Source organism: Malania oleifera, chromosome 1 (assembly GCF_029873635.1).
Source record: "Malania oleifera isolate guangnan ecotype guangnan chromosome 1, ASM2987363v1, whole genome shotgun sequence".
Classification (NCBI taxonomy): Eukaryota; Viridiplantae; Streptophyta; class Magnoliopsida; order Santalales; family Ximeniaceae; genus Malania; species Malania oleifera.
In genome coordinates, this window is record NC_080417.1 from 148,747,069 (window position 1) to 148,815,805 (window position 68,737).

Consider the following 68,737-nt stretch of genomic DNA (forward strand, 5'->3'; position numbering starts at 1 on the left):
CCCTGTCATGTGGGGGATAAAACATGACATCAACTAGCTATCCATCCTAGGTATTATTTCAAGTATTGTACAGTTATATAAGATGATTTACACGTACAGAAATTTAGTATGTTATATTATGTTATGTCAAATCATGTTTTATTCAGAAACTATACAGGCAGTTTTACATGTTATATAATTAAGTACAGTTTATGTTTATGTCACATTAATACTCATGTTGCCAGACACTGATGTTAGTTTATCTCCTTTATTGAGAGGGGTCTCAACCCAACATTACAAACATTTTAGGAAATTCAGGTAGGGGGGGCGGATAGAGCCCCGCAGTAGTAGAAGTTGACTGAGCTACCCTGTCAGAAGGGTAAGTAGTTGAGGTATGATCAGATGGGTTTTTGGATTGAGACCCTGGGATACTTTTTGGTCTTCTTATGGATGTATGTATATTTATGACAGATTCAATAGAATTTTGGTATTGTGTTTGGTGTTATATGACATGTATGTAATTTATGTTTTCTGCTACTTAGGTATCAAAGATGTATGACAAGTATATCCTTGGTGCCCACGGGTCCGAATTGATCATGATTAGTTCAGTTTTATCAGGTTATCAGGATTATTATAAATGCAGTTATGTGGGAAGAAAAATATAGCAAAAATAGGCAAGTCATTACAACTTGACTTATTTTCATTAGCATTATCATGTGAAAAAATAGTATTATTTTTTAAATCTCGCAGCACCAAGCTACAAGATTACGTAAACATTAAACTAGGAAAATTTTTCCCAAATAGAGTATTATTTTATATTTTATTATAAAATAATAATAAAATGGGAAAAAAAACTCTTTGCTAAATGGAGTATATATATATGCATGTAATAGACTATTATAATATACATGACATGTGCAATGTATTTTTTTTTAAAAGACAAATATAGTAAGGTATAAAAGGATGTTCAGTTATATTAATTATTTTTTTATGAAAAAAAATTAAACTCTTGCATTAGTGATGCTTACTTTTAAATTATGGAATGCTAAAAGGATATTTAACTTGCTTATTAAAATGGTATTAGGGAACCCATTAACGAACTTGATGCAAAATTTTTTACTAACCTAACTAAAATATCATTTCAGTTCAAGAAACAAACTAACCTAACTAATTTACAAATCAATACACAAGTGGAAATTTATAAGAATTTCAATTCTGTATTTTAACAACAAATAATTAACAGGAAATAATTAATGGAATCCTTCACAAACAACAAGGGTAGGCAATCCCTGACATTTCAAGTATGATATTATCAGCAATACACAATCGTAAGCTGCTCAAGAATAATTTTCGGTTTCATAATAGTATTTTTTGTTATTGTTATTCTTATTTTTTTGTTAGTTTGTTACAGAGAATATTTTGGCTTCCTGCCTTGTGTATATATAGAGCATTGTGTAGTGTGAGAAACAAAATGAGAAAAAACCCAGATAGAAAATCAAGAGCACAATCTATTCCACAACAAGCTCAGTACCAAATTGTACAATTCAAAAACTAAATTTTTTTCTCAGCGTACCCACACACACACAAAAGAAAAAAAAAAAAAAAGCAATCAAGCAAACAATCCAAAACCTCTATCCTTCAAACCTCGTTATAACCCAAAAGCCACAAAACAGGAAAAAGAAGAAAATGCAAAAACATGAATGAAATGAAACCTAACCTTGGGGGTTTCTAGATGTAGCTTCCAACCAAAAAATCGAAACCACATTATACTAATTTATGAATCTAAAATAACAAATCTTCAAACGTTTGGTTAATCCTGAATCATAACTCAATGAAACCAATTTTATTTTACAATAAGAAAAATGTGTACCCCATTTTTTTCCTTTTTATGGCTTTCCTCGCCTAATCGTTCAAAGGGTCACCTGCTCAAGTCCACTCCCAAATGGTCACCTGCACTCGTACACCAGCTGCTATCGTCCTCCTCTTTTCTCTCTGCAAATGCCTCCCTCCCTATGCAAACGACTCCCTCTCTACTCTTTCTATTCGCAAGTGAAATGAAAAGGAAAGGACTAGTTCAAGCAAATCTCACAACTTGGTCCTTTGAGATTTAAATGACCAGGGAAATCAGGTTTTGACACGTGGTAAATCTTGCATCTTGGTACTGTAAGATTTGTTTAAATCTCGCAGGACCAAGCTATTAGATTATGTAAGCACCAGACTGGAAATATTTTTTCCAAACGAAGTATTATTTTATATTTTATTATAAAAAAAATAATATAATCAAAAAAAAAACTCCACATCTACACCTACTTGTCATGGACCATATAACATGGTTGCTGCTTCCTTTGGTGTCCTACCACGGAGATCTATGTTATCATGAGCCCACATCATCAAATATTTTTCATACTCATTACATATATTTTTGCGCAAGAGCAAATAGCCCTTTTTAAGTTGAGACATGTATTGCAACTTTGTGAAATAATTTATTAGGTTTTAAGGTTAAAAATATAGATTTTTATGCATTCAAGAATGTGAAAAATAGATTGGACTAGTGTTTTTCATAGTTAAATTTTTAATAATGTGTAACGCCCCGACCTGCCACGTGGACCCAAAGTGCTACTTTAGTGACATATGCGTACCTGATACCATATTTATCATAAATATATGCAGCTCCTTGCGATCTTAAACATAATTCTGGCCCTTGCGGCCTCAACATAATATTTCCCTATACTTTGATAAACAGTTCCAATATTTTACAAACATTCATCATTTCGGTTATAAAATAGTACATACATATCATTCACTTGCCACACAAATTTCCAATATTTTACACATAGCTCATAGGCAAGCAAGAAAACCTAGTATGTTCGATTTAAAAGATAAAACCAAGCTTCCTACCGTTCGTTTTTACTTAAAATACCATAGCATATATCCTAGGTTTGAAAATGGGTCTTTTGAACGGTCAGTTTTTAAAACATCAACTGAAAACATAAATATACTTACCCCAAAAATGTTTCATACTATTCAAAATCGTTAAAAAGCTGACTTAACTTAATCTCCTTACCTGTTTTTGAAAAACAAATCGAAACGGACAGAAAAATTGAAACCCTAGCTTTTTGAACAGGTAGAAACTCTAGATCCTACGAGCCAGTAAGAGAGAGAGTGATATGGGAGTAAGAGAGAACCCGTAGGAGCCTTTTAGTGAAAAAAACCCCGAAACCCTAGTAGAGCTCAAAATAGAAGATTTTGGAATCCCTAAAAGAATGAACTCAGTTCTATTTATAGGTGAGCAGGAGAAAACCGTAGACGATTTTCCCTGTATCCACAAAATCGTCGACGGTTTTGTGGTTGACTTGCCTTGTTGACCCAAAACCGATGACAGTTTTTCCCATGTTCTATAAAACCATCGATGGTTTTTGGCCCTGCCACTTATATTCTTTCCTTCTCTTTTATTTTCCTTCATTTCTCCCTTTTATATTTATGTTCTTTTATTTTTCAGGTTTGGGTTTCTACATTATATCTGAAAATTCTCATTTAAAAATGTAAATTTTTAGAAGAGGAGTTTATGGCTTTTCTTGTATTTTCAAGTATGGGTGGCATAACTCTCTTTTAATAATAAAATACTCAAGGTTATTTTTACCATAATTATTCTTATCGTTTTATCAACAAAATTGTTACTTTAATTAACTTCAACTAAACGCGGTTGCACTATTTTCATTTTTCAAAAACAATTTTGAGATTAGCTGATTTTTTTAGTATAAAGAAATACATGACACAATTTTTTGCTTTTATTTATAAAAATAATAATATAAAATTTTGAATTTGAATTTGAAATCAAGCAAGTCCTTAATTTTTAAACTTTATACCTTGACCCTATTCAAATGAAAAAAAAAAATACTTCTCAAATTCGTGCAACAAGTTCATCAATAATATCTTAGAACAAATATTCATGTTACATGTAAGTCCAAAATCTAAATGACTTTTTTTTCTTGACATGATTAGAATTGTGTCCACTAAGTATAAAATTTGTGTAGAAAGTTTTCCAATACAAATTCAATTTTCAATTATACTTAGGTCAAAAAAATTTTAATTTTATAAAACACAGGCACATACAAGTTTTAATTGCAAATAGGATTGGTAAATTTAGAGTTCTACTAGTTAGATGTTAGGTTCATGTCTTGGAGGTTATAGCTTCCCAATTAAGATTAAATTTTGATATTGAAGTGAAAAAAGATCTAGAGGTAGGCATATCAGTTTAATAGATTAGTTGAGTGTCTAAAAAAATTTTAAATAATATTATATCAAATGAAAAAAATAAAAAAAAGAGATGGTTTTCAATTATAATGTTAGAAAAGCAATTTGTTCTTCAAGGCAAGTGTTTCATTGTATTTTATGCTCAAATTAATAAAGTAATTTGATTTCCTTAAAAAAAATGCTATAAAATTGATAAATGCTTGTGATTGTTTTTATTAGCTATTATGCAGGCATGTGCTAGTTCATTTGATTTTCTCATTTTTACTTTTACGGTCCATTTCTAATTTGAAAAGTATTGGGGAAAGAAAAGAAAAATAAAAAAGATTTCACTTTTTCATGTTTGGTTTTCTAGGAAAGTGACAAAGAAAACCATAATGAGATAATGAACAATAATTCCGAATTCATCACACGTATAGTAGTGTTACGCCATGGGTTTTAACAATGCGCTGCTATTTGATTGAAGAGATTGACAAAAAATATGAAAAAGATGTATGTAACTCCATTTTTCACCACTCCATCTTCCACCACTTCAGTGTTTTCATCTTAATAAATGTCTTATTATTTATATTACCTTATAAAAGGACACCTCATCCCTCACATTTGTAAGACACATTTTTACATATTTGTATGCACATTGTATGCTTATGTACTCACTTGCATGCTTGAAACAAGTATGATATATAGAAAGAATGGGAGAGATAAAAAAAAAAAAAAAAAAAATCTTGTGGTATATTTTGTATAAGGTCGGTTTCAAATTATCTTGTAATTTCATTCGTGATAGTGAAGTTTGATTTCATTCGCCCATGGAGTAGGTAGAGCTAAACAACGTAAATTTCAAAAAAAAAGTGAAAAGAAATACATTATAGGAGATATTACTTTTAAAAATATCGAATAAACGTATTTAATTTGTCATTAGAGTACCATTTTATGTAAATGTTAAACTAATTTCTTAACATTTTTTGTATGAAAAATAACAAGATAAACATTTTAGGAATTTTTTTCTACAAAAAAAAGTTGATTAATTTTTATTATTTTATTGTAAATACTAAATATGCCACATATGTTTCACGTGACTGGATGTAAAATACTTGTATTATTTTTAGAATTTGTATAGATTTGAATAAAATATAATATAAAATTGTCTTGAGTTTCTTTTAAATCCCCAAAATAAAAATTCAAATTTCGAAATCTATGCCTCCAAACAGTGTGCTATTAAAATTATGTAAAATATTTTTAAATTTTAATATTTATACAACATTATCAATAAGAATTCAATAAATACATTTATTTTTTATTTTTTTATTATAAAAAAATCCCAATTTATGACTTCTTTCAATAAAAATGTTAATAAACTTATCAATACAATTTGAAAATTGTGATTTATTACATGAAGTCTTTACATATATTTTTTTTTGTTTTCTAATTGTCAATAATAAATTCAAAACCACTATTTGGAGCGTCTTCTATAACTTTTTTTCTATTTCTTCAAACTATATTATTGTTTACTATTATATTATGTATTATTATTGCAGACCAATTGTTTCAAACTTTCGTGATTTTGTTAATATTGTATAATGTAGAAATAGGAAGAGCTCAACAAGTTACCCAGGAACATTAAATTTGTTATAAAGTATAAACAGAATAGACAATCAAATTTAAACCTAACCTGAAAAGATATTATTTATTCACTTCGAGTAAAATCACATAGACTTTGATATGAAAAAAAAATTAGTGTCCGATTTGTGAGGTAAAACTACGTAAACTTGTGTAGGGTGATAATAAAAAAAATATGAAAATGTTTTTATCCTTATATAATATTAAATAAAATAATTTATCTTAATCTAATATAATTGTATTGTCTATAAAGCTCAACCTTACTAGTAGAATAATATAAAATAAAATAATAATAATGCAGAAGAAAAAAAAATACTTGAATGGAAATGCTATATATGAAATATATATTTATAAAAACACATGCATATAATGTTTCTTTTATTATTTACTTATTCATATTTGGGGCATATTTTCTTTTGTACAAATTTACTTATGCCTTTATAAATATATAGGTAAAAACACTTACACTATTTATTAGTATTTTTTAAAAAAAATAATAAAATAAATTTGGGTTGGATTTGAAAAAGATGTAATGTAAAATTGTATCGAAATTTGTTCAAATCTATCCAAACCTAAATTTAAATCCAAAGTTCGAAATACATGCTTAAAAATCATTTGGATCAAATAAAATGAAATAAAATAATTAATTCCATTTTTATAAATTCCTTTAAGGAGTATCATATTGGCTAAACTGCAAAATGCAGCACACAGGGAACACTATCAAAACACCTCTTCTCGCTATTCTAAAAACGAAAAATTGAAATCTCAAAGTTGAAAATATGTTAAATGAAATGAAATCTAATGTGAGAATGAATGTAAAAGCGAGGAAATGAAATAGGGGAGAGGAAGAGGAATAGATACAAACTAGAACAACGCGCCAGCGAAGAAAGAGGCGAGAAGATGGAATTAAGGCCGCGCAACCCCGAAATGGATGGGCTTCCCTCTCCTCCCTCCTCCCCTCTCCTGCCCTGCCTCTCACAAAATCGCTCTGTCGCAAACACACCTTGTGGGGTTTCCTCTCTGACCCTCCACCAATCCTGACCCCCTCTCCCTCTCTCTCTCTCTAAACCTCGTCTCCTGTGGCAACCCATGAGAAGAACATCATACGCCCAATAGCTTCATTTTCCTGTTTGATTCCTTTAGTTTCGTAGCTGTGAAAGGGAACCAAGAACAAAGCCCAGAGTGAAAAAGCACCCCTCCACCCCAAAAAGCACATTAATTGATATATTAAACCAAAACAAAACGCACCCACGTTTCGCTTTTCTCTGTGTTGCTCAAACGAGAAATTTCTCGTTCTTTGTACATATTTTACAGGAAGAAGGAAGAAGGAAGAAGAAAGCACAAAGAGCTGAAGACTCAAAAAAGGAAGGAAGATAAGGAACGTCGTAAACTAGAGAAGAGAGGGAGGGAGGGAGGGAGGGAGGAACAATTAATTGAGGAGTTCAATATATACATATATTGGCTCGATCGTCGTGTTGGGTCCCCGATGGTGCCCAACGACGACGGATCAGTGAATGATGATGGGCTTTTATGTTTGAGTGGCGGAGCTGGAGGAGGAGGAGGAGGAGGAGATGGGGGTTTTGGTGGTGGTGGTGGTGGCGCAACGTCAATGACGACATCGGGGAAGACGCTGAAGAAGGGCCCATGGACGACGGCGGAGGACGCGATCTTGGTAGAGTACGTGAGGAAGCACGGGGAAGGCAACTGGAATGCCGTGCAGAGGAACTCCGGGTTGGCCCGCTGCGGCAAGAGCTGCCGCTTGCGCTGGGCCAACCACCTCCGCCCTAATCTCAAGAAGGGTGCCTTCACTCCCGATGAGGAACGCATTATTTTCGAGCTCCACGCCAGATACGGCAACAAATGGGCTCGCATGGCCACTCACGTACGTTCTTCCTCCCTCAATTCATCCTCCTCCGATCTGTTTTCATTTCTCTTAATTCTAATTTCTGGGCGTCTCATTCATCGTCAATCCTCATCTCTCCTCTGCTTAAGCTTTTAATTCACTCATTAATTTTGCATATCAAGCTGTGGAAATTAATGAAAATTGGCATATGTTAATATTGCAGTTGCCTGGTCGAACAGACAATGAAATCAAGAATTTCTGGAACACGAGAGTGAAGCGGCGACTCCGGCAAGGCCTACCCTTGTACCCACTAGACATACATCCCGTCCATTCTACCAACGCCGTCTCCGCTGCCGCCTATAGCCTTCAGAACGCCCTCATTAGCCCCCGCGCCCTCCACCACCAATCGCCCCTCTCCCCCTCCCTCTCTCTCCCCACCCACCTCTCCTCCCCTCATCACCAACTCTCCTCTGCCACCCCTATCTCCTCCCCCCACTCTCTTTCCTCCCCTCACCACCACCACCACCACCTCTTCCTGCCATCACCCACTCTCTCTCATTCCCCCCTCTCTCCTCCTCCTCACCCTCACACCCCCATTCCCCACTCCCCTCCCATCCTCTCTCCGCCTCTCTACCGATTCGGCCGCCTCCGCAACACCGGCGCTCCCCTCACCCCTTCCATCCCCCACAGCCAACCCCCGGTCGCGCCATCTCCCATCCTCAGTTCTCCTCTCTCCACCCCGCTCTCATCCCAAATGTCCACGCCCCAATTAAGCCCAATCCATTTCGAACCCAAGTCCCCTCCAGCTCAGCAAACTCAATTTCGGATGGACGAAATTGGGGCTACGCCCGGATTGGGTTTAGTCCTCAAACCGGAGTTCCCTTCAAACCAAATATTTCAAACAATGCCCATTAGCGAGCCGATGAAGACACAGCGGCATCAATCGAGTCAGGGCGACGGCGGATTGCTAGATGATTTGCTGAAAGAGGCACAGACCATGGTGGGCATTAGAGCAGGAGATGGCTTGGAAGATCAGAAACGCAGTCCCACCAATGGGTTTGGGTCGTGGTTCAGCGATAGCACTGGCAACCTCGAGTCAGAACCCATCGGCCATTGGAATGATTCCAGCTCTGTTCATTCCTCTGCAGGTGAGTCCTGCTTCCAATTAATTGACGGCTACTGCTTTAAATTTGCTTGTGTGTTTTGTATGTTGCGATTTTTTTTTCCTAATGTGATCTATCAGTGGGCATTGGTTGATGGAAATGAATTTAAAAAAAAATGCAGGAGCGATGAAGATGAATGAAGAAGCAGGGGAATGCTTGCAGGGGGAGGAAGACGAGGACTTGACAGACCTGCTAATAAATGCATATCCATTCGGCATGAAGGTCCCAGACTGGTGCAGCAGCAGCGGCGATGAGCTAAACGGGCAATCCTCAGGCTTGACAGATGACAGTGGTGTGGTGAAGACGACGCAGCATCCTCAACGCCAGCCTTCTTCATCCTTATCGACTGACAATGCTTCCTGCTCTTCTTGGAGCTACATGCCCCGCATCTGCTAGCTACCTCAATCTGAATATTCATTGCATTAATTTTCCAAATTACACTGCATTTTTTTTGTTGGTGGATTTGTAAAAACAAAAAAGGTGGTCTTATTATCATCATCTGTTCTTCTACCTTATATACTGCTATAACGTTTAAAATTTTGAGAAGTGAATAGACTATGGAAATGGAGTACATTTTGTGCCAAAACTTTTAAATTGTGCTTGAAGCATAAATTTTAAATTTAAATTCATGTGTATTTAAGTAGAGTCGTAAATAGATCATTTTACGTTGCTTTACATTAAATTTATTAAATTTAAAATATATTCTGACAATGTCATATTACCTAAATATATATTTTAATTAAATATAACATAGAGAGTTCTCTGCTTTTTAAAACTCCTCAAAAGAATAATTCAATTTGTTTGCTACTGTACTTGTGAGGTAAAAGAAAATATAGACGATTGTTGTTCCAGAGTTAGAACAAAAATTTGACAATGGTGGTCACTTTTTTTTTTTTTTTATTGTTTAAAATATACTGATGTTGCATTTGGATGCATGAATTTAGGATTTTAGATTTAAATTTGAATAAATTTTAATATAATTTTATATTACATTTTATTCAAATCTAATATAACTTCAAATCCAAAAGTTTATAGTTCAATTTGAACACTTGTGACACAAGTACACGATCAATCCTGAAATAAGTAACAACCACTTATGCAAACACTCAATGACGAAATATACTCAAGAATCAATCAAACAATAAGAAGAACAAGCAAAAACACAACTAGAACGCACAAGAATTACGTGATTCGATAATAGCCTACGTCTACGAGAGCAGCACTTCGATTTTTACTATGAACAATGTCAAAACTATAATCTTTGGGTTGCAATGTTGTTTAAGCACGAATCCAATGCCTATAGAAGATTTATCAACAAATAAATGGAGGTGCAACCCTCCTTTAATAAAAATAAAAATAAAATGCCTATAAAAGAGTTCTAGTAAACCTAAAGTACATCTATGGTAATCCTCCGAAGAAAAATCCTCTAATTAAGCGCAATCTACAAGCCCCCGAATTCAAATTACGTAATCTGTGCCGACAGCAACTGTAACGATCTACCTAATTTACCATATATTTTTATTTTTTTAACTATTTTTTTAATAATAAATACTCATAGTAACTCTAGCACCTACTAAATTAATGTAATCACGATTAACCTAGACCTATGGGTACCAGGGATAAACCTGTCATATAACTTTGTTACCTAAGTAGCAGGAAACGTAATTTACAAGCATGTCATCTAACCACTCACAATATCAGAGTCCTACTAGATCTATTATATATATACAATCATCCACCAAAAGATCAAAAAGTAACCTAGGGTTACTTCCCAAAAATAAATCTAACCCTAACTCAACAACTCACCCTTCTGACAGGGTAGCTCGGTCGGACTCTACCGTCACGGAGCTTTATCTGCTCCTCTACTTGGATTTCCTGAAATGTTTGAAATGTTGGGATGAGACACCTCTCAGTAAGGGAAATAAACTAACATCAGTGTGTGGCATCATGAGCATTTTCGTGTTATACATGTAAACAATATAATGGGCATATTTGGTAAAAATTTGTTTGTAGCAAAACAGAGCAAAACATAGTTTGTCATATCATAATAAGGCATACTAGATTTCTATACATGAAAATAATCTTATATAATTGTACAATACTGATATAACACTCAGGATAGATAGCTAGTTGATGTCATGTCTTACCCCCACATGACTAGATTGTGCAGCCCGAAGGCGGGACCTAGTAATGGCTGACCGACCATGTAACGACCTGCTATTATACACCATTTTTTTTCCTGAATATAATAAATGTCATCTATCTGAAATACTGAAAATAACATCCCAGACTCAAAAGTACTGAGGAAACTCTGTCTGTCACACATATCTAAACAGCAGTACACAAAACTGAGAACTGCTATTGTAATAACCCAAAAAAAAAAATTATTAATTAATTAAAATTATTAATCAATCAATTAATTAAACATTATTCAATTAATGTATTAAATAAACAAGGAAAAAGAAATAGTATAAAAAAAAGTAATTATTAATTAATTAATGAATTAATTAAATATTATTAAATTAAATTAAATAAATAAATAATAAATAAAATAGTAAAGGAAAAAAAATTGAAATAAAGATATATATATATATATATGTAAGTTTAATATATATAAAGTATAATATATATATATATATATTTATATGTAATATGTTCGTTTAATGTATATATAAATATATGTATATAAAAGGTAAGTTAAAGAAAGAAAGGAAAAAAAAAAAGGAGAAGAAGATAAAGAAGCTGAGAAAGCTTCTTGAACCTGAATTCAATGCGCGTCTCTCCAGAAAGCTCTCTCTCAATCTCCTTCACTCTTCGTCGCCACTCCTCCGTCTCCGCCTCTCTTTCTTCCTTTATTTATCGACGAATACTCAACCGATCGAGAAACGGAAGGTGCCGTTGGGTTCCTAACTTCGCCACCGATATTTTTACTAGAGCAAATTTGTCGTGGGAGTGACTTAGGCCCTATTCCTAGGAAAAGGTATATTTTCCCTAAGTTCTCAATTTCTGGTTAAATCTGCTGTTGAATCGACGATCAGGCACCACCACCAGGTCCTAATCGTTCATTGTCATCATTTTGACATAGATAAATTTTCAATTGGGGTTTTTTAGGCCCTACTCCAAAGCGAGAGTGGGATTTGAGAAATTTGGTAATTTGGCTAAATTTAAGGGTATATTTATTTATTTAGGAATTATGATTCTAGGAAATTTTAAATAATATTTTATTCATGAATAATTTATTGGAACTAGAAATTTAATTTCCGGGTCCGGGTGAGCGCCACAAGTATTTTTCAGAGTCCCTGTTGGCGTAATTCAAGAAACCAGGTAAGGGGAAAAATATATATTAAATTAGAATTTTTATGAATTTAATGAAATAATAAATTGTGTTATATGTACGTTTATATGTTTCGGTATGGGTAAAATGCCAACTATTTAAATTATATTTCCTTCAAGTTTAGGGTTATTTATTAGATATGTATATGCGAAAATGAACTAATGAAAGTGGAAAATATTTTAAGGATAATTAAGTAAGAGATGAAAGGTATTTTCAGTATATAAATGTTAAATGTTAGTTGGCTTATTATATAGGCAATGTATGAATTTTATTGCTAAATTGTGTGGCATGAGATTCTGTGCAAATATATATTAAATGTATAAGATGCAGGTTAAGTAAGTAAAACAATGAAAATAAAATATGATATGGACAATGTTGCCTGTGTATGTTAAATGCAACCATGTAAATGTAAGACAGCTGAAAGAGAGTCATGTTCGCAGATCTAACACACTTCTGTGTAGACTAACTGATGACAGCTAAAAGGAGCTGTGTTAGCAGATTTAGTACGTTTCTACGTAGACTAACTGATGATGGCTAAAGACCAGCTGTAGTACGAAGTAATGAAATGAAATGTTATGCAATGAAATGACGATGAAATGGTAATGAAATGAAATGACAAAGGTAAATGATGTAAATGGGAAAGAGCCACTTAAAGTGAAACAAAATGCAAAGTTAAGTTATGAACATGAATGAATGTGCATGAATGTATAATGACAGAAAGAATGGTGTATTATGATATTAGAAGTATTTATGTATGTAGAACATGTTACGTTTTGGTAGGGCACACTCTTCGCGTGAGGGCTTGCTGAGTAAGGCGAGTGTACTAGTAGCTACAGATGTGGCAGTAGCCACATAACATACTAGGGCAGAGGGAACCTACGTGTATGGGCGGGTAGAATTCCCTATCCTTAGGGCCTTTGCCGGTAAACTTTGAATGCGTGAGTACGAGATCAATTTAACACTTGAGGGCTTACTGAGTAAGGTGAGTGCTCTGGTATGCTTAAATTGTGACCTTCGAGTTGCTAAATGTATCAGAGCAGAAGGGTACTACTTGTATGGGCGGGTAATCACCCCTATCCTCGGGTAATCTCATGGGTTAAACATTTGCATGTGTTTGTTTAGGACCAGAAAATGACTTTCAATATTATGTTAATGATTTGCAAATATTATAAAATGATATGTATAATCTTATGATGGCCACACGCTAAGTTTAATATATTGTTTCTTCCCTTACTGAGATGTGTCTCACCCGAATATGAATTCATTTTTTTTTTCAGGATTTCTCAGGATCGAACTTTAAGAGCTTGAGATTTTATAACATTTTTTGGAAGATATAAGAAAAAGGGTATATTTTTATGTTAATTTTGATATGTATATTTTATGTTTTATAATTTATGTTTTAAGTTTTATAAGATATGGATGGTTGTGAAACATACTGGTATTAGTGGATAATGTTTTGGAGATATGTATATATCTGAATACTGGTGGATGATTAATTTATTATGGTTGGTAGTTAATTAGTAAACTATCCCAAAACACTGATATCTTAAAAATACCTACCCTTCCCACAAGGGCAGCTCAAGTCAACCTCTACTCATGAGCCTGATCTGTTCGCCTAACTGGATCTTCTGAAAAATGATAAGTCACTAGGATGAGACAACGCTCAGTAAGTGGAAATATACTATTACTAGTGTGTGGCGGCTGAGTTACATATTTAAAATACTGAAATCTGAAAAAACTGATAAACTGTACAGAATATACCTATCTACCATGTAATCTTAAAACATAACTGTGTATCTGAGTTTGCTATATGAAGGTACTGCTAGTATAATAATATAAATTGTTGTTGTGTGATATATTTGTACATATGAACTTCTGCTATACCCTGAGATCTGTATATCATGAAAGAACCCCTCATGATAGGGTTGTGCGGGTAGGCTGGATTTACTCTGGTTGGCCTACCAGGCAAGTCAATCTATATCTGTACATCCGCCAATCTAGCCCACTGCAATCTCTACGCGCAATCTCCAAACTCTAACATCGTCTAACCAGTCACCTCAACCCAGCTCGCTGGGGAGACTACAATCTCTCCTGGCTCGGCTATACGGAATCCACATACTATTTGAGTTATGTGGTTGCACTATATTTTGTACTAGCAACGGTACCGTGCTCTGCTGTAAATATATTTGCCTACAATTTCCACAGGGGTCTGTAATTGTGTAATTCCGTATACATATGTAAATATATAACAATCTTGCTGCTTTTAACATGATTTCAAAAATAATCACAACACTATATTTCTGAGCTATATTATGAGATATCTGACTGAAATATATATATATATTATTTATCTGTATCATCTGTGCTTTCTATCTGTACTATCTGTTATGCTTGTATAATATATATATATATATATATATAGATATATATAATATATGTATGCTCTATATATAATATATGTATGCTTTATATATAATATTTGTGTGCTCTGTATATCTATTGTAGCATCTTGATGCTATCACTGTATAATCTGTCTATCTGTCTGAAGAAACTGTCTGAGTGTTATAGTCTCTATCATGTTTTTCTCTGAAAATACTGTAAGTCTCATTCATTTCTAATATTCTAAAATATCTGAATATATGTATATCTGTAACACTGTAAAATCTATATATAGGGTACTGTAATAAACTCATGCCACACATTTGAATAAACGTAGTCTCATACTTAATTTCTGTAATTCTGCTATAAAAATAATATTCATAATTCTCTGGAAAATAATCTGATATACATGTTTGTAAATACTCATTCATAATATTTTGTATACATATTAAAAATTGCTAGCATAGCATATTTCCCTTACCTTAACTTTTAAAAACCCTTACTAAATTCTAACCTTATACCCGCAGGGTTCCTAACTCAACATTCTGAAAATAATATCCCCCAGAACAAAACATCAGTATTTTCTTACCTACAACATTTCTTATAACTACAAGGAAGGTATAATCTGAATAAAATGTCTTACCCTGAATTTGGGATGAATTTCAAATCAACTTTCCCCGCGATCTACTCCTGTAGCCTTGCAGAGAACTTCGCCAGGAGCATCGTGGTAGCCTCGGATCTTCAATCCAGTGAGAAATGGGGCCAAAATCGAAGAGAGAATGGGAGGGAGTTGTAGGAGAGAGAGAGAGAGAGAGAGAGAGAAGGGTTCCGCGCTGAAGATTTTGGTTAAAAATCTAAGTTTCACCTATTTATAGGACTGGATTCGTCGACGAGACACGTCACCTCGTCGATGAGTTCTTAAGTAATTTTGTCGATGAACCCTACCTCATTGTCAACAAAATTCAGACTGCCTAAAAACCCTCTCTCGGTATCTTCTCGTCGACGAGACGTGACTTCGTCGATGAGGCCTACTTATGCACTCGTCAACGAGGCCCTATGTAAAAAATTTTGAGTTATTATATTCAAAATGTAATGTCATCGACGAACGCGAAGCCTGCTGCCTCCTTTTGTTTCTGTTTCCATTTCCCTCTCCCTTTATTATTTAAATACCATTATTATTTGGGTTGTTACATTTTCCCCTCCTTATAAAATTTCGTCCTCGAAATTTACTATTTGTATTACCTTCTATCATCTCATAAAAGTAAATGGTCTACTTATTTTATTACCTACCCTCACTTATGGCGGAGCAATACCGTGGTTACATACTATGTTCTAGGAGATTACATAGATAAAACTAATAACTACTTTTATCTATTCAATACATGTACCTGCAAAAGAAACACTATCTAGATATTATACTTTACCTGATTACCTCTATACCTCTTGGAATAATGCTGGTATCTCTGTTTGATCTGATCCTCGAGTTCCCAAGAAGCTTCCTCTATAGCGTGATTCTTCCACAAAACTTTTACTAGCTGAATTTCTTTTGTGCGTAATTCTTGTGTCTTTCTGTCTAATATCTGTACTGGTACTTCTTCATAAGTTAATGAATCCTTGAGTTCTATCTCTACATAATTGATGGTGTGGGACGGGTCTGGGACGTATTTCCTTAACATAGCAATATGAAACACGTCGTGTATTCTGAATAAAACTGGCGGCAAAGCTAGCCTATAGGCAAGTGACCCTATTCTCTCTAGTATCTCAAAAGGGTCAATCCACCTAGGGCTCAACTTGCCCTTCTTTCCAAACCTCATAACTTCTTTCAAAGGAGCTATCTTCAAAAATACCCGATCCCCCACTTTAAATTCTAACTCTCGACAGGTAGTGTCTGCATAACTTTTCTGCAGACTCTGTGCGATACTGATTTTTTCCTTAATTAGTCGGACCTTATCACAAGCCTGTTGAACGATCTCTGGACCCAAAACTTGCCTCTCGCCTACCTCATCCCAAAAGAGAGGAGAACGACATCTTCTGTCATACAGTGCCTCATATGGAGCCATGCCGACACTAGACTGGTAGCAGTTATTATAGGAAAATTCAATTAGTGGTAGAAACTGAGTCCAGCTACCCCCAAAATTTAGCACACACGCACGAAGCATATCTTTTAAGATTTGAATTGTCCTCTTAGTCTGACCATCTATCTAGGGATGGAAAGCAGTGTTAAATGCTAACTATGTACTCATAGCCTCCTGAAAACTTTTCCAGAATTGTGAAGTAAACCAAGGATCCCGGTTTGAAACTATGGATACTGGTACACCATGGATGCGAACTATCTCCTGAACATATATCTCTGCCATTCTGTCCATGGAATAGCCGACTTTAATAGGGATAAAATGGGTAGTCTTTGTCAAATGATCAACAACTACCCAAATTGCATTCAATCCCTGCCGCACTGGTGGTAATCCCGTAACGAAATCCATAGAAACGTGGTCCCACTTCTACTTTGGAATAAACAACGGCTGTAACTGTCCTTCTGGTCTCTGGAGCTCGGCCTTAACCTGCTGGCACATCAAGCACTACTGAACAAACTCAGAAATTTCTCTTTTCATCCCACTCCACCAAAAGTACTCTCGCAGATCCCTGTACATTTTAGTACTACCAGGATGGACTGTGTATATTGATTTGTGAGCCTCCTCTACTATAATTCTTCTGATCTGGGTATCTACAAGAACACAAAGCTTGGTACGAAACCGCAAGGCTCCGTCATCTGATATGCTAAACTTTTCTCCTTGACCATCCCGCACTCTAGCCATCACCTCTGCCAACTCTACATCATCATCCTGAGTTGCTTTAATCCTCTTGTATAGCGTAGGCTGAACCACTAGACTGGAAATAACTATCTGAGGACTCTTCTCTACCAATTATATGCTAAGTCTCTCCAAATCCATCAGAATTGAGTGCTAAATCTCCATAACTGCCAGTATGGGTCCCCCTGATTTCCTGCACATAGCATCTACCACTACATTCGCTTTTCCTTGGTGGTAATTAATAGTACAGTCATAATCTTTAATAAGCTCTAGCCACCTTCTTTGTCTCATATTCAATTCTTTCTGGGTGAAGAAATATTTTAGACTCTTGTGATCCGTGAAGATTTCGCATTTCCCACCATACAGATAGTGCCTCCAAATTTTAAAAGCGTACACCACTGCAACTAGCTCCAAATCATGCACATGGTAATTCTTCTCATATTCTTTATGCTATTTGGAAGCATACGCAATGAACTTGCCATGCTGTATCAATATGCACCTAAGCCCTTTTAGGGACGCATCACTGTATATCACAAACCCATCCTCTCCTGATGGAATAGCCAATACTGGGGTTGTAACCAACCTCTGCTTCAACTCCTGGAAGCTCCACTCATAGTCATTAGTTCATTCAAATCTTACATTTTTTCTCGTAACTCGCGTCAACGGACCTGAAAACCTAGAGAAACCATCAACAAAGTGCCGATAATAACCTGCTAAACCCAGAAAACTCTGAACCTCTTGAACATTTACAGGCATCATCCAATTTACCACTGCCTCTATCTTACTCGGATCGACAGATACACTTGCCTCAAAGATCACATGGCTGAGAAAAGAGACCTATTTCAGCCAAAATTCACATTTCTTAAACTTCGCGTATAACTTTCTCTCTCTCAATGTCTACAACACTAGCCTTAAATGATGCTCGTGCTCCTCAAAACTCCTCGAGTAGACCAGTATATCATCAATAAATACAACTACAAACTGGTCTAAGTACTGATGGAACACTCGATTCATTAAATCCATAAATACCACTGGTGCATTAGTCAACCCAAATGACATCACCAAGAATTCGTAATACCCATATCTCGTACGAAATGCCGTTTTCGAGACGTCCTCTGCCCTCACTTTCACCTGATGGTAACCCGAGCGCAGGTCGATTTTAGAATAAACTTGGGTCCCTTGGAGCTGATCAAACAAATCGTCGATCCTAGGAAGAGGATATTTATTCTTAACTGTTAGTTTATTTATTTCTCCGTAATCTATACACATCCTCATGGTCCCATCTTTCTTTTTCACAAATAAGACTGGTGCTCCCTAGGGCGACACACTGGGCCTGATGAATCATTTATCCAGTAATTCTTGCAATTGATCATTTAGTTCTTTTAACTCAGCTGGGGTCATCCGATAAGGAGCTTTAGATACTGGCTCTGACCCCGGTAGAAGATCCACAGTAAACTCAACTTCACGGTCCGGTGGCAAACCAAGTAATTATTCTAGAAATACATCTAAAAGTTCTCTAACTACAGGGACTTCAGCTTGTTTCAATTCTTCTTTCGGCGATTCCTTAATGTAAGCAACAAATCCCTGGTAGCCTTCTTGGATCAGTTTTCTCACCTGAATAGCTTACGCAAGCTGTGGCGAAGAACGTACCTTCGAACCAAGAAATCTGTATTCTGGCTCACCTGGAGGTCTAAAAATCACTTCTTTCGAATGACAATTAATACTAGCATAATTATCTGCTAACCAGTCCATACCTAGAATTATATCAAATGCTTGCATATCTAATATCACCAAATCAGCTAGCAATATTTTCCCCTGAATAGTTACTAGAAAACCCCTGAGTACCTTTCTACACCTCACCACTAACCCAGTCGGCGTAGCTACTGCTAACCCAATATCCAATATCTGTGCCTCATACCCCATTAATTTAGCATATATCGCAGAAACAAAAGAGTGGGTGGCACCTATATCAAATAAAACAATAGCTATAAATGAGAAAGCAGTAAGGGTACCTGTGACTACATCTCTAGCTGCATCAACATCAACGCGTACACTCTCGCTGGTGCCGTATTCCTTTGCTGTCCTCCATGGGGCGCCTGATAACCACCCCGATATGTTCTAAGAGCTGGTGCCTGAGCTGTCAATTCCTAACACAACTAAGATTTGTGCCCGAGTCTCCCACAATGGTAGCAAACGTCCTCACCCATCCTACATTAATCTGGATGTCTGCGGCCACACCTAGGATAGGTAGGAGCAGCCCATCCACCCTGAAAACCACCATGGCCCGTCATCCGTCCCTGACCACCTCGATAGCAATCTCCTCTCCATGGCCCTCAGCTAGAGCTCTCTAGCAAGTCCTGAGGTACAGACCTCTTCCTCTAACCCTGAGCTGCAGCACCTTTCTGCATACCATTCTCAATGATAGCAACTCTATCCACCACCTCAGCAAACGTTTGAGCTCAGAAGCCAATAACTTGCTCAAACAAATTTTTTCTCAAGCCTTCTTCAAACTTTCTGGCTTTATTTTCTTCATCTGGTGCTAAATGTGGGGTGAAACATGATAACTCTGTGCGGTACTAATTCTTTCTCTAATTAGTCTAATTTTGTCACAAGCCTGTTGTACTATATCTGGACCCAAAACTCTCCTTTCACCTACTTCATCCCAGAAAAGAGGAGAACGACATCTCCTATCATATAATGCCTCGTATGGAGCCATGCCGATACGAGCCCGGTAGCTGTTATTATAAGCAAATTCAACTAACAGCATAAACTGAATCCAACTACCTCCAAAATCAAGCACACAAGCACGAAGCATATCCTCTAGTGTTTGAATCGTCCTCTCAATCTGACCATCTGTCTGGGGATGAAAAGCAGTACTAAAAGCTAACTGCGTACCCATAGCCTCTTGAAAACTTTTCCAGAATCATGAAGTAAACCGAGGATCTCGATCTGAGATTATGAGGTGTCAGGGATCGTACTTAGCAGGCTAAGGGGGCTGGGTTTAGAATATCTAGTAGTAGTAATTTGGAGACCTCTATGTATGATGGTGTCTCAACTCACTTTTAGTATTGCATTTCACCCACAGACGGATGGACAATCTGAGATGACCATTTAGATTCTAAAGGATATGTTACGGGCGTGTATGCTAGATTTTGGGGGTGGTTGGATTCGATATATGCCGTTAGTTGAGTTTGCTTATAATAATAATTATCAGGCTAGTATCAAGATGGCACCATATAAGGCATTGTATGGTCGAAAGTTTCGATCTTCATTGTAGTGGGATGAGGTAGGTGAGTAGCATATTTTGGGGCCTGAACTTATTCAGCAGACCTATAAGAAGGTCAAGCTCATCAGGTAAAGGATTAAAATAGCACAGAGTTGGCAAAAGAGCTATGATGATACTCACCGACGAGAGCTAGAGTTTGAGGTGGGGGATAGGATATTACTCCGATGAAGGGAGTTATGAGGTTTGGGAAAAATGGTAAGTTGAGCCCTAGGTATATTGGGTCATTCGAGATTCTGGAGAGAATGGGTCCAGTTGCCTACCGAGTGGCGTTACCTCCAACTTTGTCTAGGGTTCATGATATTTTTCATGTGTCAGTGTAGGGAAATACATCCCAGATCCTTCACACGTGATGAGCTATGAATTCTTGGAAGTCAGAGATACTCTATCCTATAAGAAGGTACCAATTCAGATTTTTGATTGAAAAATACAGGAACTGCATACTGAGAAAATACCGTTAGTGAAGATACTCTGATGTAATCATGCAGTGGAGGAAGCTTCATAGGAGTTAGAGACGAAAATACGTCAGAAGTACCCACAACTTTTCAGAGAGGCTCAGCACTAGACAGGTCAATACAAAAAAACACAGGTGAGTGTTTGGTTTTGTATACAGGTTGTGTAAAGTAGGTTTGTTTAGTTTTTTCAGTTTAGTTACGGTTTTAGTATATGGATGGTCTTTGGGAGAGTTTTGTATGGGTATTTTAATCTTCTGAGACATTGTGTGTAACCACGGTACTCCTCCACCATAAGTGACAAATATTTAATAAACTTGGGACAGGACCACTATGTGGGTGGTTACCGACTCTTCTGTAGAGTTAGATCGTTAGTTAAGAAAAACTTCAGAGGGTGTGACTGGTAATAGTTAGCAAATTTTTAGGACAAAATTTTTGTAAGGGGGTGGGGGGGAGATTGTAAGGACACGAACCCAAAAAGAAAAAGAAAATAAAATTTTAAAAAAAAAAGAAATAAAGGAAAATAGGAAATTAGTTTGGCAGGACCCCAAACCGTCGACGGTTTCACTGAGCTCAGAAAAAACCGTCGACGACTACAAACAACCAAGAGCATTGAACTACCAAACCGTCGACGGTTTCAGAAATCCCAAGAAAATCATCTACGGTTTTCCTCTGGGCAAGCTTACTTAAGTAGTAAGCAATGTATTTTATTTCATAACTTAACATTTCCCTCCCTCACTAAATTAGGTTTTTGAGACTCTCTCTCTTCTCTCACTCTCTCACGTGGCTCTCTCTCTCTCTCTAAGATCACTCGGAGTTCGTCATCGATCCCCGATCGTCTCTCTCTCTCCTCTCTCGGCTTGCCGACTCACTTTCGGCGGCGGGTTCAAAAGCTAGGGTTTCCCGTTTTCTGAATGTAATCGACTTATTTTCAGGAACAGGTAATGGGATTAAGTTATGTCAGGTTTTTATTAAAATTGAACCGATTAAACTACGTTATAGGTATGCATATTCATAATTTTAGTTGGTGTTTCGAAATCCAACCGTATAAAACTGAGTTTGTAAATAGGGGATTTTCATACGATAACTTGTGAAGGATTTTGAACGGTTGAATTTGTGGGTTTTGTTGTCATACACGTAAATTGAAAAATAAAACAGGTGTGGGGTGATCATCTGCATTTATATATATACATTAAATGGTTATGATCATACCCTCGTTTTCATCATACGAACTAAATATACTATGAGGTATTTTCCTGATTGTTTATTTGATTATGCTTTCATACTAAAATCGTGTGGCATAAGAATAATCTATATGGTTTAATTCATAACTAAACCTGAGTATGGTGGTGAGAATATATCTTGAAATTGTGATTCATACTGGTATATGGAAAATATGGGATTTTGATATGACGGTTGTATGTCGGGGTGTTGATATAATGGCTGAGAGCCGAGTTTTATATGACGGCTGAATGCTAGGTTGTGATATGACATATTTTGTACTGAGTGATGAAAATAAGATTTATATTACAATTTTTATTACTTAAATTGCACGATATGGTTTAAGAACCCTGAGAACTAGTTGTATTGAGAGCAAGATACTGTTTCTAGTAAATTGTTTGGCCAAGTGCAACCACACTGTAGTGGAAGTGTAGTAGGTCTCAGTCAGTTGGCCTATGAAGTGTTATTGTACCTTCCCTAGGGTCCGGACTAGGAAGTGGTAAGGCAATCTAACATGCAGCTGAGCTTGCAGATACTTACTTTAACTTTGTTTGGGTTGATCACCCACCTTCGGGCCGCACAACCCATCATGGGGGTTAATCGTGTCATTTTTCATAAGGGGTGTCTTCTACCCATATATGTGAATTTATGTAAATAGTATTAGCTATTCATCAAACTGGTTTATACTGTGAGAAAAATGTGTATTTTCAACTGTATAGGTGTGCGTACAATTTACAAATGTTATCTTTGGTTAAATGGAGGAATGGATGTTTTCTGCTTCTAGTAAAATTCATGTTGGTCACACCCTGATATTAACTTAATCAGTCTTACTGAGAGGTGTCTCACCCCCAATGATTATTTGACTTTTCAGGAGGTGTCAGGGATCGTGTTTAACAAGCTAAGGGGGCTGAGTTTAGAATATCTAGTAGTAGTAAGTGGTTTGTAAAATAGAAAACAATAACGCTACCAAAAATAATCCTTAGTTAATAAATATTTTGAAACAAATTCTATTGGTTAATCTAATCGAACGGTCAAAAATATCAAAATTTTATTTTTCATGCTAAAAAAATGAAAATGCATGCATGTATTTCAGAAAAAAAAAAAATCATAATTTATCCTTATGTAGAAAACCAATATTACTTTATAGATGTACAATCACCAATTATCTGGTCTATGGATTGAGTCTAAAATTTTAAAGTTGTCATAAAACTTTTTTTTTTTATTCCCTTGACTTCATAGCACATGTAAATTCACTAGCTTTTGAGATTAAAATTTAAATATGGATGAAAGCACACAAACTACAATTAGGTTTAAGCTAGTCATTATCTCACTACTTCCTTGTACAAACTAATTTTCATCTTCAATAAAAAAAATTTAATAAAGAATTTTATTTGGGAAAAAATAAAATAAAATAAAATAAATAAATAAATAAAAACTCTTTCTATTATATTTTTCTATATTAAATACTATTTAAAACAAAATTTGTTATAATATGATTAAATTTGGGAAATTAATTTTTTATTCATTTATTTAGTATATTTTTAATCTTCACATTTCTTGATAACTAAACATAAAAAATAAATAAACAAATATTTTTTTTCCAATTTTTTCCTTCTCTAAATAAAAAAATAAGGGGAAAAAATTGCATGGGAAGAGCCCAATTTATCCCATAAATGGGCCCTACACTCAAGCGGTCAAAATGGAAGCCCGTCTAGGCCCATGGTTGGGAGGAGGCCTAGTGGCTCATTGAGGCCCATGACCGGCCCGGCCCCACTTCAAGTCCATCATTTCAAAATCTCAAAATATCTATAGTAGAGAGAGACAATTTTTAACCCGCAATTGTAATTATTTTAAAATATTCATCATCCAAATTTTTGTAAAATAATAAAATAATTAGTAAAATATATTTAACTTCTCTATTACCTCCAATATATTCTCACAACTCTCCCTCATCTCTCAAAATAATAAATATAAAATTATAAGACATAAATGTAACATGTGTTCATAGTATAAAATTTTGATTAGTAATTTCATATTATTTTTGTTTCGACATATGGACATCTAATATTTTTTTATTAAAATATAAAAAAATTGGAGAGAGAAAGAGCTATGGTCCTATTTACTCATGATTTTTTTTATGATTATTTTTTCAAATAATTACATAAAGAAAAATACTTAACAATGGGACATGATATATAAAATTGAGTATCACGTAATTGTTTAGTTTTTTAAATTTATATAGAAGTGTTAAAAAATATTTTATTTATTTTTATTTTTTTATATACATATTGAAAAAAGTTTAAGGTAATAAAAAAATTTTTTCTTGTAATTAAAAAATCATACATGTATATGTGGCCATCATTCATCTTAACCAATAATTCATTCACCAAATTTGACTAAACTCACTTACAACCAAGAATTCGTGTCGGCTTAAATGATTTGGGGGGCCACTCAAGCAAACTCCTTTGGCCCATTCCTCACCTTTGTAGAAATGTCATGTATCATTTTACTCAAATATGAAAATATTTTCTAATATTTAGAATTTAAATGACTCAAATTTTATTGTAGATTCATACGAAAAAAGATGAATTATCAAAGCACAAGGGATTGAATGCTCTAACTTATGTGAAGTACAACACCAAATTAAGAGAGAGAGCTCTAAGAAGAAGACAAAATTATGATCCGATATTTGTGGAAGTAGCTTCAGATGATGAATGGATCACCGAGAAGGAAGAACCCGTCCTCTCGAAAAATATTTCTTGGTTTGATGATGAAAATCTCTTCGAAATTGATGCTATTAGAGCTTTTCTAGTGGTAGCTTTTGAAGGAGATAATGCTCGAGAAACACAAGCTTATGGTAGCTCACATTCCATAATTCCTAACAAAAGGAAGACTAGTGATTATTGTGAGAACTTGAATACGTACATATTAATTGTCATTTTTGAATCTACTAATTTATAGTTCTCCATTTCTCCAAAGTCTTAACCTATAGTTTTATTGAATATCTAGGCACTCAAGACAAAGGCAAGAGGCTAAAATTGGTCACTATTGAGGAAGACGATGACATTGAAGTGGGAGGGGGGAATTTGTAAGTGGAAGAACTTCTACTATAGATGAGTTTGATGCAGACAAGAACTTTGATGAATATCTCAATAGTTCCTTTGAACTTTGTTGATTTGATTCAGATTCTAAGAATCTTAAATGATGGGACGTTGTGATCCTTTAATTTTACTTGTTCTCTTCTTTTTGTTATATTTATTTAAGAGTTTAAACTTTAAAGCATGAAAATGGTGTCCATTTTGTGATGTTAAAACTCATGCTTATCTTTTGACATGCATTTTTTGAGTTTGTTAGCTAAAATTGACCTACATAATACTTAAGAATTATGATTTTTATTTCTTTCTCCATTATTCTAATTTTTTTCTCATTTTTATACTATATATAAATATATTTTATTTATTGATTATTTTTAAAAAAAAATACAATCCCTAAAGGCATACACTCTTATGCCTTTGCCTTTTAAAACATTGGGTTTATCATAACTTCATTTTGAGTTGTCTCCTTCAAGATACAATTTGAATCTTACAACTCTTTTCAATTTTGTACAAATGGAAGAGTTCAAAACTCTACAAAGAACACATTTCTTAAGTTGTTAAAATAGTATTACAAGAGTTACGTGAAAAGAATTGTGTGTAGATATTACGTTTCAGAAAAGGTTCGCATTTAAGATAATATCTTAATATTTAACTCGAGAAGGGTAGAGGCACGGGTTCATTATTCCGGTGAATTAGTTGAGTGTTCAAATGGTCTCGAATATCATTGTTTCAATATATATATATAGTTATATCCCTAAGAATAATATATAAAATGTATTTTTGACTCCATACAGATTTTGCCAGAACAAAATGAAATGAGTTATCTATAGAGAGGGGCCATGAAGGAGTTTCGTTTTTCTTGAAGAAGAAACTCTCAGAATTGAGTGCATAAATGCATTACGTATTAAACATGGAAACCCAAAGAAAGACTTGGAAAGATAGAATCATGAGTCATGACAGAAGGGAAAGATCAGAAGGCTGATCCAATCCAAGTCAGTTGCCATACACGACTTGCTGCCCCAATATTATTTTCTCTTCTAACAAACACAAAATTACATGGCATATGAACTTAAATTTTGTTCTAGAAAAAGAATATAAATGAATTAAGATGTGGTGTCCTTTCTGTTTGTTTTCTATTTTCTAGATAAATGATTTTCCTTTTCTTTTCTTTTTCTGCAAAAAGCATTCTACATTTTTTCAGATTCACATGGAACTAGTGCTCATCACCAAAAAGGAATGTAAAATTTGTGAATCACATTATGGAAAAAAGTAAAAATATAGGTATGTGCTACCAACTTAACTACCAAAAGTGAAATTGCACTATATTTAATATTTATTTATTGTCTAGCTTCATTTGACAGACACGTCAATGTCCGATTAAATCATTAAAGTCTAATTTTAGAAGATAACAAAATTCGTACATGATTTATCACGTCTACTATTACGTGATGTTGGCCGAATATTATAATTAAGTAAAAATGGTGTTTTTATAGTCAAATATATATTGGGCCTTTTACTCTAATTTTTGTGCTTACGCATGAATTAAGTTTAGTAATCAAACAGACCGAAAGTATGATAATAATTTCAAAACAACTTTCAAATGTTTTACTTTGACATTCAATAACTTGTACAAACACGAACGCATTCTTAGCTTGCCAGTAATTACTATTTATGTATGCAAGGAAATTAAATTTTAGTGTAAAAGAAATTCTACATTATAAAAGTAATTCTAAGTAATGATTTAATTAAAAATAATTATTAAAGTATTACCTTTAGAAAGCCTTGAACAATCGTATTTCATTTTTAAAGTGATTTTAATTGAATTCAAGTTAAAGTAAATTTAGTTTTCTAGTGTAAAATGTGTTAAATTATGCCAACCACAGGGTTGACGACTAACTAAAAACAGTTTTGCCTAATCATATTGTTAACTGAAAGTTTTCTCAAATAGACTCTTAATAATGCATATAATTTTATAGTCATTATGTGAATTGTACCCTAAGGGACAACATAATTAAAGGTTTGAGATTGTAACATTTACATTAGAATTCCAAAATTCAATCGATTTAAATTTTAAAATAAAAATCTAGATTTTAGTAAGCCTTTCAATTTTTCTAATATTTGATAAAAGAACAAGTCAAGAAATCCTAACCTCTTTTTACCCATTGAAAATATTATAAAATTACAGTCTAAGATAATGGAAAGTGTTCAACATCATAGACCTATATCGTCTACACTGTTATACTCAATGAGCTCGTGTCACATGGATCCATGTCATTATAATCCATATTACATAGCGTGACTCTAAGATACTACGTCTATACTAACAAAATCAAAAGAGAAAAAAAAAACAATCAATTTACATAATTTAACAGTATATGTAAATGTGTGGATCCCCTTCACAATTTTTGCTATCTCATCATCAAATCTAAATTACTTTATGATTTCAACTTTCAATTACAAATATATATATACATGTATACATACATAGCTCCAACTTAAAATTTTCAAAACACTCTATATGATAACACAAATATTATACCATCCTATCTAAAATATATCCCAGTACACCCCTCCCGCGACCCAAACTCTCTATCCATTTTAGTTTTTTTTTTTTTTTTTTTTTTTAGATTTGAGTCCAACCATAACCTTTGCCCTAAAAAGTCACAAATGCAAACAGGACTTATATAAAATCGAATCAAAAGACTCATCATCATCATCATCATCCATATATATATATATAATTTATAAGATATGGGAGAATCGTGGGGATGAACATGAACATGAACATGAACATGAACATGAAGATGGGAGAGGGAGAGTGTGTGCAGCTGCTGACTTACTGACAAAATGTGAGATAGCTCATAGCTGGAATCCACTGTATGCGGAAAATATGAAATTCCATGTTTACTAGTCGGTAGCTAAGTGCTTACCCACGCACCGCTGTCCGCTGATGACTGAAAGGTTTGAACCCTGCTTCCCTGCATGTCTGCGGTGGACGCCGCGCCTTCCATCATTTTCCCTCCTCCCAACATCCATACCACTACTCTCTCTTCTTCTTCTTTTCCTTTTCTTTCTTTTTCAATTCCCTAGGCCTACAATTTCATCATCGTGCTGTGCAACATATTTTCATTTTTATTTTATTTTATGCACGCTCTAAAATGTCTTACTAGAAGATAAAATATATTAAATTAATGTTAGTTTTGCATGTGGAAAGAATTTAAAATTCACCTCCATAACTCTTTAACATTATTTACTAATAAGGGGGAGGGGGAGGGTCACTTAAAAAAGTGGGTATGGGTAGGGGTTGGGTGCTTAAAATAAATATATTGAGAAGGAAAAAAGAATAATAGTTAACAGAAATTAAAATGTGCTTAGTAAATTAAACATCTAAGTTTAATTATTTAAATGGTGAACTAAGATCGCGTAGGGTCCAAACTCCAAACCAATTAAGTGAATTCAAAGTTGACCTATCATATATGTGGAGAAAAAACAATTAAATATTGGCCTTTTTTTCACCACCACCCCCTCCACGTTTATATATATATAAATTCATTTCTTGGTATACCCCATACTTCTGGAGAGTGGAGACGGAGAGAGAGAGTAGTTCTAACTAGAAGTGCCGCAGTTTGTACGTACGTGGTGCAAGGCAATTCAAATTAACTGATGGGTTGCTATGTTAATGTTTTGTGTGATATGAGGGTTTTGTGCTGGATCATGTTCGTGTTGGTCGGAGTGAGGAGTGATGGCGGTGGTGTTTCTTCACCGGCGCCGGAGGAGGAAAGCGGCGGGGGAGGTGTGCCGGCGGTGTTCGTGTTGGGGGACTCGCTTGTGGATGTGGGGAACAACAACCACTTGAAGCTGTCTCTGGCCAAAGCCGATTTCCCCCACAACGGCATCGACTTCCCTTCCCACAAACCCACTGGCCGTTTCACCAACGGCAAGAACGCCGCTGATTTTCTTTGTACGTACCCAACTTAATTTCTCTTAATGTTTTCCGATCCAAATCCATATAAATATATATATATATATATATATATATATATAAATTTCCTGCAAGCTTTAAGAATGTCTATTATGTTATATTATGGGTATTTTCTGTCCTGCTTGTACAGTTATTTGAATTTTATTATGTTTTTTAATTTTAACCTTGTCTTTCTAACATACAGTTCAAACTTGAGATTTAAGTTTATGTGAAATGATGAATTCAAATTATAAAATTATATTAATGCATATGTAAATTCAGAACTGGAACTCTACACTTTCAAATTTCATATTTTATTGTTTCTGTAGGCTGTAGATCGATGTTAATTTCCGATTTCTATATTAGTATTCTGATAATTTTTAAATTTAAATTGTTGTTATATTATATGAAATAGCTGAGAAAGTGGGCCTACCGACTTCACCCCCATACCTGGCCCTGTTGTCCAAAAACAGCAGCGCCGCCGCTTTTCTCGCCGGCGTCAGCTTTGCCTCCGGCGGTGCCGGCATCTTTGACGACACGGACAAAAAATATGTACGTACCTGACATCATAGCGTCTTCTTTAATCTCTTCCCTTTAGCATAATCTCGGTGCTACGGAAGTTGTGGACGAGGCTTCTAGACTTGGACTTCTAAGGGCTTCTAAAATGATGGGCCGCCTAGGCTCAATCCTGGTATCATTTCCCAAACAAGGCTTTTGGCGGCCCATTTCCCAACGCAAATGCTCTCTTTCATTTTTCCCGGTACTTTTAACAGAAGTTAGATAAAAAGAGTTTTTTTTTTTTTTTTTTTTTAAAAAAAACAATGATAAAATGCGGTGAGCGTGGATCGAACACGCGACCTTCAGATCTTCAGTCTGACGCTCTCCCAACTGAGCTATCCCCGCTCTTTGATTTTAGGGTCGAATTTATTATATTATTAATTTTTGATACAGCGTCAGTCAATTCCTCTGACGTCGCAAGTGGACGACTACGAGAGGGTGTACGGGGAGATTGTGAAGGAGCTAGGGTCAGATGCTGCAAAGGCACGCTTGTCAAAGTCGATTTTTTTTGTCGTGATTGGAAGCAACGACATCTTCGCGTACTTCAAGTCGGGCAGAAGCGGGTCCAGGCTCCGCAGCTCTTCCACCCCTCAGCGCTACGTGGATTTGATGGCTTCCACCCTCAAAGCTCAACTTAAGGTGCCTAAATCTAAATCCAACGTATCAATGGCCGGGAAAGTTGAAATTTTTTATCCATTTATTTGGGGTAACTGTTAAGCGCCTTGCAGTTTTTCTTTTTTCCTTTTAATCAAAATCCACCCCCAAGCCAAACTCATCCATTTTTAAATTTAAAAATGATCCGAAAGTCACTATTCTTAGTTTGTATGTGTGTGATATATCAAGTTTAAATTGTTTAGATTTTTACAATCGTGAAATTTTTCACATTATTTGATATTTTGATAGAAATAATTTTTTAAAAGAAATTTTAAATAATTTTATATTAAATTTTATTCAACTTCAATAAAAATTCAAATTAAATATAGGATCATGATTTTATTTTTTTTTTGATTCAAAATTCCAAATGGACACTGCATGATAGAAGCTTAGATTTGAACCTGATAATCTATTCTCAATGATATAATGGAAATGATCCATTTTCTTCATTTGTTGCAGCGGATGCACGGCCTTGGGGGGCGTAAGTTTGTGGTGGCAGGGATTGGGATGATCGGGTGCTGTCCTTCGCAGAGGCTTAAAAATGAAACAGGAGGATGCCATGAGGCAGAAAACTATTTGTCCCTCCAGTACAACCAGCTCCTCACATCCAGCCTACAACAACTCAAGTCTGAGCTCCCCGACATGAAGTACACCTTCTTTGACACCTACGCCGTCTTGAACAACATTTCCCAGAAACCAGCTGCTTATGGTGCGCTAAACCATTAATTTTTCATTATCCAAATCTCACTAAGAAAAATCCCAATTCTCCACAAATTTATCTAATTTTTCTTTCCACATTAATATAAAGAATCACTTTTTTAATATTTAGTTATCAAAAAAATGAAAAATAATAATAACTAACATATATTAAATTAATGAACAAAATTGAATCTTACAAAACATTTACTTAAGTATTAAAACCAAATTGGCTTTAATAATCCCAAGATCTCAAATTTAATTCCCCTCTTATAATTTACCTAATGAATTTTCAAGAATACATTAAACGATGGGTAACAATGTTTCATTTTCATGATTTGATGCTAACCTGAGTTGATCCAAAGGATCCGCCTAAGTTAAAAGAGTCCAAGTCATTGAAAAAAAATTAACATTTCATTTTTAAAATTTTTAATCATATTAAAATAAATTTTTATTTTCACAAGCATTTTTTTTACAATAGGAAAAGAAAAATATAAAAAAATATTTTTTTTATTATATCCTCTCTGTTAGTTAAATAGTCCGAAAACTAACAATTTGTTCTAATATGAATAAGAATTAATATTATATATATATATATATATAATATATATATATATATATAATCAAAATTTTGCTTATTAATTTTTCTATATTTTATTTTCTTTCTCATTTCCGACCAAATACAAATAAATAAATTCCTCTGCATTTTTCTCTCTTTTTTCTTTCTCTTCTCTACTTCTGGGCTTTTATTTGTATAGCTTCTTTCCCTTGTGTGGTAGAAAGTTAACTTGAGCTTTTTTGGGTGTTAATTTCAGGATTTAATGAAGTCAAGGCAGCATGTTGTGGGCTTGGGGACCTAAAAGCCAGGGTTCCTTGTCTGCCAATAGCAAGCTACTGCTCTGACAGAAGGAGCCATCTGTTCTGGGATTTTTTCCATCCAACGGAGGCCACTGCTCGCATCTTCGTCGAGAATATATTTGATGGGCCACAACAGTACGCCTCTCCTGTCAATGTTAGGCAGCTAGTTGCTCTGTAAAGTGTAAACCATGAAGCCCATTGGGCCTCAGCTCATAAAAAGGCAGAATTCATGCGACACCCCTGAATCAATGCAAATTATAACTAGACGTGTCAATTTCTTTTCCTCTTCTTCTTTTTTCTTTTCTCTGGTTTTGAGTCAAATTTTTTTTAAGGAGAAAATCATTAATCATGTATATCAGAGCTTTAGATGAACATGGGAAAGAATTGGATACTCGAGTTGTGTGGGACTTAAGGAAAAATGTCCTGGAAAAAGAGCTTGAGATTGCCCTTTGCTGGATCAAATGCCAGCATCTTGTCCACTGCCCCCTGCGTTTAATTCAGCCAGTGAGAACAGAGTAGCTCACATATATTGTATGATTTATATCTGCCTAATAAACATTAACACCTTGTATTGCTCGTCTTGAGCTTGTATCTTCTCGCTGCACAATCGCTCAATCTGCTTATTATTTCCGACAGCATTTGATACGGAAGCAGCCCTCTCAATGACTTCCTTAGGGACTCCTGCAAGAAGGATGATAATAGCATCAAGCATGGACCCCCTAATAATGAGTACAAAAATTGGTTTTGTTATTAATATCTATCTGCATAGGCACCAAATAACAGAGCATGTAAATAATTTGCATGTAAATGATGATATAAGGTTGCTAACATAAAATTATTAAGCCCATTCTCTCACACACACAAGCAGTTGTACCACAGGAGTCATGGCTAATGGGTCGGTTTTATCTTCAGATTCACTTATGCAGTGTACATAAAGAGCTAAGTCTGAAATTATCTCCACATTCAACTATGCAGTAGCAGCCAAAAAACCAAACATGGCTCAAAGAAGTTAACAGAAGTTGAAGATTCCCTAGCCCCTGATTAGATACCAAATTTATAATATGCATTTATTATGCTTCCATTATGTTTGAAACGTACCAGCAAGTAACGCACAATAAAGTCCTGCAAAACATAACTGAGGTGTATGATTTCCACAACTTTTTCCCATATGAATCTTCAACATAAAGAGGCAGGTAAGACACTAACCATAGCTAGGCAGTGCATGTCCAGGAACTAACCTGCCAGACATGAACCAAGTGGATGAACAATTCAAGCTTTCATAATAAAGTATGTACTGGTGAGAACAATAAATTAATAAACAATGCATCTCCCCAATAGTCCATGTAGATGAGGCAACATCCACAACTAAAGCACACCAGTCCCCAGTCAACTAGCCTAAGCAATCAAGAATACTTGCTCAGCTGCCACCTTGACGCGCGTAAATGCTTGCACAAGTGGCAACGTGATTATTCCGGGTAAGCAGAGTAAATAATAAATCAGATCAGTAGGGCCATTAATTGTAGGGGAAGTGTTTTATGGGACCATTCCCCATGCTCTTAATAGGACACCAGCCCTGGAAGAAAACTATTTAGCAATTTTTCATGAATCAGTCTTCTCTATCTTGCATAAAACAAAAGTATTTCTGACAGTAACTAGATAGAAAGGACAGCATAAAAATACCGATACAGGAACACAATGTCTTCAGCATTTGTATAATTGTCATCAGGCCTCAGCACACTCATGGTGTAAAATTTGATGTTCTCAGACTGGAATCAAGTCAACTAATATAATGTCACTTTCTTGACATGGAAAACATGGAATGTGGAGTAGCAGATCTGAGCTAATGAATACCTTTCCTAAGCAGCCTTCATTAAATATCTCAGTCAAGTGAGTGCACACAAGAACCTGCAAATCAGTATAGCATCACTGGTCCTTATAGGAATCAGTCTTAACACTGTTAAAAGTTCTGCCACACAAGGGAAGGATATAGAAAAAATTCACCTAGCTGGTAGGTCTCTAATATGTTGTTCCAGATCTATTATCTTCAATTTTCTGCTAAAAATGCTTAGGTTTCTCAAAAGTGTAAGTTTTAACATGGGCACTTCGCTCTCTGTATTACTGTAAGCTTGCGTTAGATTACCACTTTACCTAAAAGCTTAAACTGTTAGGTTGTGGTCCAACAATGTATATCAAGCCTTCCCCGCACATGCAGCCCACTTGCACGTGGAGAGATGGCATACAATGAATAACACCCATATTGGGAATAAGATAATTTTTTAACAAACTTACATTAAATGTGGGCAACAAGACTAGAACTCAGGACCTCCTGGTAATCAGCTTCCATATCATGTTACATTTACTACTTTACCTAAAAGCTTAAGTTGTTAGGTTGTGGGTGAGCCAACAATGTATATCAAGCCTCAACAGCTTGACTATTGTTTAAGTCCCATAGAATAAAGTGGGATGTGAAAATATTGAAACAATAAAAAAATTATTTCTTAATGGGAGGTCTACTTCTTAGGATCTAGTAATCATAATTATATTTATATGTGTTTCTTATAAAAAGAGAGAACTTCAAACCTTTGGAGGGTCATCAAATTCAACAAAATGATTTATGGCTCCACCAAGAAGACCAATGCCATCTGAAATAAAAAACGAGAATACCATTTAACCACATGGTAACTGCAAGATGAAAATCCAACCTCAACTATCTTAAAAATAGAAGTTGAATCATGTCAAAAAGACTAACCTTCCGTAAGAGTTCCTTTACCAAATTCATCCAACAAACATAAAGATCGTGAAGTTGCTTGCCTAGCAAAAGGTTTTTATATGTGAGATGAATTTTGAGAATATGATAAAGCTTGAATTTTGAGAAATCAAGTAATTTAGTTTTTTAAAATTTTAAATAATAAAAAACCTTCCAATTTCATTGCTCTAAATTTCACACTCGTTGATGTAGCAGCCAAAAAGTTTTAGCATACATATTAACATGGTCCAATTCTGAGAGTTGCATTTGGAATACCTTAGCATCATTCCTACTTGATGGAGGTCAATCATAAATGTTGATTGCTCAGCAGTCATAAGCTTGCTCCCCATTGCACAAAATATCCTATATAATGAAATTGTGGTTAGAATGTCATTCAGATATGTAACTGCTGCTCCAAGAAGAATGCTTCCAGGTAAGACCTATCAGTCAAACCCACAGTTGCAGCATCTGCAGGTACAAAACTCCCAATATGAGCAAGAAAAACAATTAGAGCCACCTGGAAAAAAAAAATGCAAGACACATAAATCGTAGCACGTGTTGTATTAGAATAATAAAAGGAACTGCCACATATCTGCGACTGCCTGCCAAACTGACACAACAACCAAAAGGAAAAGCTAAATTGCACATATGGTCCCTAAAATGTGTTGTGTGACTGTCTGTCTAAACATAAGTATAACTTCAAGAACAGGAGGATACAGCATAACAAATTATTAGTATTCACAAGAAATAATTATAGGAAGACATTTATTACACAGTTCATATAATCACTGACCTGCTTAATGTAGATACTTTTCCCTGAATAATTAGGACCAGTGATGATATTGATCCTTCCTGAAATGACACAACATTTAAAGATTAGAAAATATTACCAGTGCAGTAAATGTGCAACCTGAGTTTAGCATTGTTAGGTTAAGTAGAGAAAAGATAAATAATAAATAAATAAACAGATAAATATATAAGAAAGAAAGAACAGAATTTGAGAACAAATATGCAAGAATAAATAAATGATCCAATTACCATCATCAAGAATCTTTGTGTCGTTGGGAATAAAGGTGTCTACTGTCATTTCCTGCAAAATATGTCTGGTAATCATATGATGACTTCCGTTAGTTCCATTACTGCTAAATTTAGTTTTTTTAATATAATGCAAACAAAAAAAGGAGCTATACAATCTATTAGATAGCCATTACCTTCCATTTTGTATATCAAGCAAGATATCTGTTGTCAAAACAGGCCTCACATAATTGTTCTGACGAGCAACCAATGCCAGTGACAAAACACTGAATAACAGCATGAAGAAATTGAGACAAGTACATTGAGATAGAAAACAACTCCACAAGGGCTTAACAAATGGTAGGTTAGAATAATTCCTACCAATCCAGCTCGGCCGCAAAATTCACAGCCTTAAGCAGAGTTCTTGAGAGCAGAAGTATATGAGACACCAAGTCTCTAGTAATTGCCCTCTCCATGTCTTCAACAAAGAGCATAAGGATGAAGAAAGTAATATATGTAAACATAAATCAGTATGCACATTACCACACATAACTCTTCGCTCAACTATTTTTGACACCTCTTTTTTATTATCTAGTTGTGTAAGTGTAACCATAGGGATGGAGGAGCCACTGCATTCACTAACTTATCACACAGTTTAATCATCTTCTATACTCAACGCACATCTTCTATGTATAAACCCATGCAAAACTTAATACAAAATTCCAACCAGCTCAAAAGCTCCAATCAAGAACATAAATGAGATAGTTTTTACCTAGAATTTTATGGTAGATATCTCCTAGAAGGTTGTCCAACTCTCGTGTTTTTGATGTACGATAGAAGAATTTTTTTGAGTCTCCATCTCCATCAGAGAACTACAGATGACAGTTGCATTTTCTTATGTAGATGAGCTCATAAATAGAAGTCACATGAATTGTTCATCAACTTCATCTATCCACAACCAAACATCTACTTACTACAAATTCAAAATCTTCGAGATTGTTGAGGGTTGATTCATCAAGTTCTTCAAAAATGCACATCAAGTATCCTAAATAGAAAGCAAGGGATAAAGATTAAAATTTTAACAAAAAAGGATGGAATATAATTTAGGACTAATAAAACAACATTACAATAACTCAAAGATAGAAATATCACATTACTGAATCTAAACCATCTTGGTAGTTGTAATATTTGTTACCAGCTTCTTAAAATCTTCTCTAAAAGATTTCATCATCATCAAAACAAGCATGTAGCAGTATATTAGATGCATATGGAAATAAGATATTAAAGAAACGAGAAATTTTTCCTACAAATGATTTCAACTTAGCAAACCTTGTAAGAACAATTATCTGTAAACTGATTATAGTAAATTATGTTTGGCTGATGATTTCAAAAGTTATTATTATTTTTAATGTCTTGAATTATCATTTAATAATTTGCAATTCAGAAGCCACCTAATATTAGAATTCCACTCGTGAGTTTGCTGCACGTTGGAAAAATAGAGTGAAGGGGGTGCTTATATACATGGTTGGGCACAAGACCCAATAAGCTTAAGCTTTCGGTCAAGTTGGTATTCACCCATGTATATCAGAGCAGATGGTTTGTAATTCTTGGCAAGCAAAATCGTAAGTCAAGGTGTGAAGCTAATTCTTCTAACGTGCTAATAATTGGAGGATCAAGTTTGTGACATGGGAGCTAGGATTTGTTTAAAGGCACGTGAAATGCAATTTGAGACACGTAAGGTGTGGAGATAAGATCCACTTGAGCAACTGTTACCCCCTATTTGGTTTGCGGAATGAAATTGAAGCAGGAAAGGAATGAAGGGAAGAATGGAATCAAGGAAGGAATGGTATTGCTTCTGAATTGCAATTACTATGTTTGGTCAATAACATGGAATGGCTATAGGAATCCAGTTTCAATTTCTTTCCAACACTTAATATTCTTCAACAGCTTCTATAATGGATTAAAAAATAAGTCATTTTTTATTAAAAATCCCTAATACATATTTTTTTAATTTTGTATTATTATTTTTATTTTATAATAGTGATTTTTATTTTTTTAAAATTATTTTTTTATTGTTGTTATTATTTTTTTTATTTTTATTTTTATACTAATTATTATCCTTAAAATAATTATTTATATTTTTCCTTTTTATTATTATTTTATTGTAATAATTATAATTGCCATTATAATTTTTAAAAGTTTTTATCTTTGTAATAATTATTATCCTTAAAATAGTAATAATTATTACTTTTGCACTTTTTATTATTATTTTCCATAATTATTAATTTTGCACTTTTTATTATCATTTTCCTCGTTGTTATTACTATTTAATAGCAATAAATATTATTGTTTATTGTAATTATTATTACTTGTTATTGTTTTTATAATAAAAATAACAATTAGTATTATTTTTTATTGTTATTTTTTTTTTTTAATTATTTTCATAATAGTGATTATTATTGGTGTAATTATTATTATGTATTTTTGTAATCACTGTTTTTTATTATTTTTATAATAACTATTATCCTTAATATAATAATTAATTTCCTTTTTTATTATTATTGTTCATGTTGCTATTATTTTACAACAATAAATATTATTCCTATCACAGTTATTATTAATTATTATTTGTTATTATATAGTAACTATTATCCTTAAAATAATACTTATTATTATTTTGGTTTTTTTTATTATTTATAGTGTTCTTGTTGTTATTATTATTTTAATTGTAATAAATATTATTATTAGTTGTTATTATAGTTGCTGTAATCATTATTTGTTGTTATGATTTTTATAATAATAACAATTAATATTATTATTTTTTTTGTTTGATCATTATTTTTATAATAGTGATTATTATTAGTGTAATTATTATTGTTCATTTGTTGTTATTACTTATTTTTATTATTTTTATAATAATTATTATTCCTAAAATAATAACTATTATTTTTGCATTTTTTTATTTTAATTGCTCTTGTTGTTATTATTATTTTACAATAATAAATATTATTTTTATTGTAGTTATTATTAGTTGTTATTGCTTTTATTTTTTATAATAATTATTAATATTATCTTTGTTGTTATTATTATTTTATAATAATATTTATTATTTATTATTTATTGTTATTGCAATTATCATTAGTTTTTATTTTTATCATAATAGTAATAATAATTAGTATTATTAGTATTTGTTGTCGTTTTTAGAACATTTTTTATTATAATGTAAGCTTGATTCCATGGAATGAAAATTGATTCCTGCCTATTTGAACTGGAATCGGGATTCCCCCATTTGTAGGAATCGTATTCCATTAATTCCATTCTTAATTCTACAAACCAAACGTAGGAATGCAATTCTATTCCTGAGATTTGATTCTGTAAACCAAACAGGGGGTTAGAGAATTGGGCTTGCTCTTACAAGAGGAGATGGTTTTCGCTCAAAGGGGAGAATTCAAATTGGGCTTGAGTGTTGGTGCATGTGTTCCTACGGATGTAGACACGTGGAAGAGTTGCAGTAATGAGTGGATTCCCATGGTTTCTTGTACTTTCCTATGGTTGAGTAATGGCTTCTAGTAGGTTGCATGACACTGAGTGATCAAGAATGGCTTGCATAGTTCTTCGAGTTCCTCTAGAGTAGGTTGTTCACTTTGAAGACGATGCAAGTTTTGTGTTCACTTCTAAGTTGAAGGGGCCAGGGCTAAAAGATCAACTGAAATGGTGGAACAGAAATTCCATTGGCAAAATTCACTTGAAGGAATATTCTATTTTTTAGGAACCATGAGGTGCTCCACGAAAAAGAGCTAACTCCAAGCTTCACTATAAAAAACAAAGCAAGAAGGCTACTTCTTAGGAAAGAGCTGGCCAAGGTCATTAATATGGAAGAAACTGCTTGGAAGCAGAAAACTATGGCACAATGGCTCAAAGAGGCAAACCAATACACCAAGTCCTTTCACTGAGCAGAAAATTCTCATGGAAGGTTTAACCCGTTGAATGGAGTAGAAATTGATGCCTGATGAGGGAAGATCTTGGAAGCAGATGGGACTATTAGGGAAGGCATCTGCTATTTTAACAATAACCTCTATTTTGAATCCTTTACTTGGAGACCAAAAGTTGAAGACATCACTTTCAGCACAATAATAACTATACTGCCCTGGGGCTTGAGAGTCGCTTCATTGAGGAAGAAATTCTTCAAGCTTTTATGGATTGCAATTTTGATAAAGCTCCAGGACCCAATGGATTCACCAAGACCTTCTTTCATGCCAATCGGTACCTTCTCAAATCTGACATCGTCGAGATATTTGAAGATTTTCACACTTCAGTCAGCTTTGTGAACAGCATTAACTTTTGTTGCCTTGATCCCTAAGAAGGCAGGCATCATTAACATCAAAGATTTCCATCCCATCAGCTTAGTGGGAAAAGTTTATAAACTTTTATCAAAGGTTATCAATTGACTCAAAAAAAGCAATTCTAGAAGTTATCAGACAGCACCAGCATGCTTTTGTTGAAGGAAGGAAGTTAATGGATGCAGAGCCCTCATCAGCTCAGAAATTGTGGATACCATTAGAAGAACCGTTCATAAATCCGATGAAAAAGTATTTGATCATGTTTGATGGTATTTTCTTCTCTGTCCTTAAAAATTGGGTTTTGGCAAGTTATGGTGCAACTGGATTGAATAATGCATCACAATGCTGTCCTCCATTCTCACTAATGGCAGTCCCTCCAGTTTTTTCCACTCTTCTAGAGGCTTGCAGCAAGGTGATCTCCTGTCTCTTTTTCTTTTCATCATTGCAATGGAAGTTCTAAGTCTTTTGTTAAAAAAAGCTACAAGGGCAAGACTCTTGAAGGAGCTCATTGTCAGAAGAAAAACAGAAGGGCATGGAAGTTTCTCATCTTCTCTTTGTTGTGGCAGAAGTGCAACAAATTATTAATCTGAAATGCATCCTCCTTTTTGAAGCAATTTCAGGGTTGAAAGTCAATTTGGAAAAAAGTGAGCTCATCCCCATTGGAGCTGAGGCTGACAGCATATGAATGGCTGGTATTTTCATCTGCAAGTTGGGGGACTTTCCTTTGAGCCATTTAGGTTTTCCCCTTGGAGCCAAGTTCAAGGACGAAAGAGTTTGGAAGCCCATTGTTGAGAGGATTGGGAGGAACAAAAAACTAGCAGGTTGGAAACAAAATTACCTCTCCGTAGATGGAAGACTTACCCTCATCAAAAGTGCTCTCTTAAATCTCCTGCTGCGCTATATGTCCCTCTTCCACATCCCATTCTCACAGGCCAAAAGGCTTGAAGATATCCAGGAAAGATTCCATTGAAGGAATATGGGACAGGTTTTCAAATACCATTTGATTAAATGGGAGTTGTCAAGCAACCAATTCAAACAAGTGGCTTGGGTCTTAAATCTCTCTCGCTTTTCAACAAACCCCTCCTTGATAAATGGCTCTGAAGATTCATGAATGAGAGGGTGTAGTTTTGGAGACAGGTTATTGCTTCAAAATTGGGCCTTAATCGCAATGGATTGACATCCAAGGAAATTAGAGAACCCATTGTGTGGGTGAATGGAAATGGATTAAAAAATGTAGGGAGACTTTCTTGTCTTCATTCATTCTGAATTTGGTAATCAGGACAATATCTTCTTTTAGCATGACATATGGTGCAGCCTCACCCTACCTAGCACTCAATTTCCTGATATTTTCAGTTTGGCCTGTGATAAGGATGCTCTAATAAATATGGATTTTCGTCCCTCAGACAATGGAGTAAATTGGGTATCAATTTACAGAACCATCAATGGAAATTTCAATTTCAGTTTAAAGAAATTATAGAAACTTAAAGTAAATTATGGAAATTATGAATGAAACTTCAGGAAATATTCAAATATATGGTTCTAATTTAGAATCAAACTGAGAAAGCCCCAAATTTTGCTTTATTTTTTCAGCTTTTAATCTTTCAAAATAAAAAATTTCAGCCTTTTTTTGAGGGCCGGGGGGAGGGAGTGAAGTTGGATTTCGTTTTTCTCATCTCCAAGATCAGTGAAAAGGAAATTTAATACCAATCTTGTACAACAATATTACTCATCGTACTAATTCTAATGAACCTAGGTGGACCATTAACAGAAATGGCAGCTTCAGTCAGCTACTTGCCTCCTTCTATGGGAAGCTGGACAAGCCTGCTGATGTCCGAACCAATTTCCCCTGGAAAGCTATCCAGAAATCTCTAACCCCCCAGAGCAGGTTTTTTGGCTTAAGGAGCATCCTTCGGGAAGGTATTGACAACTAACAACCTTCAAAAAGGGGCACATTTTTAGTTAACAGGTGCTATTTTTGAAGAAGATGGTGAATCTCCCACTCCCTTCTTGGACTAAAAACTCATGGGATCTGGCTACTTTTCTGGTCAGTCAGCTTTGGTTACAGGCTTTTAGCTAAGACTGTGGAGAGAGATTCGGGCCTGGAGAAGCATTTGTTCAAGTTGAAAGGAAAAAAGCCATGACCTTGATCCCACCCCCACCTTTTTGGATTGTGGAGGAAGAGTAACAGAAGAAGAGCATTCGGGGGAACAGATACACTGCTTCCAATCCTCAAAGATAGTGGATTTAGTATTTTGGATACTTGCATGATTCTGGATTTTTTGGACACTCCGTATCGCAGGTGATGCTTTTCTTTTTTGGCTTATTTTGCCTATATCCAGGTGGCACCCCTTCGCTTTCCTTGGATGAATTCTTTTTTTTACTAAGGAAGAAAATATAAATTCATAATGTATACTGACACAATGTATAGATAATTATTAATGACACTAAGTTATATTCAAAAACTCTCCGCACTTGTAACGGTCATGACAGTATCCTACACAGTAATATGACAAAGACTGTCACAAGCCAAGTCTCATGCTTAAAAATTAAGATATAATCAAGAATGAACTATTTTCAACTAACAGTAAGGTAAAACTCATCATTGATGAATGCCTGGCACATGAAAGAGTCAAAGTGAGCATATCATAAAACAGTGTGAGAAAAAAATAAAAAAGGGAAAAAGAGCATGGACTCCTAACCAGGAGAAAATGCTCATCTTAGATATAAAATTTCATTATCCATCAAATTTTTTGGATATAACCTGCTATGAAAATACAGACCAACCTATTTGATATAAATAAACTATGCAAGGAATAAGCTTTTCTCCACACAAACAAGGTAACCTGGCAAGTTCCATCGATGACACCTGCAATGCACTTGTATAATCAAACAAAACCATATATATGCGTTCTCATATTCAAATTATCATCGAATTTGATCCATATAACGACCAGATAACTAGCACCTCTTCCAGAAATTCTGGCAATTCTTCATATATCTCCCTCAGTTCGTCCAGCTATATATCAACCAAGAGTAATATTCATCAAAAGGGCACAAAAATCAAAAGAAAAGATCAATAAAACCTTGCCATAAGCACAAACATATCAAGCCAGTGCAGAGTAGGAATTTTGTTATAATCAAACTAACCATATAAATTATGAAATATTAAGAAACATGAAGACTGGGGGTGGAAATGGTGTGCATCAATACCATGAAAATACAAGAATAAAGAAAATTCACGCATAAAAATATCAACGCTGACGTCAAACCTCATCACAGAATCCATCTTTAACAATAGTCCCATAGCCCTTCTCTTTACTTCTATTTACATCAATGACACCAATTACCTACAAAACCAAATTCTAAATGATATCACCATCACAGAAGCATAAAACATTTATAGGATCAAAAGAGACCATGCCAACAAAATAGTTGTGCAAAAAATTATAGAAAAGCATACACAATTCCTAGTTTGCAACTAAAACAGAGGTTCTTGCAAACAAACCAATAAATCTTGAGGTCAGAGAAAATAAATGATGTCATAAATTTTGAAAAGAATAAATTTAACATGATGGACCTGATGGAAAAATCTCTTCTTTAATCTAGTAACCTAATCCATTACCTAACATCGAATCCGTTCAGAGAGAGAGAGAGAGAGGAAGGGAGAGAGGAAAAGCAGATAATAGTAACAGCATACCCATTTTCATAGAGTAAGAAAAAAAAACAAACTTTAGAGACATAAGCTTGTTAAAACGTAGGGGGCTACCATGAATAGGTAAAAATGCAAAAAGTATGGCAAATGAATAATATAAAGCATTAGAGCCATTCTTTTATGAGACAGCATAATTATTCAAAAAACAATACTATTCTTGCAATTCCATTCAGTTACAAGGTTTGCCTTGACAGCTTCCCTCGGTTTTGGGTTTTTTGCGTATTGGTTAGGTTCTTAATTTAAATTTCAAAGGAGGTTCCATGTCATAGGATCAAGCCACAAGGGTAGAATGTGTCCATTATAAAATGAAAAGGGTTAGCTATTGAACGAGCAACAGATACCCACAGCAGGAGTTGCCAGCTTACTGCTAAAAGGTTGGACAGGGATAGTCTGCTTGGAGGAAAGTGCAACTATCCAAAGGTTAAAACGGCTACAAGACATCAGTTTTTCACAGCTATTCACAAACCAAATTTACCAAATATACAGGTTATTATCTTGGTTGAGACACTTTTCATGTCATTCCCGAGGATTCAATGAAATCATCTGTGGTGAACTAATGGCAGAGCCATTTGGTGTGTTACACCCTAAATAAGTCTAGAGTCTCAAAGGAGTTCTACTTTTCTACAGGGAAAAATAAATAAATAAATAAATAAATAAATAAAAAATAAAAAAAGGAAGAAGGAAGGCTCCTAGATAGTATAGATACCATATTGAGAAAATGGCAAGGATTTGAGAGGACTTGCCTCGCGGATTTAAATAATACTGCTAGTTCCAAAGGAGGAGACCAATATTTCAGGGGGAAAAATGAACAAAAGCAATAAGACATCAAGAAAAAAAATGAAGGAAAAAATTCCATGTATCCCAACAGTTGTTTTCTAATGCACACAAGGGGAGGAGCAGGGAAAGGCAGGTGAAGAAAAGCAAACGATGGCAGAAGTCAAATATGCTGACAATTAAACAACATATACCGTTTCCAAACTTTACTAAGAGTAATTGAAATATAATTTTCACCAGAACCCAAACTACCAAAAAAAAGGCTAAAACATAAGAGTGCTCAGTTAAAAACTTGTAGGTAATATGAGATTGACTAAATGCTTTGCTTGCTGAGTATAATTCTGCCACCATTAATGCATAACAATGCTTTTGGATTGACATAAACAGAACGGCTGCGTCCACTTCCACAAAAATTGGAAGCCATGCTTTTCCAGATCATATCAGCACAATATAGCTTGATTTTGACAACCATGATGCTTCATCCATTAAAGAATGAACTTTCCCAAAAAAAAAAATCTTGTTTTTGGCCCAGTGACACCAAAGAAGTGGGAAGGGCATGAATTGAGTGATTCAAATTATTCTTGTGAAAAATAAAATTAACTGTGATGTGTGAAGCAATCAATCTAAGTATTAATTTAGTCATTGAATTTATTTGGGCAGTTTAAATTATTGATCAAGGTCATTAATTTAAATTAAAATACAGGCAATCCTACACATGGAATCCACCTTCAAAAATCTTCTCAATCAAATATAGTATTCCTAGAATCATAAAATAATCAGGGGGATAGTCTTCAAATTTCAAAAGCTATATACGCATATAAGGATAACATTAACTTTATAAAGCATTATGAGTAATTGCTTTAAATATAACACACAAATATTATCTAACCATCAAAAATGTACATTCAAGCATTCAGTGAACACAAAACCATAAGATGGGCTCAAGGACCAAGGCTCAGCTCAACAAGCAGTCATCAACCAAAAATCAAATACATATATACTGTTAAAGTTTGCTCTGAGATGTCTAAAAGCTGCCTCCTTGAAACCAATCAGTCCAAAATAAATAATATAAACATAATCACTTAAACTTCATTCAACAAAGCTAGCACACATCAACTTCATTAAGCAAAAAAAAGCTAAGGTTTGTTATTATAAAAATCAAAATCAATCCCTTGGTGTTAGCACCAGCCATTTGCACTGACAATATTAGTTGAAGCATAACCCAACCAAACAAAATATAAGGGAACTAGTATAGACCAACCAGTTCATGGACATAAGCCAACTCTGTTGTAATGCACAAACTAGCCTGCAACAAAATGAAACATATATATAGATGCAGGAATTAGTTATTAAGTACATCTAGGAATCATATAGTATCATATTACTTTACAAGGAATACACAATTTAAGGAAAAATTTGGCACCTTTTCAATAATGTCCAAATTTAAGTACTTTACATGCTCTTGCAAACTTTCTGAAATGCCAACTTCAAATATCTTGTTCACATGTAAAAGTGAACAAACACTCTACAAGGAAAAGCCAAACAATGAAATATTTTACCAATAATTCCAAAATGTTTCAAAATTGTTTGAAAAAAAAAAAAAAAAACATAGTTTAATAGCAGAGTAGGCATCATTCCAGAAAAGGTTCAGCATACCCAAAGTTCTTCTTAAGGGTCAAATTTAGTAGTTATTTCATCAATGCTTGAAAATAAAATCCAATACCTACGACATTTTGATTTTACTCCAACTCATTTGTTATAAAAATAATTAAGATACCAAACGAAATTATCACTGAAGTGCGAAGTTATAATTCTTTTATAGTAAAATAGGTTTTGGGTTAAAAGAAGAATATGTTTAAAGAAGTGCAAAGAAATTTTTTCAGAAATTCCACTTGAGAATTTGTCCAAAAATTGAGTGGTTTATGAACATTGTTGGGTCCAAGAAACAGTGGCTTAAGCTTTTGGGACAAGTTAATGCTCACTCATGTATAGCCTGCACATAAAGACTCCTCTGGTGCTAACAAGTGGTATTAGAATTGACAATTAAAGTTGGTCACAAGTGTTATGCATGGATCCTGCATATGTAGACTGATGAAAGAGGAGTGATGGATCCAATGAATGCTAATCCCATAAATGAACTCACATAATTTCTTGGCTTTTGGCTTTCCCATGGTTGAGTAATGGCTCGAGGTAGCTTAAGAGACATAAAATGATCAAGAATGGCTTCCATTCAATGGGTAGTAATTAAAACTCACAAGTGAAGGGGAGATTGGTGAGTTTGTCCCACATTGGAAAATTGACAGGAGGATAAGTGGTTTATATATATGGTGAGGTTCAAGACCTAATAACTTAAACTTTTGGGTCAAGTTAGTGTTCACTTGTGCATATCAAGCCTGCAAGTGAGGACTCCCTGGTGCAAACCAAAAAATTTAAGGGTAGGATAACCATGCAATAAAATAAACTCACCTTGCATGCTTTTTGAAGCTTTCTTTGTGACAGTTTGCTTTAACAGATGCTATAATCAATGTAAACAACACTAGTATCAAAGTCCAGTGTGTACGACACATTAGATGTAGTGGCTCCCAAATACACAACTACAATGTGAATGTGAATCTGCTAGGTTAAATGTCCCCCAATTCTTTGAAGTCTTGAGGGCAGACCATAAAAGATGCAAGTGACATATTGAGCAAGTGTCTTATGCACCCATTGTCTGAAATTTCACAACAAAGTGCAACTGAAAATTGTTTATTATCTTTGAATTGGCATGTTTCTCTTCCACTCCCACATCTTTTGATGTAAGTTAAATAAACTAGTCAATGTTCAAAATTAGCTCATTGTCACTCCCACGTCCACCCACTTCTCAAAGTTTCATTTTCCTTATTGTCAAACAATGGTGGGCAACTATACTGGTCTGTTTCTTCCTCGATAACAGTGAAGGTGCAGAGAACATCTTTTAATTTTTCAAGATGGACTTGATATCCTTTCAATTGCAGGATGGTTGTTATGCATGTGGGTGTGTGCATGCGCGTGTGCATGAGTGTGGTAGGGGTGGGAGTTGTAAGAGCCAGGTAGGCAAATAAATGGTCTTTTTGGGTTCAATCTAGGAATCTTAATTGGTGGGAATTATGAGGGAATTTTTTGGCAAAAGGATCAATGGGGATAATAAAATAAGACACTCAGAATTCATCTTTAACTAGATTTTGCCATGGTAACTGTTGCTTAAAGAGCAAGCGTATCATCATGCATGATGATATGATATAACATCCCACAACAACACAGCATCCTTGGTATTTATCAGCCAGAAGCTTGACAAATATAACAATTCACACATATTTCACAAACAAGGAAAAAGGAGCTAGATTGAAACCGTAGCATAGGTATGCAAATTTACCTTCAAAAATGCTGTCCAGTCACCACTTGTGCATATGGAACTTGGAGAGTTGAATTTCTTCACACATCCCCCAAAAAAACATGCAAACATAAATTTTCAGAATACAAATAAATATGTTTGCCAAAGTAATGCTGCCTTACAAATAGTCATTTTTACTAGAAGATAATGGAGAAAGGGGAGAACTATTATATTGTTCCCTAATTAAACCATAGTTTGGGCTAATCTTGTAATGTGTAACTGTTAGGCTATGATTGTGTATTGATGCCAAGCCAGAATCTCAAAATTCCCACATTTCAGTACAGTGAAGGAATTATATAAAAGTAAATTAAGAGAGATATGAAGAAAAAAAAGTTCAGAAAATATATTTTTAGCGTGCAGTAGTTTAACTAATTGCAGAACAAAGCTTGATTCTTGATACCTTATTTTGGAAGGGAAATAATATGAATCTGGGAGAGAAAAGAGAAGCAGAAAGAAAAATAACCATAGTAATGCAAGACCAGTTAGCAAGAAAGAAAAGGAAAATGAAAACGAAGCAACGAAAAGTTCAGTTATGCCTTTATAATTTAAGTAGTTACTTTTGGACCCATAAGCCCATTATTGCATCAATGCCCATACTTGCTAAACAGATAAGAATTAAAACTAGGTTTATGAACATTATTATTCAAATGAGAATAAACACAAAATCCTTCTGCCTTGTTCTCCATCACATGCCTTGAGTATGTGGGGAATGTCCTTCACAGCCTTAAGTGCTTCACGTAAAGAAACCATCAGTTCTTCAGAACAAAGGAAGAAAGATATCTAGATCCCATTAAAGAAAATGAACTTCCATTAAAGATAGATAAAACTATGAAATTCAAAATTTTAAGTATCCAATTCTTAATTATTGTTTACCCAGAAAACTCATCCTTATTCATGGGTTTGAAGAACAGTTTTCTTAATACCATGTATTCAGAACCTTCATCCAAATCATCTTCATCAAGCCCTCTTTACAATGCTTTCATTTGATGTGGTCTTTTTCTGGTACTTCACTCTACTTTCTAGTTCAGGCCCAATAAAACTGTTAAAGCTTGATATATGTTATTGGCCCACAACTTAATAACTTAAACTTTTAAGAGGTAATCAAACATGGCACCAGAGCTGGTAACAGGAGGCCCTGGGATTCTACTCTTGTTGCCCACATTTATCATGTGGTGTTTAAAAAATAGTTGTATTCCCTGTAATGAGTATTTTCGTTTGTTAATCTCTCCACGTGCTGTTGGGTTGCACATGCAGGAGGGTTTTAAAGCTTGATATGCATTGTTGGCCACATCCTAACAGCTTAGAATTTTAGGTAAAGTGGTAATCTAACATGGTGCCAGAGCTGGTTACCAGGAGATCTTGGGTTCTAGTCTTGTTGCCTGTGTTTATCATGTGGTGTTTAAAAAAAAATATTGCATTCCCTACCATGGGTGTTATTTATCATTTGTTTATCTCTCCGCACGCTGTATGGCTGCACATGCGGGGGAGTGTTAAAGCTTGATATATGTTATCGCCCCACAACCTAATAGTATAAACTTTTAGGTGAAGTGGTAATCTAACAAAAACCAAAGTAGTTCAAAGACAGTTTGACAACAAAAGGATACAGCATTTAGACGATTGTTCAGATTTTCAAGGTCCAGTATAGGTCTCAGGAACCAGTTTCTGAATTAATTCAAAACAATTACCCAATTGCTCGGGTGAGAAATAACAACAAAAGCAGAAGCATCACAAATTGCAAAATGGAAATTTACCTCAAGAGACGTCTGCCCATAGGTGTTACACACTGAATGGAAGAAAAATGATTCAGTCCATATCCTGGAGATATTCTAAACTTGAAAACCTCTTAGTTGTTATGTACCTTATTCATCATCCCAAAAACTGAAAACCTGCAGGTCAAGAGTTCAGTAAACGTTCACAATAAACAAGAAGTTATCGAAAACTTTTCAGCATGTATCCAGGTACCCTTCTTTCGATCTACCAATGCCCATGTGGCTTGGATGCTTGTCTATTTGGAAAATCTGCAATGCCTCATGTGCTGCCGCATCAAGTTTGAGAAAATTGTTTCTATTTCCAGTCATTAAGTTGCACCTTGCAGTACAAGTTGCATATTTTGAATTATTTATGCTCGCATTATAGAAAAATACTAGAATGAACTTAACATGTTCAAAGATACAATGAGATTTCTGTGACAGAATCAATTGTAATTGATGCATTCCCACATTCCTTCTGCTCAAGGGTATCTACAATCCTTTCATTCTCTAGTATGGCAAGAAGACCCCCACTTGCACGAACTTGAACATCACTTCCGATATCCATCATAGAACTCAGCTGCAATTTATAAAAGAGCAAAAAAACTATTTTACATATCTGGATAGACAAAATGATGCTCTTCCATTTCACTGTTATTTTGAAATAATCAGGTAATCAAGGACAAAAAAATGCAGCCACAGAAGAGAGGGGTGGGTGCACACATGGTTGGTCAATTTCCACGTGACTGACTAGCGACTATATTAGCATTTCCATGGGAATGGATTATGAAAAAGAATCCACAATAATAAGTAGCCTTGCTGCGCGTGCTTTTGTGTGTGTGTGTGTGTGTGTAATTTAAATTTTTTATAAAAAAAAAGACTCATAGGTCCACAACTGTGAACTGGTATAGACTTTTAAACTCAATTCCAAGTTGTGCAATCAAACATTGGAAAAGATTTAATCAACCATTAGACAAATTTTAGACTACCAACTGCAATGGAACAGTCTAACATTTTCTTTGTGCTTTATAAATAACATTTTTCAGAATTTTCAACAAGAATTTGGTTTCTATGTCCTTTTTCTAGTAGGGAAAAAAAATCCAAAACTCAACTTCACTACCACAACAGGGATGCCTTCAAGTGTTTTGCAACTTAACTAGGAATAGGGAAGAAAGATATTAAATAAATTGGCATATTCAACAGAAGGCTTTCAATGAGGATCAACTCTGCACCCCGACCCCCCTACTCACCCCAAAAGATACTTTTGAATGTGGCTTGAATTTAGAGTTTATCTTACAGCACATTAGTGGACCAGATGATTGATCCTTCAGGAATATGTAAACCCATCAAAACCAAGACCAGGTATTCTTTGTAGGCATAATAAGTCGACCAGTGTTGGTGACCTATTTCGTTTGGAGTTATTCTTTGGTAATGTTTCAATTAGCTTTAGTAGTTTAGTGTTCCTATTTTGTTTATACCCGTACTACAAACACAAGAGTCCTTGAATCTAGATTAGGGTTTTGAGAATCTATAAATATATAGTCACTACTCACAAGTCCTTGAGAAGCTAATTATGAGCTCTCCTTGTTAGTTGTAAGGTTGCGCGAGCTCCAATTCCAGGGTGCATGGGATTTTAGTTTGAGTGGAAGTCTGTGAGGAATTTCCTAGAGATTGTAATTGAAGTTCTGTTCTTAGAGAGTTATCCGATGGATTAGACCAAGGCTGAATGACATAATTTGTGTGTACAGTTTTATTATGCTTTTCAGTTGCATGTTCTAACCCTAGTCCCTAGCAAATACTTACTTTCCACCCTGCCAGCCTTTTCCTCAAATTTATCAACAATTGCATCCCCAAGCACCTCTTCTTGAACCTCACCTCAAAAAGAAGACCAAGTACGAGATAGAAAGGTTCCCACTCCCAAATTTAAGCCAAAAACCACCCATCCACCTCTCACAACACAATATTCATCTTTTCCAAATGCATTATTAACCCAAACATGACTTCAAAAGAGAGGAGAATACACCTTTTAAATGCCAAATTTGTACCTCATCTTTCCTTCTGCAAAAACCAACAGTGTCATCCACAAACAATGGATGAGAAACTCAACATTCTACCCTGCACCCTCGCCACACTAAAACCTCTCAAAATTCTGCTCAAAGTACCTCTGTGATAAGGATGAAGAAAATTAGAGGATAATGGGTTCCCTTCGCTAGACTCTTTACCAGCTGAGGGAAAAACCAGAAGAAAAAAAGCTAGTTACTAAGACTAAGAAGCTGGTGGAGTAGCTACACTTCCTCATACAAGCCCTCCAAACAGACCTGAACCCCATTCTTTCCGAGATATACAACGGAAAAAGATTCCCAGGACCATAAGTGATGCAGGGGCAGTATCAAGGTTCTGCAGCCATGGGTGAATTTAGAAGAAATAGAAGAGAGGAAGGAAAGGGAAGGGTGGAGAGAGGAGATACCAAGGGGGAACTCACGTTCAATTCAACAATTCAAATTCATTGACAACTGCCTAAATCATGGCTTTCACATACTATTTATAAGAAAGCCTCTAAACACATGAAATTTCACACATACCCCTAAAACTACATTGCATTACAAACATACCCCTAGAATACATAATTCCTACAAATAAGCTCCAACATGAATAATCCTTATATAAGCAAACTACACACACATACTTAAACAACTAACTAACTAAGCACATTTGGGTTTCGGACCCAATAAACCATTCACTATATTCTTTGACATAGGCCTCCTAATTGGGTTGAAATGATCCATCCAAATAACCGCTTCTCATCCTACATCAATAAGCTTTCTCCATGTCTAGTGTACAAATGACTCCCAAGGTGCTATAAGAACCAGAACCAAAATAAGAATCTGCCTTCCCTCCAAACCATTCTAGCTCTTGCCTACCAAACACCCCATCATCCTTTTCAATCTCCCAGCCAACACCTTCACAATCAGCTTCTACACACTCAATACTAGACTAATAGAGTGGTAAAAGGGTAGTTTTTTATGTTTATTTCCTCATCTATGTAAGGAATTGGATCTATGAGAAACATTTGAAATATCAAACAATTATTCTAATAATCACTATCCTTAAAAAACCAATTAATACGATAAACAGTAGTCCAAACTACAACTTGATAATGATTTGAGAGGCTATATTAAATCAATCTGGAGATAAAACAGAGATTTTATTTCAACAATGCAGTAGGATACAAAAGATCATGAAACAGAAGTCATGCAAGTGAGTTCAGAACTTACAAAACAAATCCTCTCCTTGATGCTTAACCCTTCATCCATCCCTGTCACTCGAAGATATATCAACCTTTTTTTGGCAAGAGAGAGAGAAAGGGAGAGAGGGAGAGAGGGAGGGAGAAAGTAATTTATAAAATGAATAAAAGAGCCATGTACACATAGCTTTGTTTTAAGGAAAGAACAACATTGCAAAATATCTGAAAAGAAAATTGTTCATTTTAAAAGGAGAATTTTATAAAGTGAGTAAAAAAGCCATGTACACATACGTTTAGTTTAAGGACCCAAAGAATAACATTGCAACATATTAGAAAGGAAAATTGTTCAGTTTGAAATACCCTTTACATCAATTTGATTCAGCAAAGTCAGTATAACCTCAAAAGTATCAAACAAAAGCATCAGCATAAAATTTCTTTTCTTTTAGGAAAATTTGCTTAGCACCACCAAAATTTTCTGATGCTTTTATACCTGTGCCATGCTTGTTCATAGCTGAATATTGAACTTTTCATAAGCTTCACAGTGGGGGGCTCAGTTGCTCCATCTGCATTACTTTAGAGAGTAAAGGTCTACAAGTTGGTGGCATGGCAGTAAGTCAACCAGGACTGAGCAGTGTTACCACTTCCTTGTAAAGCAGACAAGAAGGATTCTTCGCTTTTAGTGCTTGCATAAATTATCAGGGGCTTCGCCTGATATTTAACTGAACCAGAGTGAGTCAATAAAGCTGAATAAGAACCATGAAATACACATGCCTGAAGAAGTAATCAAATCCAAAACAAATGGGAGAGGGAGAGAGGGCTTTGATCAGAAAATATTATAAAATTAATTTGAGCAAGAAGAAGCTTTGACTCAGATAAGAACATAAAATTAATTTGAGCAAGAAAGAAAGCAAGCATTCAGATCAATTACCCTTACAATTCCAAATTGAAGAAATAATTTGAAATAAACTTTCTCCTAACAAAAGGACATGAAACTCATACCTAGTTCAATTAGGGGAAAATTCATATTACCATCTTCCCAAACCTCCAGCACATGAAGTTGGCGAATACTGGAATCATAATAAGAAATTCCAACTCTGGCAGTAAAATTTTGAGCTAGTCAATTTTTTAAGTAAATTAAAATTGTCTGAAAATAGCGGTACAAATTGCAAATTACATAATATACATCAATACACCTACATTAGCCGTATCGGCCTTTTCACCACAATCATACAAATGTCAGCATTTTTCTATTGAGATAGTTCAATTAACTTTATTGGCCTAAAGTTTTTACGAAGTCTTAATGAATCTTTGTGGCACACATATCACCAATAAAGATCACCTCCTTAATCAATGGTGCAAAACTCATGCTTCAATAGCTTTTGTAACTCCTAGGGCATGTACTGTATAAAATAAGTGCTGTATAAAATCCATGCATTGCAGGTTACTTGGAAAAAATTTCTATTAATCATATTCAATCAAATTTAACTTTTTCTATCAAAGAATAAATTTTAAAGAGTATATCTGTGTCTGTGTGTGTGAAAGAACAGAGCCATATGAATGACATCGTTTCACAGAGCCATATGAAGACATTGTTTCTAGCCTTCTTTAGGGGAGCTTGTTATGCTAACAACTGTTACTTTTATGTCAGAACTTCCATTTTCCTGGTGGACTGAATAAATAGATATATTTGCCAATCTCCCAGGAAAAATGTCACCAAATTAATTCTATACAAATGTAATCTCAATTTAATTTCAACGAGTATCCAAAACCAAATTTAGCTGACTAGCCATATTAAATCCATGCCATTAGGAACTCTTAAAGTAGTTAAGTGTAAGTAAACAGCATCAATTAGGAGGGAGCAAAATTTTTTTACATATTATCATACTACATGCCCAAGAGTATGGAGTCACTTAGTTTCGACACGCTAAATAATAGTTATCATCCCCAGAGTGTTGCTTGCTCAATCCATAAAGTAATTTAACATGTAATTTGTTGTATGGGAAATTCCAAGAGAAACAGCTACCATAGGTCTTGTTCATCAAATGTCAGTTATTTTAGACACTGCTTAATGCATAAAAAATAAATATTTTCGCAGGGGGGGGGGGGGGGAGGGTTTAAGTTTTCTCACCGACGGCCATGAATGATGCATGCCATATAAACCTGCACATGAAGTCATACAAATACATTAAGCATAGAAGTTTGTGGCTTATATTGTAGCCTCGTAGGTATACTTTTCACTCTCACCAAGGGACCATTTGGATGAAGGATTTTACTTGGGAAAAGGAAAGGAAAGGAAAATAAGGAGGAAACTCATTTTCCCTTGCATTTTTCTTCTCCATTAAATATTATCAAAAATGAAAGTTTGTTTTAATACAACTAAAAATTAAGAAAAATTAAATATCACTGATATGTAAAATCGAAATTTTGTTTATGAATTTGGTTTTTTTTTTTTTTTCTCACTTTCCTCGACAACCAAACATGAAAATGTGGATTCCTTGATATTTTCCTTTTCTCTAATATTTTCTAAGTTCCAAATAGAGCCTAAATGATTTCTTAATTTATTGTCTTCCATGTTTCTTTCAATCATTACCACATCGAAGGGGGTGTGAGTTGGTAATAATATTTGTAGTTTTTTAGTAGCTGTTCTTGGTGGAAATGGGATATGAAAAAATCTCAATTTTTTTTCCTGACATATGGCATTGCGAGTGAGAAAAAAAAACGAATTCTGATTGCTTCACATTACAATTAAGTGATCAATAAACCTCAATATAACTTCATCTTCACCTCAAACTTGACAAAGGAACCACATTTTAACCAAATTAATGCATAAAAATCAGTGAATAGTATACCAATATTGTATAACCTGCGAGTCGCAGCATTCTAAATATTATGCTCATATACGTCAGCAGCTAGGTCAATTATTCACAAAATGCATGGCCAAACAATTCCATTACAACAGAGAAATATATCCACGACGTAAAAGTTTCGAATGCAAGCAGATAAAAATACTGCACAATAATTCCTTAAATATTGTTTGCTTACCTATAAAATGTTTTAAAAAATAAAATAAAATAAAACAAATCGAAACAGTGAATCAGGAATTCTATGTCACGGAACACCTGATAAGCAGAAACATCCATTCTGCTGAGCTTGAACCGCTTGTTTATTCTATTTTCTATTTTAAATGCAGCAGCAGCATGAGACGTGACTTCTGAAACGTTCTATCATTTTCTAGAGCTTTCTTAGAAGATAAGTAAATTCGATATCAGAAGAAAGTTTATAAAAATTGAAGTTTAGCGAAGCTCGATCGATGATGCATACGTTAGAATTGACTCTCTCACATATGAATAAGTTAAATTATTTAAATATACGCTTGCATTGCACAAAAGCAATGCATGCAGATGCAATTTAACTGCAATCAGAAAGATCAGAACGGTACGAAATCGAGGGAAAAACTAGAAATCAACCTGAGGCAGAGCTTCCGTCTCGTCTACTTCCTCCATCCCTAGTGCTCCGAACAGAGAGAGTGAGAGAGAGAGTGAAGGTGAGAAGGAGAGGGAGAGGGAAAGTGAGTGAGAGTGACGGGGAGAGTGCACGAGGGGGGGGATATGCCAAAACCCAAAATGGCCGTTTCTGCTTTCGAGTATCCAATTTTTGTGACCGCCAAGGCGCCACTCGTTGTACACTTGTACACTTGTACTAATTTTTCCTCCACTAAACGACGCCGTTGTTACACAAAAGGTCTGATGTTTAAAATTGAAGCCAAGGCACTTTTTTCTCCTAGTTTAGCGGAAGGGCATTACATTATTGCTGCGATATTGGGAAACTTTAATTGGTACCAAAAAAATGAAATCAAAATTTTAAATTAATTTTTTATAATTTTACTTATTTTATTTTATTTCATTTTCACTACTATTCTACGAATTAACTTCAATTTAATTTGCAAAATAAATTTGGACAAAAAAAAACTTATTTTCTTATTTTACCATAAACAAGTGTAATATCTTTTTAATATGTTCTGATATACTCAAAATATATCACCTACCATAAGTCAAGAGGGAACCCAACACTAATGAGAGTCGTTACCGCCCAAGTCAATCATCTGACGATAGCAATTGATGCCCGCCTTATAATGGCCGGAATGATCCACGCCAGGCACCATAATGATGAATCTCCTCAGGGTCAAACTTCATCACACTAAATAGGGATTTAGATGAGAGGCAAAGGTATCTCATTCTAATCCAAATTTATTATTACATCAAACCTCTTAAGTCAATCTCTTACTTAGGCATCGTAGAGATCCCTCGAAGTACACCCTGGGTCTTCCAAACCTTACTTATTTATCCCTTTTCAGGTGGTCGTGATAAGGGATAATGAAGGTCGTTCGATTTTTTATTGCAACAGTTGGCGCCGTCTGTGGGAACTTCTTGAAAGGTTTTCTCTTTCAATCCTTAATCATGACTACATCAAATAATTGAAGGTCGATGCATTGGCTCGATTAAGATCATCTAAAATGTCGCCGTCCAACATTTAGACGTACTCGACGCTGTCTGATCCATCTCCGATCAGGACCCTACCTAGTGCAAGTTCTTCATTTGCGGCCTTGGATGGAACACTACTATTAAGAACCTCCGCAATCTCTTCTCGACCTACGGTGATCTCGAAAAATCTGTCGCGATCCTTGGCAAGGTCACTAGGAAAAGTAAAGGTAAAAGTTTATCACGTTCAAGCATGTTAATGGCGCTTTGCTCGCATTGAAGAAGCCAAGTAAGAAAATTGACGGACAAATAACCGGGACCCAACATGCGATATTGGGAAATTCCGGATCTAATGCGAATCGGACTGCAATTGATGTCACGCCCCGAACCTGCAGATGGGTCCCAGTTGTGAAAATAGTAACCTAACCTGTCTTTGTATCAATTAAAACATACATGATACAGTACAATAAGAGGGTCTGACCCCGTGGGGTTTGTGGATGCCCTATACACATACACATATACATCCATCATCATCCAATACACAGCGAAAAATGTTTCATCTATCCATATAACATACCATACCAGAGTCTATACAACACTAGGATATACAAACCAATAATTACAATACATACTCCGGGTGTCTACAAAAACCATCACGACAACCTGGTTACAAAACTCGTACCTAAATAGGCACTAACAGCAGCTAACGACACCCTTGCTCCCAACTACTAGGATTCTAGTTACGGCTACATGAAGGACCTGAAAACATTTGTATGTACATTCGGGGTGAGACACCTCTCAATAAGGAAGAAAGCAGGTTATATCAGTGTGTAGCATACTAGTGTTATTTTTCGTAAAACATAACACTATACAATACGATACAATTCAAAAACATTTCCATACAGTTCCAGTATTTTCACAAATCCATTATAGTAGATACGATACCCAAACATACAGTCAGTGTCGTCACACTAATACCCAATTACTCTATGAAACCCGAAACTTCACAGTGATTACGTTGCCAATACAATGTAGCTTACACTAATACGCAACTATTTCATGAAACCCGAAGCTTCATAGTGATTACATTGCCAATACAGTGTAGCTCACACCCCTCGGTGACCAACCGAGATACAAGTGATATTTCACACCCTCGAATATAAAGACAGACACTCTCACCCACGGTTTTAACACCTGTACATGGCGCAGGGTACAGTAATTATCCACCACATAGCTGTTTCGGCGTACGGTAATTAGTCGCCCCTAGCCGATTTCACAAAACCTGGAATCATTTTGAAACTCATGTTTCTATACTCATCTGTGTACGGTAATTAGCCACTACATAACTATTTTACAAAATACTTGAAACAATTACATACAACCATACATGCCACACTTATTTGGTTTACGGCAAATCATATCGTTTTCCAATTCAAGTATTGACTCGTTCTGAGTTATGCTTCCAAGTGCAAAAGTGTCAAGTTGTATCAAGGATGAGTCCAGGATCGTATTCCACAGGGACCACTGAGTATCAAAGTATTTATGCAAGTTTAGTGAAATCCTGTTGCTGTCAAATGTAGGTTGAAAATATTTTTGATCTTTTTCGATTTTGAAAACAGTAAACAAAGTGAGAGAAGCTTGGGTAAACTATCAAAATGAAACTGAAATTTTATCAATTTTCCAAAAATGTAAATCTAATAACACAACCAAAACTAAACAAATTAACTGAAACAATTTTACCAAACACTCGGGTTACGGGTTCAACGTCTGTTTGCTTCCACCATTTACTAATTTCCTAGGTCTTGCTCCTTTTCTTGTTAATCCAATCAAGGCATTGATAAGATGAAATTTTATTACTAACGATCGAGTAAATTGGCCACATCCAAACGGAAGAAAATAAAAACTCTCATTAAGCATCAACCAAATTTTATGTAAAAATTAGTTGATTAAAATCCTAGATTAAATCAAGGTTTTGATGTGTCTAACGTCAACAACAAAACAAGAAGCAAGAGCTAGCGATTTATCAATGATTCCTTCAATTTTTTGTTTTAACCAAATAAAAGTTTAACAATGATATCATAGGATAACTAATAAACCATGGAACGCAAACGACATCGACCCACAACCCGAGTTACCGAACTTAGCCACGCATGCTTGCAATAGAAAAAATAAGTATGGAAATCCTAGTCTACTTTAAGGAAATACCTAAACACGCATTATTAAAGATGACAACTACAAATAAGGAATTAAAACATGCAATGGAAACTCAATTAAACACACACACACACACACTAAAAATCAAACCTTTAATATGGATCAATAATTCAAACCAAGAACTCGAACAAAAATGTAAACACATCAAAAATCTAAACTTTGAATGATACCGAAAAATAAAAATATGAACTTTAACAAAACTGAAAAATATGAACTTTGAAGAAACTGACCCTAACTAAATTAATTAAATAACTTGGAACATTAAACTAATCTACAGAAAAAAATTTAACCGAAAGAGAATAAAAAAAAAACAATTAAACTTCAATAATAATGAAACACCCCAAATAATATTCAAAATCTAAAAATAACAATAAACTCAAATAAAAAGTTAACAATATTCAACTGATTAATTAGTAATAATAAAAGAAAGAGAAGAGATAAGAGAGAGAGCAGGGGCCTGGTTGGTGAAAGCAAGTTGTGCTGCTAATCTTCATGGTTGTTGGGTTGGAAGCTAGAGCTTCTGTGAGGTTGCTGCTATGGCAGATGGTTGTGTGATCAGCTGGTGTCGCAGAGGAGAAGGTGAAGCTGCTGCGGCTGCTCTGTGTGGCTGGTGCGGGAGAAGATGCTGGCTGCTGCTGTGAAGGAGATGCTGCTGGTGGTCTTCGCAGGGGCTGTCTGCTGGTGTGGTCGGGTTCCAGCAGGAGCTGCTGTGGTTCAAGGGTTGGTCTGTGCAGAGGAGGTTGCAGAGGGTAGAGCAGAGGGGCAAAAATAAAAGAAAACTGAAGTAGGAGAAGAAGAAGAGAATGAAGAAGAAGAAGAAGAAGAAGAAGAAGAAGAGGGAGAAGAAGAGGAAGATGGAGAGCAGCTCGCAGGGCTGTCTGCGCAGGGGGAAGAAGCAGGGGAATAAAAAGGGGACATTGGGTGCCCTAGACCCGGATGGAGAGGATTGCTGGCCGGGTCACATCAATAACCCAAGTATATATATTTTTTTTCATTTTTTGTTGTTCTCTGTTCATCGCAAATCTGACTCTTCTGGAACCCATTTCTCACAAAACTCAAAACACAAAAGTTGTAGATAATCCTTTTCTCTTTCTCCAAAAATTTGAATTGTCTCAATTAGAGCTCGGACGGAAAAGTTATGCATGAAATACGAAAAGGCATTGGTTTTGGTTCCCGAAAATTTTCATGTGATAAAAAAATTATCAAAAATTCATAAATTGTGCAATGAAACTCAAGAATGATAATTTTTGCACTTTGTTAAAATATTGGAAAATTTTGGGCATTTAATTAAAAATATAAACCGCAAAGCCCGGGTTAAGATGCCCAATTACGCAGTTTTGACGTGTAATCAAGTAAATGGTTTTATACAAATATGGATGACAGTCATCTCAATAATACAGTTTAAACAAAACAAATAGTTTTCCAAACAAAGTAGAGATGAAACCCGAAATCCCCAAATTTTCCCGAAAACTATAACCCGAAAATCCTGTATTTTACTAGATAGATTTCCTCAAATAAGTTACCAAAACATACATACGATCGTAGCCTACAAGCTTACCGATCCCGATTTCAAAAAGTAACTGATATAAACTAAATCCCCTTACCTTAACCCGAATTCCAACTACGAACTCTACGGTCCCCAAAACTATGAACCGAGACTCCAAAACCTACAAACCACAGTACAATACATCCGTACAACTCATACTACTATGTATATCTCGAATCAAAAAGGAAAATCGAGCCTTACCTCGATTTTGGCCCGAAACCCAAAACTGCTCGAAACGCGATTCCGATCTGCTAGAAACATAGAGAATCCTTCCCTGATCCTCGCAGTAATGTTAGATTTACGAATCAGGCGACAAACAGTGAAGAAAACAAAAGAGAAAAAGAGAGAGCTTCGAGTTATAGAGAGAGAGGGAGCGATTTTTAAGCTAACTTAGCTTGGAAGCAACTCATTTGGATATTTATAGCCCTTAGACTCGAGTGGATTCGTTAACGAGATGATGTCTTCGTCGCTGAGTTCATCGAGTTTCTCGTCGATGAGACGGCAGTTTCGTCTATGAGCCGAATATTTCCAATTTTTCCAAACCTCTCGGCATTCCCTCGTCGACGAGCCTCTGAATTTCATCGACGAGGAGCCACTAGCCTTCATCGATGAATGATGGCCTTGTTGACGAAGTCTGCACAATTACCTTTTTACCCTCTTTTAATCAATTTAATCCATTTATCACGAATCAGGTTCTTACAATTGATGTTTCTATGTGCAAGATTTATGTAACCAACGTGTCTATTCTCAAGGTATGATTTTTTCTCCATCATACTATAATAATTATATAAAAACAAAAAACAAATAGATGTCACAGTTTCAACGCTTGAAGAGCTCCACCTTGATGGCTAATAATAATTAATAGGATGTTCAAGTTTTTTAATTGATTGAACAATGATCTATGCACCAAATGCATAGTGGGGTCACGACAGCTGCACTGCCATTCAAATAAACAAAGTCAAGCTTTGAAATTCAAATGGGTTGGCTGAATGCACCATGGGGTTGGCAATAATGACTTTTGCACATTCATGTGCGCTGAACAGTGCTATAAACAGTGAATTTGAAATTGCAATTGGAAATTTGAATTGAAATTGCAACGCACACTGAAATTGCACAATTGTAGCAACTACAATCGGCAAAACCCCAAATAGCAAAACCGAACTCCTTAGTGACATTCTGTCGAGCACCTAGAGCCCAATCAGCTGAACAATCCACATCGTAATCAAAACATATAGTAACAAAATCACCGTCGCCAATGGTAGACATCTCGCATATCTCAATCTCAAACTTCAATCTGCCACGGGCATGAGTCACTTCCAAATCTGCAACTCCATGTTCGAAAAATCCAACTAGGAATAGTCTTCGATCGGAAACAAATACAGAGCAACCATAAAATTGGTGCAACAACCAATTGGACATGAAATCCAACCAGAAAAGAAACTGAAACATTTACCAAACTCAAAGTAGCAAATGGTCGAACACATGGTGCACACACAACCATCGTACACACAGCTTTAACCCCTACGAAATCAAAACTGTAAATACCTCTCAGATTGAGCAACCATCCCGGCATCAAAACCCATCAAAATATAAAACAAAATCAGATTCAACAATTCCACGGTACCCATAAAATTTGAAATGGATAAAACACCGTCATCCTCACCGTCAGAAGACAATTTACACTTTATCTCCATCAACAAATTGAAACTGGAACTCAAATGAATCATCCACCCCTCATTGGATGATGCAAAGAGCTTCCAACACCATCAAACGCTGAATCTTCAATTTTGAAATAAAAAAATCACCCGTTTGTTCATACTGATTTGGGGTCTTCGTCACTGTAATACCCCAAACCCCGAAAGATCTGGGATGTTTATTTTTTACCATTGATTTATAGTAGAAGTAAATAAACTCAATTTTTATTAAACCAGAGTACTAATTAACCGTATTACAATCATTTATTTCAAAAGAAGAAAAATTACACAAACATAATCATCTGGCATCATACTAATATTACTAATCAAGCTTCTTCTTTTTTTCTATTCCCACCTGCATGCTTGCTATGTTTGATTTCCGATATGTCCCTTAGAGTTATCAAAAATGTAAAATATGATTGGGGTGAGACTATAGCGACCCTAAATTTCTTAACATGAAATGTAACATAATAAATGGATAAGACGACCCGAACACGTGGGTAATGGGGACACCTGTCAATCACAGCGGAAACTTACGCAGCAGTAAAATAAAATCTCAATCATTCAACCATGAAACATAATACTAGAGTTATTTACATTCCCAAAATATTGTATTTATTTATAATTTTTCAAAAAGTCAAAATAACACTAGGATCGTATAACAAAAATCTCATGATCCTAGTTCAACGCTTACCCTTCTAGTAGGGAAGCTCAACCCACTTAACGGCAGCCCTGACCCACCGGTCCTTCTAAGTTTCTTGAAAATCATTTAATATTCGGTGGTGAGACACTTCTCACTAAGGGAAAATAAACTAAATATAGTTGTGTGACAACATGAATATTTAAGGCACTTATATGTATACAGTACATTTCATAACTCTGTAAACATTCATCATATCATACTAGATAATCATATAATTTCATATTTATTAATAAATCATAACATACATAAAACATTTGTTCTAACTGTAATACTAAAAATATACCCAGGATGAATAGCTAGCTGGTGTCATGTATTACCCCCCATGACGGGTTGTGCAGCCCGAAGGCGGGACCCGACAATGGCTGGCCAACCACTGCCGAGTCAAATATGTATGTAAGTATAATGGGCCCGCCACACCTTGGTCCGGGCTGTCAGGTGGACATCCACACTCTACTGAAAGCCACATCGACTATCCATCTCTCACCCCCTTATGGGGTGGTTAGCACTAATTCGATTATAAACATCTTATCTATAAGCTACGGTACCGAACCCCTGAACTGAACTAAACTAACATTCGAGTTCTGATAACATATAATATATGATATAATAGCGGCCTCGTGCCGATCATTTTCATAAATACGGCATCGCGCCGAAATCATAAATACGGCCTCATGCCGATATCATAAATACGGCCTCGTGTCGATATTAGAAATACATGGCCTCGCGCCAGAATCGTTTCAGGTATATACATTCTGAAAATAAATCATTTATCATATATTCATCAAAATCATCACAACATAACTCATCTTTTCATAATACCTGAAAACATGCTTTACTCGTAAAATCTTTCATATCATAATACATTCCACTTAAAATAATATTCATGCCACACATGTGCTGTTAAAAGTCATACTTCATATTCTAAAATCGTGGTTTTCTGGCATCTCATACATACATATGCATTTTAATCATCATAGCAGTATTTTTCCAATCGTACATTTCATTCGTAATAAACAAATATAACATATGCTTTTCTAAAAATAGATTTACTTATAATTAATAATAATTTGAATGGAAAATAACTGCTTTAGTTTATTCCCTTACCCGGCTACTGAGAAAGCCCCTAAAATATCCTAGCCTGACCCCCGTAAGATTTCCTTATCAATACCATGAAACTTGAAACTCCCAGTATTAAACTTCAGTATTTTCATGCGTACATCATTTCTTATAACTACCATAAGATCAAATTTGGCTTAAAAAGCCTTACCTCAACTCAGGGTTGATTTCCAACTTCGTTTCCCAAATGATCCGCTCCAGCAAACTCGTAGAGAACTTCGCTAGGAGCGTCGTGGTAGCCTCAAATATTAGATCTGGCGACTGGCGGGGCCAAAATCGAAGAGAAAAGTGAGAGAGAGAGAGAGAGAGAGAGAGAGAGAGAGAGAGAGAGAAGAGAGAGAGGAGCGTTAAAAGTGAATAAAAATCATATTTTCAGTTATTTATAGGGCCAGATTTGTCGACGAGTCTTTTGTTAAATTCGTCGACGAGACCCTATATTCATCAACGAAATTCAAAGCAGCCAAAAACCTCGCTTGGTATTTTCTCGTTGACGAATCCCTGTATTCGTCAACGAATTTTTTTTCTGCACTCGTCGACGAACCCCTGTATTCGTCGACAAATCCAAGCAATCTCTTAAAATTATTTTTATCCCCAAAATGTAATGTCGTCGACGAAGTCTACGGCCTCCTTCTGTTTCTGTTTCTATTTCTCTCCCTCTTAATTATTCAAATTCCATTTTTATTGGGGTTGTTACAGAGACGACGCTCAGTAAGTAAATAAGATTATTATTAGTGTGTGGTCAAAATGAGCTTTTATAATTTCGTAAAACAATATTTAATACTATAACTTCAAAACTCCTTCTAAAATAAATGTAAATTTAAAATTTTCTACATAAAAATTTTACCATCAACTATAACAGTAAAATTTAATAACCATATACTGTGACTGTTAAATTAAACTTTTAACTTTAAAAATGTAACTAAAATATTTAATTATATACATATATGTACTTTTCCTTATACGTTTCCTTTAGATCATCATTTAGGCACAATAATGACCCTGTTTGTAAAGACTCGTAGAATTATGGTAATTAAATAATAAAAGAAGGGAGGAAGAAAAGGAAAATTTTAAGATTGTCAGCAGGGTCTCGTCAACGAATAGGCTTATTGGGATCATCGATGTGGACACATTTCTCGTCAACGAAAAGTTACCGAGAGGACGATTTTCAGGACCTGAATTTCATCGACGATTAGTAAGGGTTCGTTGTCGAAAATCCTCTTGGACTTGTCAACGAGGTGACGTGACTCATCGACGAGGCCATGTGTCAAGACATCTATAAATATGTAGGAAATGGGTTTTCAACGAAAGAATTTATCTCTTGCTCTCATTTTCTCTCTCTAAAAACGAGTTTCCCTCATTCTCTCTAGGTTTTCGACTCTGATTCTCCCTGGTTCGATGATCCTAGAGAGATTCTCTAAAACATAACCGGAGCGAAATGTTGGTTTAAGAAGTTTGGGAATCATCCCAACACTAGGGTAAGTAGATTATTGGAGTATTTTCAGTATTTCCTAGTTCATTTAAGGCTAGATTCTGTATTATATGCGAATATACTGGAATTTTGTGAAGTAAATTTTTGGTATTATATTTTTAGGAATACGGTGTTTTGGGACCTTGCAGGCAAGGGTTGAGGACCCCAGTGGGTATTATTTCAGGAACGCAGGTAAAATGATATATGGATTATAGTTTAGGAATTGTGCATATGTGGATTTGGGGAAGTATGTATCTGATATTTTTTTTTTAGGTGAATTTAGTTGTTCGATTGGGAAATTATATGTGTATATCTTGGGATGTTGAAATTATAAATGTCGCATGTGTGAGACTATAAGAACCTGAACCGTGATATGTGGGTTTAAATAATAAAGTGAGGGGTAAATTTGGAATTTGAGCAGGCTTCGTCGACTAAGCCAGATTTCATCGACGAAGGCTTTGTTCTGCTCGTCGACGAAGTTCAGAGGCTCATCGACGAGGAGAAGCCGAGAGGTTTTAGTAAATCAGGAATCTCAGACTCGTCGATAAGGTCACCGTTTCGTCGACGAGCTGTCTATTTGACCTCGTCGACGAGGACACCATTTCGTCGACGAGGGCGATCGAGTCAAGGGCTATAAATATTAGTTTCTATTACTTCTCAACTAAAAAATCTAAATATTCTCTCTCTATCTCTCTAGAAAACCTCCATACACTTCCTCTCTCTAGATTTCTTTGCCGTTTGTTGCAAGAATCATTAATCTGAAGTTACCACAAGGATCATGGAAGGATTCTCTACAAGTTCTACAGATCGAATTTTTGGTTCGGCCATTTTCTGGTTTTGGCGTAAAATCGAGGTAAGACTCGGTTTTCATTTCTGATTCGGTAGTTTTGTAGAGAACGGTGTTGTGAGTATTTTTTGTACTGGGATTTGTAGGTTTTGGAACTCGGCTTGCTGTTTAGGAGCCTTAGAGTTTGGGATTTGCCATTTGGGGGAAAGGTAAGGGGAATTGTGTTTATATCGCTTATTTTTGAAATCGGATTCGGTGGAACTGTGGTCCACGGTCTTGTGTGTGTTTTGACTACTCATTTGGGGGATCTAACGGGTAAAATTATGGGTTTTTCATGATTACAGTTTTGGGAAAAAGAGGGCAACGGGCTACATCCCTGATTTTGTTGAAAACCAAATGTATATGTTGATTTATACCGTGTTATAGGGATGACCGTGCCTTGACTTGTTTAAATTGTATGTGTTTGGAAAACCATGATTTTAGATTACCAAATAGATGTGGTTTGTTTGGTTATATGAGCATGCATGTTTATGTTGTGTTTGGTTGAAATGCAAGTAGGAACGGGGTTCCGAATTTGTTCCAAGTACTGAGAGTGTTCGACTCTATATCCGAGGGCATATGAAATCACTGGCCATGCTTGGCAAGAGTTTCTAACTCTATATTTGAGGGCGTGAGCCTTACTGGCTGATCACCGAAGGGTGTGGATCCACCAATTTAGCGTCGATACGATGCCATGGGAGTCTGGGACTAGCCATGTGCCGATGGTGCCGTGTTTCAGGAGTTGGCTACTGGCCAACGCTGGATATCGCGGGCCGAATTCGGGCCGAAGGGTGTGACGACACTGGGATTGCTTGATCATGTGTGTGTGCGTGTATGCACTGTTGTGAAATTAGTACTGGAACTGCATTTAACTGTGTATGTATTGCTGTCATGATAACACTCAAATGCCACACGCCGATATAACATGTATTCTTATTTACTGAGAAGTGTCTCACCCCTACTGTATGTACATGTTTCTTAGGTCTTTCGAGTAACCGGAACTAGCGTCCTTGTGTCGGGAGCGTAATGGCCGGTGTATTGTGAATAGCGATTGGGTAAGTGCTAGGACTTGTGTTTCGTGGGTTGCCGTTTTGAGTTATGTTGGGCACCCAGTTGTACATTGTATGTTAGAGCCTTGTTTTTGCTCTTGTATAGACTCTGGTATGGTACTATGCTTGTGTAGAAAGACCTTATTTCCGCTGCGTATCTTTGGTTGTATATAGGGTGCCTAGTAACCCCACGGGGTTGGACCCTCATTTATTGTACCGTATCTTGGATGATTTGTATGACACAGGGACAGGTTATAGTACATTTTCACCCTTGGGTCCCATTTTCGGGTTCGAGGAGTGACAGGGACTATAAATAGCAGCTAGTGTTCAGATAATCAAGTAAGAGAAATATGCTATGCTAGGAATTTCAGTATGATTATTAGTAGAAATTATATGTTTTACTAGATTATTATTACTTAGATTATAAAGTATTTATATAGTAGAAAATACAGATTTCAGAGCATGTGAATTTATTTATTTAAATTGTGTGGCATGAGCTTTTAGC

At 35.3% G+C, this 68,737-nt stretch overlaps 3 protein-coding genes and 1 non-coding gene across 4 annotated transcripts; 2 read left to right on the forward strand and 2 right to left on the reverse strand.

The window, feature by feature from the left end:
• The first annotated feature begins 7,288 nt into the window (after positions 1-7,288).
• Positions 7,289-9,439, forward strand: LOC131160070 (transcription factor MYB101-like). Its single transcript, XM_058115388.1, has 3 exons — positions 7,289-7,729; positions 7,914-8,838; positions 8,975-9,439. The coding sequence occupies exons 1-3, from the start codon at positions 7,334-7,336 to the stop codon at positions 9,247-9,249; spliced, it is 1,596 nt and encodes a 531-aa protein (XP_057971371.1). The 5' UTR covers positions 7,289-7,333; the 3' UTR covers positions 9,250-9,439.
• Positions 9,440-28,990: 19,551 nt separating this feature from the next.
• On the forward strand, positions 28,991-32,425 carry LOC131166345 (GDSL esterase/lipase At5g55050). The gene is made up of 5 exons (XM_058124815.1): positions 28,991-29,385; positions 29,801-29,937; positions 30,337-30,582; positions 31,057-31,306; positions 32,109-32,425. The coding sequence occupies exons 1-5, from the start codon at positions 29,088-29,090 to the stop codon at positions 32,327-32,329; spliced, it is 1,152 nt and encodes a 383-aa protein (XP_057980798.1). The 5' UTR covers positions 28,991-29,087; the 3' UTR covers positions 32,330-32,425.
• On the reverse strand, positions 30,216-30,288 carry TRNAF-GAA (transfer RNA phenylalanine (anticodon GAA)). Its single transcript has one exon. It is a non-coding gene; the product is annotated as a tRNA-Phe (tRNA).
• LOC131166339 (DNA mismatch repair protein MSH5) lies at positions 32,397-56,712 on the reverse strand. Its single transcript, XM_058124802.1, has 34 exons — positions 56,606-56,712; positions 55,267-55,298; positions 54,138-54,232; positions 53,777-53,857; positions 53,629-53,701; positions 53,170-53,233; positions 50,320-50,474; positions 50,109-50,210; positions 50,005-50,032; positions 49,898-49,929; positions 49,751-49,808; positions 48,840-48,926; positions 48,129-48,185; positions 46,161-46,262; positions 45,999-46,043; positions 43,521-43,598; positions 43,217-43,267; positions 43,036-43,117; positions 36,886-36,956; positions 36,684-36,783; positions 36,293-36,389; positions 36,109-36,198; positions 35,936-36,000; positions 35,691-35,749; positions 35,338-35,414; positions 35,174-35,260; positions 34,901-34,962; positions 34,732-34,793; positions 34,003-34,056; positions 33,832-33,917; positions 33,358-33,389; positions 33,250-33,273; positions 32,717-32,832; positions 32,397-32,637 (listed from the first exon to the last, which is right to left on the reverse strand). Exons 1-34 carry the CDS (start codon positions 56,639-56,641, stop codon positions 32,560-32,562), a joined length of 2,418 nt encoding a protein of 805 aa, XP_057980785.1. The 5' UTR covers positions 56,642-56,712; the 3' UTR covers positions 32,397-32,559.
• Positions 56,713-68,737: the final 12,025 nt, after the last annotated feature.

What these genes read in the sequence shown, in the direction of transcription:
- LOC131160070 (XM_058115388.1), top strand. Translation starts at nt 7,334, where the DNA reads ATGGTGCCCAACGACGACGGATCAGTGAATGATGATGGGCTTTTATGT. An exon ending in GGGCTCGCATGGCCACTCAC is followed by an intron (nt 7,730 to 7,913) that starts GTACGTTCTTCC and finishes TTAATATTGCAG; the next exon opens with TTGCCTGGTCGAACAGACAA. An exon ending in CTCTGTTCATTCCTCTGCAG is followed by an intron (nt 8,839 to 8,974) that starts GTGAGTCCTGCT and finishes AAAAAAATGCAG; the next exon opens with GAGCGATGAAGATGAATGAA.
- LOC131166345 (XM_058124815.1), top strand. Translation starts at nt 29,088, where the DNA reads ATGGGTTGCTATGTTAATGTTTTGTGTGATATGAGGGTTTTGTGCTGG. An exon ending in GAACGCCGCTGATTTTCTTT is followed by an intron (nt 29,386 to 29,800) that starts GTACGTACCCAA and finishes TATATGAAATAG; the next exon opens with CTGAGAAAGTGGGCCTACCG. An exon ending in CCAGAAACCAGCTGCTTATG is followed by an intron (nt 31,307 to 32,108) that starts GTGCGCTAAACC and finishes TGTTAATTTCAG; the next exon opens with GATTTAATGAAGTCAAGGCA.
- LOC131166339 (XM_058124802.1), bottom strand. Translation starts at nt 56,641, where the DNA reads ATGGAGGAAGTAGACGAGACGGAAGCTCTGCCTCAG. An exon ending in AAGATGGATTCTGTGATGAG is followed by an intron (nt 43,268 to 43,520) that starts GTTTGACGTCAG and finishes GTTGATATATAG; the next exon opens with CTGGACGAACTGAGGGAGAT. An exon ending in CACAAAGATTCTTGATGATG is followed by an intron (nt 35,750 to 35,935) that starts GTAATTGGATCA and finishes GTGTCATTTCAG; the next exon opens with GAAGGATCAATATCATCACT.